The sequence below is a fragment of the Myxine glutinosa genome, chromosome 1 (genome assembly GCF_964187855.1).
Source record: "Myxine glutinosa chromosome 1, kmMyxGlut1.1, whole genome shotgun sequence".
NCBI lineage: Eukaryota > Metazoa > Chordata > Myxini > Myxiniformes > Myxinidae > Myxine > Myxine glutinosa.
The window spans coordinates 412,830,756-412,902,844 of NC_136261.1; the positions used below are offsets into that span (position 1 = coordinate 412,830,756).

The 72,089-nt window shown below is 44.8% G+C and overlaps 1 protein-coding gene across 5 annotated transcripts; it reads left to right on the plus strand.

Moving 5' to 3' along the window:
• Positions 1-17,221: 17,221 nt before the first annotated feature.
• LOC144888202 (uncharacterized) lies at positions 17,222-41,955 on the plus strand. Of its 5 annotated transcripts, none has more exons than XM_078770504.1 (6): positions 17,222-17,860; positions 19,254-19,394; positions 19,608-19,789; positions 29,442-29,874; positions 38,702-38,839; positions 39,016-41,953. In XM_078770504.1, exons 4-6 carry the CDS (start codon positions 29,454-29,456, stop codon positions 40,659-40,661), a joined length of 2,205 nt encoding a protein of 734 aa, XP_078626630.1. In that variant the 5' UTR covers positions 17,222-17,860; positions 19,254-19,394; positions 19,608-19,789; positions 29,442-29,453; the 3' UTR covers positions 40,662-41,953. The 5 variants fall into 5 exon arrangements, with proteins under 5 accessions (XP_078626630.1, XP_078626633.1, XP_078626634.1 ...); XM_078770506.1 differs by having other exon boundaries at positions 17,274-17,860; positions 19,254-19,382; positions 19,608-19,783; positions 39,016-41,721; XM_078770507.1 differs by lacking the exon at positions 19,608-19,789 and having other exon boundaries at positions 17,225-17,860; positions 39,016-41,955.
• Positions 41,956-72,089: the final 30,134 nt, after the last annotated feature.

Sequence of the window (72,089 nt, forward strand, 5' to 3'; positions counted from 1 at the left end):
ATTCGTACAAGAGAGCGACCTTACAAATGCTCATTATGTGATGAAGGTTTCCATTGAAAAAGCAGTCTGAAAGTACATTTGATGATCCATACTGGAGACGACCTTACAAATGCTCGATATGTGATAAAGGTTCCTCTCACAACAGCAGTTTGAAATCACACATGAAGATCCATACAGGAGAGCTGAAATCTGAAATATCAGGAAATGAAAAATGAGGTTAAGATTATTTCAAAATTGAAGAAACCTCAAATTGTACCAGTGATAGTCGGAGCAACAGGGAAGCCGGATGATCAAGAAAACCCTAACTTAATAATTAAGAAGCATTCAGGGGAATATCACCACAAACAATCTGCAGGTGGAGGCTGTCAGAGTTTCAGTGAGGATTCCAAAACGAGCCCTCAGGAGAAAGCTATGGGAATGAAGTTTCACAAACTGGTTCATAAATAATAATCTTTGGAGGTGGAAATTTTGAGTTCTGGGAGAACTTACTACCACCTCCTAAAACCCACATAGGGAGATAACAACCAAAGAGAGCATCCTTACAAATGTTGTATTTGTTTCAAGGATTTCATTTCCAAATGGAGCTTGAACTTCCTTAGTGTAATCCACGCTGAAGTGCTCGCACAAAAAGTGCTCTGACTGTGGGAAAAGTTTTGCTGATAAAGGTTTGTTAATTTCACATAGCATTACCCATACCGGGTGTACGTGCCCCACTTGTAAGCGATCCTCAGCAATCGGCAAGGTATTCAGTTAACCAGAAGGAGAAAGCTATTGTGAAAGCATACAGCCTTTTGGGCATCTACCTTGTCAGCACAACGTCTCAGAGTACCATCTGTATCCCGTGGCAACCAACCAGCACCCCGAACCCCTTGATGAAAGCCACACAGCTGGCTGTCACCAGAATGTCCACAACAATGACTGCAAACTGGTGTCAGAAGGCAACAAGAATCTCAAAATGCTAACCCCTTCTGCATCCTCAAACTAGGTTTAAAGAAAGTGACATCTTAAAAAAAAAAGTAAAATTTAATAATTTGTTTCTCCATATTCTCATAATAGAGGATAGTTTAAAAAATGATGCCAAAATCTCAAATGGTAACAGAACTTAATCTCTCAATCTGATCTTGGATCTCATTGTGCTTCTTTCAGGGTCTTCCTTAGGTTGCCAGTTTGTAATTATTGTCTCTGTCCTTGCCATGTATTCAGCCAAGTTCCATTTGAGTTTTTTTTATTATGACCAGTGTTTAGGAATTTTGTTTTCTATCTGATTTAGTTGTTTTTCTTGTCCTTTTTTGGTTTTGCTCAGATGGCATCTTTCCATGGCAGTTTGAACATCAATTTTTACTCGATCTTTCCTGTCGTCCTTGTTTCATTGCCATGTGTGACATGGGGAGAGCACCCTTGTTGTAAATGGTTTAACACAAGAAGACCTCTGCTTATGTTTTTCATGAAACTTGAATTTGTAAAGGGTTTCCCAATAAAGAGAGATCCTCGAAGTACACATGCACTGTCTGTGGATCAAATTCAAATTTGATCAAAGAAAAAAATGTTCAAAAACAGTAGAGTTGGCTTGCAACAAGTTGACTGCGCAAGGTAAGTAATCTATGAATACCATCTAGTTGTGAATAGGTAATGGCACATTATGATCAATTATTATCAGTGAGTGGAGAGTTTGGAGTTGTCCATATCCCTATAAGTAATCCTGATCAAACTGAGAGTTGTTCACCAAACCTGTTGAAAGCCTTGCATCGCATTTACCATCATGACTGCACTTCATGTCATCACTGATTGCTGCCAAGCAGCTCAGTTACACAGTTCCCAATGTGGAAGGCCACATAGCTGGTTGCTTCTACATTTTTCTCAACATCAATGTTAATGCATTGTTGATGGAGGGAATACCTTTAAACACAGACTTTCAAAGAAGTGAAGAGTGGAACGAACCCCTCCTCCTTCCCCTCCCTCTGCCCCCCTCCTCCCCTCCCCCAAAAAGGTTGAGATTTTGGCCAGGATATAATGGCGGGTCAAAAGAAAACAAAAATTCCAAAAACAGATTCTTGCATCTGCAGACCAATCAGCCTGCTCCCAATCATCACCTATGTCATGGAATTCATAATCGCTTATGACATTAAATCCTTCCTCTTCTCCAATGGCTTCATCTTCGATCATCAATTTGGATTCAGACCAGGCCACTCTACTGAGGAAATGCTGCTTTGCCTGTCTCAACAATGGACGGATGTGCTCAACACCAAACAGGAAATCAGAGCTGTCTGGCAGACAGGAAATCGCTTGACATATCTTGTGCCTTTGATTCGGTCTGGCATGCCACACTGCTCACCAAACTCTCCTTATGGTATCCCTGGAAATGTCCATGCATGGCTCATGGATTTGCTCCTGTCATATTCAACGTTTAGCTCTAAATGGAATTCTCTCATCTCCTCTCCCTGACCAGGCTGGAATTACTCAAGGCAGTGTTCTGGGCCCCATGCTTTTTCTCCTCTTCATCAGTGATTTTTCTGACACTGGAAAATCTTTTTGCTGATGACTCCACCCTCTGCCGTTCCGTCTCTCATCCCTCAGATCGACAGTTCTGTGCAAAAAGCAGCCTCTTAACTCTCTGCAGACTTGGATAAAATTATAAGCTGGTCAAACACATGGAAGATGTATTTCAATCCTGAAAAATCTCCCACTCTCACCTTGTCTCTCTGAAAAGACCATCTGGAAAACCCTCACATCTACTTTCCCAACAATCCTCTTTGAAAAAGTTCTGTCTCTCAAGCGTTTGGGTCTCATTATCTGCCGTGGTCTTTCGTGGGAAAACCACATGTCCAAGATGGCCTTCAAAACCAATCGCCAACTGGGCATCCTCCATCTTGCGAAGACCTTCCTTAGCACTGCTGAGCTGCTCACCACCTACAAAGCTTTCATCCTCAATTTGATGGAGTATTGCTCTCCCCTCTGGGCTGGTGCTCCTGCCCCATACCTTGTGCGGCTTCATGCTGTAGAAACCAAGGCTTTTAGAATCATTGGTATCTCCCACGAAGAAGCTGATTATGAGGGCGTTTCACTCTCATCACAGGCAGGTTGGCAGTCATTGTTTCTTCGATCAAGTCCTCTCCGGCCTTGCACCCCATGCTCTGTCTGTGCTCTGTCTCCCAAATATTCCTGCAGTATGCCCATGTTCTGCCAGTAAACCTCTACTGGTGAAACAACCACAATCAAGACTCTCTACTCACCTTCACTCTTTCATTCCTCTTTTTCCGCTTCTGGAACGAACTCCTGCACTCTCTTTAATCCCACTCATCCCGCCAGGTCTTTAAAACAGGTGGTCGCCACCATCTCATATCTTTCTCCATCCAAAACCTTGAACTTTTCTTCCCCTGTTAATCCACCTTAAATCCACCTCCTTCAAATTCCGATTTCTTTCCTGAATAAAACGTCCGTCATGTCCATCTTGTTTATGCCGTATACACCCCCCCCAGCCCTCTCTCTTCCACAGATCTCCCAATGTCCCTGTTCCTTACTGTCGTTGTACTTCCCTCACTCCCCCCCCCCCCCCTTGTTGTCTCCCGCTCCCCTTGTGATTTTGTTACGGTTTTTAGAACCTTCACTTTGTAAATTTTGGTAAATGTTCCCTTATAAATAATCCCCTGTAAATATCCCCATTATTTGGCTAATATTAAAGATCGCACCCTAGTTAGTCCATGTACAACACATAGAACACCATAGGACCTCTCTGTAGTTATCTCATTATTATGTGTTTTAGTTAAGGATCTGTTCCCAATAGTTGAATCTGCGTTGTAATAATCAAATAAGATAGGCCCCTTCAATTATCCCCAATCATCTCTTCAAAGTGCCAGTAGCTGTATAGCAGCGTTCGCTGCCCTTTTTGTTGTTTGCTGGCCCCAAGCCGCCATTACGCACGCGGTAATCTGGAGGAAAAAGGGGAGGAGTGGGTTCGAGTGCCAGGAACGAGGCGTGGCCTGTCAATGTCTCCTCAAGAGGTGGAGCCAGGGAGCCCTCGCCAGCCAACCAGGGCCGAGGTGAGCCGACCAGTAGGCGTGTCCCAGGAGCCGGCGGCTGGATACAAGAATGCCCAATAAAAGCGTCTGGGAGGGACTGCTTCAAGAGATGAGTGCGAAGGTCCGAGATACGAGGTACCAGATGAATATACACCTGAACCATAAGGCAGGAGAGTGGGTCCATTGACGACGACAATACCGCAATATATACACATTGTCCGACCACGTGAAACCGATAAGTGCAGCTGCCGCCGGCTTTCGCCTCAAGCCCGGAGCGTGGACCGGAGCACGACCTGGAGCGGACCTCAACGCTGTGCCATCTGCCCGGACCTTCCTGCCCTGCCATCTGCTTGGACCTTCTCCCGCTTCCAGCCATTCCTTCCTGCCATTCCCTATTCGTGTAAGTCTGTTTGCTCTGTCTGGGCGTATGGTAATATAAGACTGTTTTAAGGCTGCCCTGTGTATCTGCTTCTTCCTCTCCTTGTATATTCCCTTCTTTCGTTTCCTCTTGTAGATAATGAATAAACCTGTGTTCTCTCTTACGCTTTTGGTTTCTTCTTCCCCCGATTGCTTTAGTCCTTTCCCAATTGAGTACCTGTGGCACGATTTGGCCAACACTTGGAATCGGGTTTAGTCTTTTGTTATCGGCCAGAGTCGCAGCTCGCTTCGCTCGGCGCATCCATTCACGCTGTGGCCCGGGTGGGAGTATCTCCTCGCTTACGGCCGGTGGTGGTAGTAAGACGGATTGGGCTTACAACCCTACTCACCACCGACCGGAAGTGACGTCATACTTCCAGGACCGGCGGACGGCCAGCTTAACAGGACAAGGGGACTAACCCCCCCTTGCTAACAGGAGTGCCGTCCCCTGGATCCATAACAATTGGTGTCAGGAGTGGGATTTGGACCCGAACCAAAATTTTAAAACATCTGAGAAATTTAGTCAAAATTTTGAGCGGCCGAAATTTTATTAACACCACTAAATTTAAATCGTGCCATGGATGATCAAGGCGATCGGGTGCCGGTAGGGGAGAATGAGGAGGTAGAGTCGACCCAGGACTGCAGAGAGGAGATGGGAGAGATAGAGGAGGAGGTTGAAGAAGGTGCGGTAGAGGGGGTTGCAGGCGCACAAGCTGGCGGCGCCCTGCACGTGGTTGCGGCAGCACAAGATGGCGGCACCTCGCACATGGCCGTGGTAGCCGCGCCCACTGCACAAATCGGGGGAATGGATGTGCAGGACCTCATGGCGCAGATTCATGCATCCATACTAATGGGGAATATGGGATTGAGAAATGAATTGAGGAATGATATGGGAAGCCAAATTGGGGGATTGAGGAAGGATATGGGAGAAATGAGGGCCGATAGTGAGGGAATGGAAACTAGAATGGGTGAGCAATTGGGAAATGAAATTAGGGGGCTAGACAGCAAAATTTTGGGGCTAGACAGTAAATTCGAGGGGTTGGACAGTAAATTTGAAGGGTTAGATAGTAAATTTGAGGGATTAGACAGCAAATTGGAAGGATTAGACGGCAAATTAGGGGGCCAATTGGAGGACATGGGTAGCCAAATTAGGGAAATGAAGGATGGGTTAACGGGATTGGAAAATAGGATGGCCACCCAGGAGAACCAAATGGAAGGGGTGAAGAATGGGTTAGTGGGGTTAGAAAACAAATGGAAGGCAAATTGAGGGAAATGGGGGAGCAATCCGCTCGGGAAATCAAACAAATGGGGGAGCAGATAGAGGAGGTAAAAATCGGGCTAGAAACCAAATTGGACACCAACAAGGGGGAGCTGGAGCAGATGAGGGTGGCATCCACCATGGAAATAGGAGAGACCGAGGGAGATGAACGAGATCGGCAGAGGCAAGAGAACAGCGCAGAGGCAGCGAATTTAAGAACATTGCACAGAGGATCGTTTGGGACGTTCATTGTCAATACAAACTGCCGTGGTTTTGAGAGCATTCGGCACGCTGAACGTATGCGCATTCCAGCCCCTCGCGTTTGTAAGGTCCGGTCGCGTGTTAAGCTGCCAGCCGTCCTTCACCCGCAGACACGGAGCCTGGATCATCCCCTCGCCTGGAACCATCTGCCTGGACCTTCCTCCCCTACCAGCTACCTTTCGTGTGAGTCTGTTTGTATTGTCAGGGCCATGTTATATAAGAGTGTCTACTGTCTAAGGTTGCCCTATGTCCTTTTGTTTCCTCTCCTTGTATATTCCCTTCTTTCCTTTCCTCTTTTAGATAGTAATAAATCATATTTGTTCTTCCTTTACCCTTCTTATTCTTTGGCTTCCTCTCGTCCGATCGTCTTAGTCTTTTCCCCATTGAGTACCTGTGGCATGATTTGGCCAACCGCTATAATCAGGTTTAGTCCTTTTGTTAACAGCCTGAGTCATGGCTCGCTTTGCTTGGCGTGTCCATTACAGCCGCGGCTCGGGCGAGGCTCATTTCCTCGCTTACCGGAAGGCGCTGGTAATTAGGTAATAGGAACAATTGGCCTACCACCCTATTCAGTGCTGACCAGAAGTGACGTCATAGCTCCAGGACCGGAGACGGCCAGCTTAATAGATGAGGGGATTAACCCCCCCTCGGTAAGGGGAGTGCCGTACTCCGAGATCCGCAACAATTGGTGTCAGGAGTGGGATCGGCGGCAGCTGCACGTATCGGTTTCACGCGGTCGGGCAATGCGAATATATTGTGGTATTGTCGCCGTCAACAGACCCACTCTCCTGCCTTACGACTCGTCGTGTTCATCTGCTGCCTATCTCCCTCTCTTCACTGATCCCAGTGGGATTGGAGTTGGATTTCAAAACATATTTTTGTCTCCCAAAAGACAGGTCCTGGGTTTGCAGTGTACATAAATAGTGTCTTGTAAATATTGCTCCCCACCGGCTTTATGTGTAGTTTGGAAATAATTCCGTGATTCGGTTATCCTGTAGGCGTGAATCTGTTAGGTAGGATGCAACGCAGCAGGGGGACATACTTAATTGCTTTAAAACTGTCGCAATCAGGGTAAGGTTAATAGTACAGGGTTACTACACCTGAGTTTCACATTAAGTTAAAGTTCTTTCGGGCCGGGGCGGCCCGGGAGGAGAGACGGGTGCTGTGTTACGGTTTTTAGAACCTTCACTTTGTAAATTTTGGTAAATGTTCCCTTATAAATAATCCCCTGTAAATATCCCCATTATTTGGTTAATAATAAAGATCGCACCCTAGTTAGTCCATGTACAACACGTAGAACACCATAGGACCTCTCTGTAGTTATCTCATTATTATGTGTTTTAGGTAAGGATCTGTTCCCAATAGTTGAATCTGCGTTGTATTAATCAAATAAGATAGGCCCCTTCAATTATCCCCAATCATCTCTTCAAAGTGCCAGTAGCTGTATTGCAGCGTTCGCTGCCCTTTTGGTTGTTTGCTGGCCCCAAGCCGCCATTACGCACGCGATAATCTGGAGGAAAAAGGGGAGGAGTGGGTTCGAGCACCAGGAACGAGGCGTGGCCTGTCAATGTCTCCTCAAGAGGTGGAGCCAGCGAGCCCTCGCCGGCCAACCAGGGCCGAGGTGAGCCGACCGGTAGGCGTGTCCTAGGAGCCGGCGGCTGGATACAAGAACGCCCAATAAAAGCAGCTGGAAGGGACTGCTTCAAGAGATGAGTGTGAAGGTCTGAGATACGAGGTAACAGATGAATATACAGCTGAATCAAAAGGCAGGAGAGTCGGTCCATTAACAACGACAATACAGCAATACATACGCATTGTCCGACCTCGTGAAACCGATACGTGCAGCTGCCGCCGGGTTTCGCCTCAAGCCCGGAGCATGGACCGGAGCGTGACCTGGAGCGGGCCTCGACGCTGTGCCATCTGCCCGGAACTTCCTGCCCTGCCATCTGCTTGGACCTTCTCCCCCTTCCAGCCATTCCTTCCTGCCATTCCCTATTCGTGTAAGTCTGTTTGTTCTGTCTGTGCGTATGGTAATATAAGACTGTTTTAAGGCTGCCCTGTGTATCTGCTTCTTCCTCTCCTTGTATATTCCCTTCTTTCATTTCCTCTTGTAGATAGTGAATAAACCTGTGTTCTTTCTTACCCTTTTGGTTTCTTCTTCCCCCGATTGCTTTAGTCTTTTCCCTATTGAGTACCTGTGGCACGATTCGGCCAATGCTCGGAATCGGGTTTAGTCTTTTGTTAACGGCCCGAGTCACAGCTCGCTTCGCTCTGCGCATCCATTCACGCTGCGGCCCGGGTGGGAATATCTCCTCGCTTACGGCCGGTGGTGGTAATTAGGTAGTAAGACGGATTGGGCTTACAACCCTACTCACCACCGACCGGAAGTGACGTCATACTTCCAGGACCGGTGGACGGCCAGCTTAACAGGACAAGGGGATTAACACCACCCCCCCCCCCCCTTTGCTAACGGGAGTGTTGTCCCCCGGATCCGTAACAATATGTTCCATGTGTTAGCTCTCATCGCAGCAGAGACTAAGTATACAAAAATGTGTCACTGTCTCCCCTTCTGCCCACCACTGTTCATTGTCAGTTTCTCACATTGTGGGTGTTTTGACTGCGAGTGGAAAAGAACGAACATAAGGGATATTTGTTGTTTTCCCAGGAAGAGTTTGAGTATAGTGACGGCCTGTATACATGGAAACTGGTCCCTCCTCCCGATTTTGCACGGTCTGGGTGACTGTATGTATTTGTGATCGGCTCAGTTCCGGAAACAAAGAAATGAATGACTCAGTGGCACTACTGTATCGTCAGACTTGTCCTTGTTCTGAACCATCAACTCGGAAATGACGTTGAAGACAATTCTTGTGTCTTTCACCGGTCCCTTTCTCACCAAAACAGGGACTAAAACAGACTCTTCTCTGCCACCGTTTTTAAGCTTAAACTCTGCTTCAAAACATCCTTCAAATGGAATGGGGCTTCCATTTTCATCCTTTAATCACAATCCATCCTGTAGGATTTCTTCTACTCGTCATACAACGGTGTCTCGCAGGTTATCTTATAGCCGATCCCTGCTTGCTTTGCTTACCTGGGAACCAGCATCCCAAAGGGCCTGAACCTCAATTCCATTCAGTTTTCAGAGCGTTATGGGTTAACCGTGGTCGTACACTGACGAACATCGACATCATTTAATCCAAACAATGGATGAGTTGGTTAAATCATGCATCAGTTCAACATTAAAGTGAATAATCGTGGAAATAAAAATGGGACTGCGGGTCCTGAAGCTTCCTGGATCAGGAGCAACAGTAACGGAAACCCCACAGATCTCCTCAGACATTGCTTTTTTTTTAACGTCGTGAACAAACTTTGGTTCATCACGGTTGATGAAGGTTGTAGTCAAGTTTCATCGAAATAGTTTGTGTAGTTTCGGAGAAAAAAGTAAATACCTATTTTGGGTCGAGGCAAACCTCCCATCCACCTCCCCCTCCCCCTCCAGGAGGCGCCCCCAATGAGCGCAGATTTTGATGCGGTCAATCAATCCACCTTTATTAGGGATCAGGTATGCATCTTGTGGTCAGGTTGGTCAAAATCGTGTGTTTGGTTCAAGTAGTAATGATTGAAGTGTTTGTGGACTCACTCACTCACTCACTGACGCGCACACACACACACACACACACACACACACACACACACACACGCACACACACACACACACACAGACACACACAGTCTCTCTCAGTCACTTATTTACCCTGGACACTGCTTGATCGATAAATTTACCGGACTAAGGTCCAGGTGAGCTAAAATCGAGTTTGTTACTTGGTAAAAAGTGAAACAACTTTTAGGAATCCTTTTTAACATCACACGAATGTAAATCCACGTGGGCATCGTGGGGAGTGACACATTTATTTTATATCAATAGATAATAAAAAATGGGGAATATCAATTAAATATTTTAATTATAAAAGGGGGAAATATCAATTAATTATTTTAATTATAAAAAGGGGAAATATCAATTAATTATTTTAAGTATAAAAAGGGGAAATATCAATTAATGATCTCAAAATTTTTACCTCAAATTTAGTGTTACGTCACACAATGTCAGATATGATTTTACATTGATAATTTCACAGGGATTCATTAGATATTATTGGTATCGATGAAACCTGTGTTATAATGCAAATGTACAATGCATTATGCAAATATGCAATGTATTATGCAAATGCACATTGTATTATGCAAGGGGCTATGTATTATGCAAATGTAAAAATGTATTATGCAAATGTACAATGTATTATGCAAATGTACATTATGCAAGTATACTTGATGCATGTGTATGTTATGCGCCATCATTGGACTTGCGCTATCGATCGACCGATCGTGCTGCGCTATCAATGGATCCATCGTTCGCGCAGGCATCGATCGATCGCGCATATCAGTACCACTCTTGGCATTGCTCACCTTCGATCAATAAATTTGACGTCATCTGAGCAGCAGCGTGTGTAATTTCTCCCCATTACCTTTTCATTTAAACTTGCTTTTTGTCATCATATAAAAATGGTTTTAAGTAAGGAACGAATCAGAAGACATTTTATATAGAAACGATTATAAAATAATAGAACGTTGAAAGGAATATTAAATGAAGAAACAGAGTTTCGCTTTGGTTTTTACCAACGCGCCTTCCAACTTCCAAGCCGATTTAAACATCCGTGTGCCGAATCCCCAATGTGATCGCCAAGGTATTTCTCCAGGTACACTGTGGTATTTTCATGTTTTCCCATGTATTACTTCAGCTCATGATTGTGGCTGACGTGGATTTGTGTTCCATATAAAACGAATTGTTCCTTCCCTTCCTCACGTGAGTAAAGTTGCACATTTATTAATACTGGCAGAATACCCGCCCTACGAGCGAACCTATGGGCGATCTTGTTCCAAGCATACAACACATTTTTTGCTGATGCAACTTAGTCCATGGGCTGAGTCGGGTTTACATGCACCCCCCCCCCCCCCCCACAACTTAACTTCCTGGGTATGTCCATGTACCCCCCACCCTAGGGGTTAGGAAAAACCATGTTAACAGAAACAAGTACAAAAAGTTTTAATTAAAACAAAAGCCGCGTCGATGTTACACAATGCCTAGATGCAGCTGTGCCTATAACGTCGATGTTATAGGCACAGGACATTCCTATTGATTCGATTACTTGATGTTATTTTTGTGCAAAGCGAAAATATATCTCGGCAATTTCCCGTGTGTGGCGACGAATTTTTAATATATCTCGGAATTTTCCCGTCTGTTATTTCAGGCGGTGTATGACTGACCATGCCGCGATTTAAAAAAAATATATCTCGGCAATTTCCCGTGTGTGGCGACACGTGAACGAAGCTATGCTCCTCTCTCCACATTATTGTGACGACGTATAAATTAAATATTTCATCGTGACGATTGTCATCAAATGGACGAATTTTTAATATATCTCGGCATTTTCCCGTCTGTTATTTCGGGCGGTGTATGACTGACCATGCCGCGATTTAAACAAAATATATATATCTCGGCATTATCCCGTCTCTTATTTCGGGCGGTGTATGACTGACCATGCCGCGATTTAAAAAAAAAATATCTCAATGGACTTGAAGTTACAGGCCTTTGAGAATTCATTTCGTTCTATAAAGGGCAACTTTCATCGGATTTTCTTCCCGTTTTTTTTCAACCGAGTCTAAAACTATGTTAGCGACTGTGAAAAATGAAATGATATATCGAATTTGATTTGAAATAAAACTGTGTGAGAGAGGAAGACACCACGGGCCTACAAAACAGGCCTCAAAGCTATGCGAGTTAATAAAATGGTGGATATTTGTTTATATGAAGGCTCTCCCAGAATGGGTGGAGCTATGGTTCCCAGAATGGGTGGAGCTTTGAGGTTTTGTCTTCTCTGCAAGAACAAGAAGAACAAGAAGAAGAAGAACAACAACAACAACAGCAGAGGGCACTCTATGAGCAGCATCTGCAACGCGGCTAAAAAAACTCATTCCCAAGGTACCTCCCACGCATATTTTGATGTTACCCCCCCTGTGTCAGTGATTTCCGAAAATTAGGGGTAGGCGAAATTCAAATGGCCATAACTTTTTACCGAGTCATCCTATGGTTGCATATGACCCCTCAAAATGTTTGTCCTGGGACACTCTTTACAATGATATGTGTTATATGCAAATGAGGTCACTAATGAGGTCACCAGAGGTCAGACTATGAGGGAATGAGTTTTTTTCTGTTAACATGGTTTTTCCTAACCCCTAGGGTGGGGGGTACATGGACATACCCGGGAAGTTAAGTTGTGGGGGGGGGGGGGGGGGGGGGGTGCATGTAAACCCTACTGAGCCCACGGACTAACTGCTTTGAATTGGGTTTCTTGATTATTTCCTTTGGTAATATTGCTGGATTTCTGTTCAAATCAGGTGGCCTAGGTTTTTGAGGCATCTCAATTTTCCAGAAAAAAACAAACATCAGCCATCCCCATAGCTAACCACACCCACGACCAAACCACACTCACCTGTTCACCCCTCCTCACTTCCACCATCTCCTCAAAATCCCCCTTCAACCGTCACCCAAGCCAACAATACGCACAAACAACCCACACCATCCCCCAGCAAACATCACCCTAGCTAACAATACCAATGACCAACCCACACACCCTCACCCCCTCCAACATTCCCAATCATTATCAGAATCCGAGTAGCTCGGAATGCACTGTCTCTATGTACTGTCGCTAGCAGGATCACAGTGAGATCACAATGTGATGTCACTGGCATATTCGAAAATCGACACTCTATGGCTTTTTTTCGGCACTTTATGATTCACAAATGAAATAAAAGAAAACCCCCTTCAAATTAGACTGATTAATGATTGTCAATGGTTTTCAGAAAGAAAAAAAATTGCATTTGGGTTTCCCTTCAAGTGTATTTTGGGTCTTTGGTGTCTTTTCAGTATTTTGGTTATTTTTGATATTTTGAATGTTTTTTGTCTTCAGTGTCCTTAAGGATAATTTGGGTCTTCAGGGTATTTGGGTCTTTGGTGTCCATTGGGTCTCTGGGGTATTTTGGGTATTCAGGGTCTTTTGCGTATTCGGGGTATTTTTGTTGTTCGGGGTTTTTTGGGATCTTTGGGTTTTTTGGGGGTCTTTGGAATATTTTGGGTCTTCGGGGTCCTTTCAATATTTGAGGTCGACGGGGTATTCTGGGTCATCAGGGTCTTTTCGGTGTTCGGTGTATTTTTGCTCCGGGGTATTTTCGCTGTTCGGGGTATTTTTGGTGTTCAGGGTATTTTTGGTGTTCGGGGTCTTTTCGGTGTTCGGGGTCTTTTCGGTGTTTGGTGTCTTTTCGGTGTTTGGGGTCTTTTCGGTGTTCGGTGTCTTTTCGGTGTTCGGTGTCTTTTCGGTGTTCGGGGTCTTTTCGGTGTTCGGGATCTTCAGGGTCTTTTCAGTCTTTTGGGTCTTTGGGGTATTTTGGGTCTTCAGAGTCATTGGGGTCTTCTGGGTCCTTCTGGGTCCTCTTTGTCATTTGGGTCCTTAGGGTTGTTTGGGTCTTTTGGTTCCTCTGGGTCTTTTGATCCTCGGGGTCTTTTGGGTCTTTTGGGTCCATTGTGTCTACATGGTCTTTTCAGTCTTTTGGATGTTTAACAGTCTATAGGGTATTTTGGGTCTTTGGGGTCCATTGGGTCTTTAGGGTCTTTTCAGTTTTTTGGGTCTTTGGGGTATTTTGGATCTTCAGAGTCCTTGGGGGTCTGCTGAGTCCCTTGGGGTATTTTGGGTCCTCTTTGTCATTTCAGTCCTTGGGGACCTTGGACCTTGGGGACATTCGGTCCTTGGGGACCTGTTTATACAACGACAGGCCTACTCTTGGACCATGATCCTTTGTGTCTTTAACAGACTACTGAGTATTTTGGGTCCTCTGGGTCCTTGGGGTCTTTTGGGTTCTCAGGCTTTTAGTTATTTTAACCGGTTGACACAGTCGTGTTCAAAGATTTCCCATTTAACCCCCCCCCCCGGCCCCCTTCAAATCCCTCCAAAAGCACTATTCAAAGCCTTTAAAGCCGACCCTTATGAAGGGACACACACACACACACACACACACACACACACACACACACACACACATTGTGTTATACATTGTAGATTATCTTATTGAAGAGCAACGAGTTTCCAAAGTTCCAGACAACCGCGGGCGGCTGGGTTCGTATCCCGACCCGGGTATAAACTGCCGTCCAGGTGCTTCGCAAGCAGGTGATTCATCAATGTGTTCACCGTCGTCCCTCGGATGGACGTGAAGCTGGACGTCCTGTGTGCTCGCATTACTTGGTGAATGTTAAAGATCCCACGGTCTCCTTCGCGAAGAGTAGGCAAGCTATCGCCGGCATCCTGAACGAATTACACATTCCTGCTGAAACCCACGAGGCACTCCTGTAAACAAGGTAAAGGTACGACGAGCATTTGTTAGATTATCGGGAACACGTGACACCAGGATAGTTCCACCGACGTATTACGTCATCGTACACGCACCAACGTAATAAAACGTCATCACGACATAGAGTATTAAGGTGTGATTGAAAACCCGATCCACACCAGGTAACCCGGTTTGTAACGCGTGTCCCATCGTTTCTGAGTCGATTCCTCGAGCGAAGTGAATCACGTTCAAAGACCATTGTTGGATACCTGGTTTAAACGTGTACACCGGACAATGGCTGAAGTGTAACCTGGAGTCCCGATTCCCTGTCCTTGTACAACTCAATGTTCGATCGAACGAACTTTATAACAATCGGTACACGTGATCTTGTCTCCCAGGAGGAATGTCTTGGGGGTTGTCGGTGGATTGTGTCATCATAATGCGCTGTGACGTCACAGACGGGTGTTTCAACAGTTCGTTTCACGACTCGATAACAATCAGTAAACGTGATCTTGTCTCCCAGGAGGAATGTCTTGGTGGTTGTCGGTGGAATCTTTAGCTCATTACAATTTACCTGGAGCTTGATACAGTATTCGTTCGTTTATAAAGAACAACCTTCGATTTGAACACCTGGAAGCACCTGTACAGGTAAGAAATGGGGATTGGTGTGAGGGAGAGCAATGGGAATGTCATGTACTTCACCTGGACATTTACCATCATGGCTAAAATGATCCTTCTTTACCGACGATATTGAACATGTCCGGGTTCGAATCCAGACCCAGGTATAAACTGCAGTCCAGGTGTTTCACGGTCTGGGAATAATTTGTGTTCTCCTAAAATTAATTGCGAGTAATTGCGAAACAGGTAAACAAAACCGAATACCTGTATCGATTATTATGAATGTTTAATTGTCCTGGAGAGATGATTTTACCTTCAAGTGAAATTACCTTCAGTACAAGAACTCCATGTTTTTAATAACCAAAAATACCTGTTCAGGGATTGTACCAAGGAAGGTATTTTATCTCTCCTGAGGGAATGTGCTCATTCTGGGTTATGATTACCTGGACTCGGCTAAGACCATTAATCGAATTCCTTATCCTAAAAATCGGAAATTGCATGCACATGATCTATGACCCATTTGTATTGAAATATTAAATTTATGACATCATAGGTCACATGGTTTGGCAGCCATATTGGATAGAAAAACTAACCTTATCCGATCAACACAAAACTTCACAAACGTGATCCCCGACCCATACATATACAGATTGTACATTTTCCAGGTCATATGTCATGTGGTGCAGCAGCCATATTAGCTTGAAAGCCGATATTTAAAAAAGAAAAAAATTATGAATTTAATTAAAATTAAATTTATTGAAAATTAAATTGTAAATTTAATCATAAAAAAACTTAGGGTGGGGGGGGGGGGGGGAAATGCTAGACATCGCCTTACCCTCCTCTTGGGGTGGGGGAGATGCTAGATATCGCCTTACCCTCCTCTTAGGGTGGGGGTGGGGGGATGCTCGAGGTCGCCTTCCCCTACTCTTGGGGTGGGGGAGAGGGGGGAGGTGGTGGGGTTGGGGGAGGATGCTAGAGATCGCCTTACACTCCTCTTGGGGTGTGGGTGGGGGGATGCTCGAGATCGCCTTCCCCTACTCTTGGGGTGGGGAGTGGGGGGGGGGGGGGGATGCTGGAGACCACCTTGCCTTCCTGTTAGTGGAGTGGGGGGTGAGGGGTAATTCTAAAGATATATTTGTCCTGTTGGGGAGAGGGGGAGGGACATGTTAGACATCGCGTTACCCTCCTCTTGGGGTGGGGGTGGGGGGGGGGGTATGCTAGAGACCACCTTCCCCAATATTTGGGTGGGGAGGGGGAGGGGTGGGGGTGGGGAGGGGGATGCTAGAGATCGCCTTCCCCTACTCTTGGGGTGGGGGAGGGGGGGAGGGTGAGGGGTGGGGGGGAGTGTATGCTAGAGACCGCCTTCCCCAATATTTGGGTGGGGAGGGGGAGGGGTGGGGGTGGGGAGGGGGATGCTAGAGATCGCCTTTCCCTACTCCTGGGGTGGGGTGGGGGGGGGGGGGGGAGATGCTGGAGACCACCTTGTGCTCCTGTTAGTGGAGTGGGGGTTAGGGGTAATTCTAAAGATGTCTTTGTCCTGTTGGGCAGAGGGGGAGGGGGAGGGACATGCTAATGTTACAATGCTCTCTTTTCAACATGCGATGTTTAAACAAATTTCTGTCCTCACCTCTAATCCTTCCCAGGGAAACTCTCATTTCCTGCACTGCATTAATGTATTATTTATTGCAAATAATCCATCGGACATAATCCATAACTGTATTTATTGTAATCCTCTGTGTTGTTTATTTTTGTGCACCCGTCTTTTTGACAGACTTTCCCCCGAGCTGGTATCGTAAAGGAGAAAACAAAAATAAAAATGTGCTGTTTGTGTAGGGTCATAGATCTACCAGGATTTCGGTTTCGGTGTTTCCAAGAACAGTCGGATCGAGGATTACAATCCAGGAGGAGAGGGACGGGACGGGACGGGACGAGCCGGGGCGGGACGGGACGGGGCGGGCGTGAGAGGCGAGTGGCACTCCGAAGGGCGCGGCATGCTGGAGAAGGTTCTGATTTTTCTCTCGTTCACTACTAGGTCAATATAAGGGGTTCTGTGCAACTACAAACTTCGTGCCAAGTCCACGATTGAAAAACAACGGAACTAAATGTAATTATTCTCATGCACCATGAACGGGAGTGGTAAAATGGCCGATCTGTGGCTTCAGTTCTTTATCTGACGCCAATTGGCCAATGAGCCATCAACGACCACGTGATGGATATCGGTGATTCTGAGGAGGAGGAAGAAGAAGAATGACTTGCGTTCACAGGAAGGATTCAACAACGACGAGAACCTCCGGGTGATCTTGTAAACGTTGAACTGTAACTGTGACGAAGAGTCGAAGATCCCCGCGATCGGATCGGATTGAGCCGTGTCCTTTTGTCCTCCATGCTCGGCTCCGCGTCCTTTTGTCCTCCGTGCTCGGCTCCGTGTCCTTTTGTCCTCCGTGCTCCAATCCTTGTCCTTTTGTCCTCCGTGCTCGGCTTCTTGGCCTTTTGTCCTCCGTGCTCGGCTCCTTTTCTCCTCCGTGCTCGGCTCCTTTTCCTTTTGTCCTCCGCGCTCGGCTCTTTTTCCTTTTGTCCTCCGTGCTCGGCTCCGTGTCCTTTTGTCCTCCGTGCTCGCCTCCTTGTCATTTTGTCCTCCGTGCTTGGCTCCGTGTCCTTTTGTCCTCCGTGCTCCGCTCCGTGTCCTTTTGTCCTCCGTGTCCTTTTGTCCTCCGTGCTCCGCTCCATGTCCTTTTGTCCTCCGTGCTCGGCGCCGTGTCCTTTTGTCCTCCGTGCTCGGCTCCGTGTCCTTTTGTCCTCCGTGTCTTTTTCCACAAGCGGCTGAAACAGTGATCGGTTCGGATCTTCTGAGGAAAAGGTTTGTTCGGAGATTCTCATTTTATTATTAATACTGAGAAAGATATTCTGTAATACGATCATTTGAAGTGATTATTTATAATATTAATAGAGAGATAGGGCGAACATTATGATTATACATAGCACGATATGACAAAGAGTTGTGGATGGATTATCATTATGACGAAACTCGTGGGATGAGATGGGTTTTTTGAGAAGAAGAAGAAGCTGATTCGATTTAGGTTCAGGTCTGAATCCAGATCCGGTCTGTCAGTGGATACAAAACGTTACCTGTTTATCCTGGTGGAGGTTTGTGCGATACAGAGTGACGTTCGATCACGTGACATAAATTATCAATTTTTTTTAGATATTGTTGCGGTTTTTAGAACCTTCACATGTAAATTTAGTATTAAATTCCCTCAGGCCACATAAAAAGAAAAAGTTGTTGAGCGTCCTTTTTTCTCAAAAGTTCGGGTAGGGAGGGAGGTTTTTTTTTTTTTTTTTTTTTTTTTTTTTTTTTTCCTACTTTCCATTGAGTTTTGTTGACATGGAAAAATATGAAATAGACTCCTTTCTCCTCAAAATGATTTCATTTCTTCATTCATCGGGTTCCATCCTGTGATCCGTGGCCGTGTCTGCAGCCAACACAAATTTGAGAAATGAGCCAAGAGTCATTGTCACATCAGAAAGTTTGCAAGCTGGTGAAACTTTCGTCATGTCAGTTTTACTGGGGCCGGCGAATACTTTGACAAAAGTACCGCGTGTATGGTCAGGCAATGGCTCCCTATCCCCATCATACTTGCCGTCTGAGAACTCTGCATAGACGTCCGAGATTGTAACATCCAACTCGATATTGCACGCAAACCAGTCCTTCACCGTCTTGGAAGAGCCCTCATGGGCTATTGATGCGATCACAATAGGCATTTCAAGCCGAATCTAGCACGAATCAATACAGATTTCAGCGGGAAAAATCTCACACAATAGCCGCCATGAATGGCCAACGTAAAATGGGTGAAGTTGCCCGAGGCACATGCGACGCTCTGCGCAGCACGCACTGCGCATGCGGTGCAGAACGGCGCCAAATTTGAATGTGAAAAGATCGTTTTTTATGATTTTTTTCAAAATAAAAAATAAAAAAAGTTTCGGGTCGGGTGTGTTTCGTAGGGTCGGGCGGGGACGATCAACAACTCTTTTTTTATCTGGCCTTATAAATAAACCACTGTGTACATTTCCCCTTAATTGGCTGTTAATTGAAATAATTGCACCTTAGTTAGTCCACATTGCAACACGTAGCAAATCATAGGACCTCTCTATAGTTTTATCGTTATTCTGTTTCAGGTAAGGTCATGTTTCCCATAGTTGAATCTGCGTTGCATCAATCAAATAAGATAGATCCCTTTCGTTCCCTTCAACAGGGTGCGAGTGGTTTTCCATTCCTGCAAGCCGCCATTGCCATGTGCTCATCTCGGGGAAGAAGGGGGGCGTGGCACCTCATCGTCATCAGAGGTGGTGTCAGCCAGCCCTAACAGCCAATCAGCACCGCGGTGAGCGACCAGGTAGGCGTGCCCTCGTAGCCCGCGGCTGGATTTCGGGGAGGGCAATAAAAAGAGGAGTGAGGGACTGCTTATGCAGTTGAGTGAGGGAGCACGAACCAAGCAGTTATGTGGAGGGAGGCGCTTGAGTGATGACCAAGTTCGGAGTTCTGTGGAGTGAGGTACGAGAGAGTGACGCTGCTTCAAACACTCCCCCCACCCCCCCGCCGCGTGAAGCTTTAACACCCTGCCGCAAGCAACCCCGCCGTGTGAACCAGAGTGCGGGGAGTCGGCAGCCGCTCACCTCCAGCCCTGCCGTTCTGCACGGACCTGAACCTCATCCTTCCAGCCCGGTTGTCCCACCTGAACCTCACTCTTCCCTCCATTAAATTCCTGCCTGCAATTCCCCATTGGTATACGTGAGTTTGTCTTGTTTTGTCTTGTCCTGGGGTTCCATAAGTAAGCTTGTTTAAGGAATTGCTCTGTGTCCTTCTGCTCCTTCCATTTCCTGTATATTACTTTTATTTCTGCTCTTCTTCTTTGGTTTTGTAAATAATTAATAAATGTCTGTTATTTCTTACCCGTTTGGTTTCCTTCTCATCCGATCGCTTTCGTGATTTCCCCATTGAGTTCCTGTGGCGCAATTTCGGCCAATGCTTTATAATCGGGTTAGTCATTGATAACGGCCTGCGTCGCAGCTCGCTTCGCTCGGCGCAATCAATCAATTACGCTGCGGCACGGGCGGGAGTATTTCCTCGCATACCGGAAGGCGCTGGTACTTAGGTCATAGGAAGGATAGGCCCAATACCCTATTCAGCGCTGACCGGGCGTGACGTCATACTTCCAGGACCGGCGGAGATGGCCAGCTTAACAGGACAAGGGGATTAACCCCCCTTGCTAACGGGAGTGCCGTCCCCCAGTTCCATAACAATATATATTGGGGGAAATGCCAGGGGCAAAGAAAAGGCCCCTTTATATGGTATGTGCGTATGAGATGGGGGGGGGGGGGGGGGATGTCAATAACTTCCAAGTTCCAAGAATAAGAACCAAGTTCCAGAGGGGGAACCAAGTAATGCTCTTCAAAAGTTTATATAAAGGGGTGCCCAACATCTGGCAAATAAAATACATTTACTTCTTCATGCAGCTGTGTGAATGAAATTGGCATTTTCCCCAAGAATGTCCCTTCTTTTCTATAGTTTGCCACATGGCACATACCATATAAAGGGGCCTTTTCCATGCCCCTGGCATTTTCCACAATAATTAATGCTAACAGACTGGACAGCCAGCTTATCGTGCATCCGAGGGCCCAGACTAGACAGCTTAAAGGTGAGTGCACATACCTGTAGACAATACTACAAGCCCTTCCCACATTGGACTAAATAAATAAATACATAAACTTCTCTCTTTCTTAAAATACACAGTTTTGTTGAAAAAACCGAAAAAGGGTGACTTTTTAAGAAAAAGGGGATTTTGTTGTGTGTGTGTGTGTGTGTGTGTGTGTGTGTGTGTGTGTGTGTGTGTGTGTGTGTGTGTGTGTGTGTGTGTGTGTGTGTGTGTGTGTGTGTGTTGTGTGTGCACCTTCATCATCTATGCTTTTCCATTCCACATTGTCCGAATGCCTTTCTTAGACAGCAACATTCCTAAAAAGCTATTTTATGGTACGGTTGCAGGTGAAATAATTAGGACTGTGAGAGCAACCACACAGCTCGGAGCTTGTCAATAAATTACAACAACTAGTCAGACGTATGTTAGCGCAGGGAGCTACAGTTGGTAGATTAAAAACAAGTTTTCTTTAATATCACAAAAAGGCACTAAATCGAATTAGTAAAATACAATACGAATTGTAAAAATATTATTCACGAGATATTTATGTAAATACAGTACAATATAAGAATTAAATATACTACAAATCAATGTTGCTAGGAATCGGTTGTTGCTAGGATACAGCAGCATGCCAAAAACCGTTATAGGTGACAGTTTCAATATTCGAAATACAGTTTGATCCAGATGTAGGTGGTGTGGCCGTGCTGGTTGGTAGATATGGTGTATTTAAGGTAAGATGTGCATGATTTAATGATATCATATAATTTAGTGTGTAAGGAAAGTTATACATATACCAGTGGGGTCACCCGTGGGAATCCCATGGGCATGGACTTGTGTGACATTTGGATATCTTGATTTAGATGCTGCACATTAAATTTTACAAAATGGTTACTGGCAATTCATCAGATCTGGAAATGGTGTAATGAATACAATTTATTTATTTCACATAATATGTGACCCCTCACTCCTCTCCACCTGACACTCTCCTCTCTCCACCCCCATGCCTCTCCAATCCCACTCCTCCTCACACTCCCCTCCAATACCTCCTCACACTCCTCTCCAATACTTCCTCACACTCCTCTCCAATCCCTCACACTCCTCTCCAATCCCTCACACTCCTCTCCAATCCCTCACACTCCTCTCCAATCCCTCACACTCCTCTCCAATCCAATCCCTCACACTCCTGTCCAAATCCTCACACTCCCCTCCAATCGCTCCTCACTCTCCTCTCCAATCGCTCCTCACTCCCCTCTCCAATCGCTCCTCACTCCCCTCTCCAATCGCTCCTCACTCTCCTCTCCAACACCTAGCTCCTCACTCTCCAACCCATAGCTCCTCGCTCTCCAACACCTCGCTCCTCGCTCTCCAACCCCTAGCTCCTCATTCTCCACCCTCTAGCTCCTCACTCTCCAACTCCTTGCTCCTCACTCTCCAACTCCTCGCTCCTCACTCTCCAACTCCTCGCTCCTCACTCTCCAACTCCTCGCTCCTCACTCTCCAACCCCTTTCACCTCACTCTCCAACTCCTCGCTCCCCACTCTCCAACTCGTTGCTCCTCACTCTCCAACCCCTCACTCCTCTCCAATTTCTCTCTCCTCTCCAATCCTCCTCATCGTTGTTTCAGCAGCATCCTGTGTGAGTCTGTGATCACGTCGAGGGTCTCGTTCTCCCGTCTCGTTCTTTTTCTTGCTGCAGTCTAGTGGAGTCACCCATGGGAATCCCACGGGCATGGACGTGTGTGACATTTTGACATCTTGATTGAGATGCTGCATATTAAATTTTACAAAATGGTTACTGGCAATTCATCAGATCCAGAAATGGTGTAATGAACACAATTTATTTATTTCACATAATATGTGACCCCTCACTCCTCTCCACCTGACACTCTCCTCTCTCCACCCGCACGCCACTCCAATCCCACTCCTCCTCATACTCCCCTCCAATACCTCCTCATACTCCCCTCCAATACCTCCTCACACTCCTCTCCAATACTTCCTCACACTCCTCTCCAATCCCTCTCCAATCCCTCACACTCCTCTCCAATTCCTCACACTCCCCTCCAATCGCCCCTCACTCTCCTCTCCAATCGCTCCTCACTCTCCTCTCCAATCGCTCCTCACTCTCCTCTCCAATCGCTCCTCACTCTCTGCTCCAATCAGCCCTCACTCTCCAACTCCTTGCTCCTCACTCTCCAGCCCCTCGCTCCCCACTCTCCAACACCTAGCTCCTCGCTCTCCAACCCCTCGCTCCTCGCTCTCCAACCCCTAGCTCCTCGCTCTCCAACCCCTAGCTCTTCGCTCTCCAATGCCTCGCTCCTTGCTCACCAACCCCAAGCTCCTCGCTCTCCAACCCCTCGCTCCTCAACCGCCTTGCTCTCCAACCCCTAGCTCCTTGCTCTCCAACCCCTCGCTCCTCGCTCTCCAACTCCTCGCTCTCCAACCCCTTGCTCCTCGCTCTCCAACCCCTTGCTCCTCGCTCTCCATCCCTTCGCTCCACCCTCTCCAACCCCTCGCTCCTCGCTCTCCAACCCCTCGCTCCTCGCTCTCCAACCCCTCGCTCCTCGCTCTCCAACCCCTCACTCCTCGCTCTCCAATCCCTCGCTCCTCGCTCTCCAACCCCTCGCTCCTCGCTCTCCAACCCCTCGCGCCTTGCTCTCCAATGCCTCGCACCTCGCTCTCCAACCCCTCACGCCTCGCTCTCCAACCCCTCTCTCCTTGCTCTCCAACCCCTCCCTCCTCGCTCTCCGTCTCCTCGCTCCTCACTCACAAACCCCTCGCTCCTCACTCACAAACCCATCGCTCCTCACTCGCAAACCCCTCGCTCCTCACTCTCCAACTCCTCGCTCCTCACTCTACAACCCCTTGCTCCTCTCCAACCCCTAGCTCCTCACTCTCCAACCCCTAGCTCCTCACTCTCCAACCCCTAGCTCCTCACTCTCCAACCCCAAGCTCCTCACTCTCCAACCCCTAGTTCCTCACTCTCCAACCCCGAGCTCCACACTCTCCAACCCCTAGCTCCTCACTCTCCAACCCCTTACTCCTCGCTCTCCAACCCCTCGCTCCTCTCCAACCCCTAGCTCCTCACTCTCCAACCCCTAGCTCGTCACTCTCCAAACCCTAGCTCCTCACTCTCCAACCCCTAGCTCCTCTCTCCAACCCCTAGCTCCTCACTCTCCAACCCCTATCTCCTCTCCAACCCCTATCTCCTCTCCAACTCCTTGCTCCTCTCCAACCCTCCTCATCGTTGTTGCAGCAGCATCCTGTGCAGTTCTCCCATCTCATTTGTTTTCTTGCTGCATCCTGTTCAAGTCTGCGTTCTTCATCGACCGTCTCATTCATTTTGGAAATGGAAGTTTCCATGCAACGCATGAATTGCACAACGCAATACCTCTTCACACTCCTCTCCAATACCTCCTTACACTCCTCTCCAATACCTCCTCACACTCCTCTCCAATACCTCCTCACACTCCTCTCCAATACCTCCTCACACTCCTCTCCAATACCTCCTCACACTCCTCTCCAATACCTCCTCACACTCCTCTCCAATACCTCCTCACACTCCTCTCCAATACCTCATCACACGCCTCTCCAATACCTCCTCTCATACCTCTCCAATACCTCCTCACACACCTCTCCAATACCTCCTCTCACACCTCTCCAATACCTCCTCACACTCCTCTCCAATACCTCCTCACACTCCTCTCCAACATCTCACACTCCTCTCCAACATCTCACACTCCTCTCCAACACCTCCTCACACTCCTCTCCAATCCCTCCTCACACTCCTCTCCAATCCCTCCTCACACTCCTCTCCAATCCCTCACACACCTCTCCAATCCCTCACACACACCTCCTCTCCAATCCCTCACACACACCTCCTCTCCAATCCCTCACACACATCTTCTCTCCAATCCCTCACACTCCTCTCCTCTCCAATCCCTCACACTCATCTCCTCTCCAATCCCTCACACTCCTCTCCTCTCCAATCCCTCACACTCCTCTCCTCTCCAATCCCTCACACTCCTCTCCTCTCCAATCCGTCACACTCCTCTCCTCTCCAATCCCCCACACCCCTCTCCAATCACGCCTCACTCTCCTCTCCAATACCGCCTCACACTCCTCTCCAATACCTCCTCACACTCCTCTCCAATAACTCCTCACACTCCTCTCCAATAGCACCTCACACTCCTCCCCAACACCGCCTCACACTCCTCTCCAATACCTCCTCACACTCCTCTCCAATACCTCCTCACACTCCTCTCCAATAGCTCCTCACACTCCTCTCCAATAGCTCCTCACACTCCTCTCCAATAGCTCCTCACACTCCTCTCCAATCGTGCCTCACACTCCTCTCCAATCGCGCCTCAAACTCCTCTCCAATCGCGCCTCACACTCCTCTCCAATCACGCCTCACACTCCTCTCCAATCGCGCCTCACATGCCTCTCCAATCGCGCCTCACACCCCTCTCCAATCGCGCCTCACACGCCTCTCCAATCGCGCCACACTCCTCTCCAATCGCCCCTCACACTCCTCTCCAATCGCGCCTCACACTCCTCTCCAATCGCGCCTCACACTCCCCTCCAATTGCGCCTCACACTTTCCTCCAATCGCGCCTCACACTCCCCTCCAATCGCACCTCACACCCCCTCCAATCGCGCCTCACACCCCCTCCAATCGCACCTCACACTCCCCTCCAATCGCGCCTCACTCTCCTCTCCAATCGCGCCTCACTCTCCTCTCCAATTGCTCCTCACTCGCCTCTCCAATCGGCTTTCCCACGTCTTGTTTCTCTCGTTTTTCTCCCGTCTCGTTCTTTTTCTTGCTCCATCATGTTCAAGTTTGCATTGACGTTCGTCGATGGACTCGTTCGCCCGTCTCATTCGTTTTCTTGCTGCATCCTGTTCAAGTCTGCGTTCTTCATCGAGCATCTCATTCATTTTGGAAATAGAAGTTTCCATGCAACGCATGAATTGTCACGATCCTCACGAGAAATCTCGTAATCATCAAATGACAAATGGCAAGTAAATTATATTGTGGAAAATTGAAGATTTCAAATAAATCTCTTTAAAGTGTATGCGCACATAACTAATAAAAAAAAACGAAGAAATATCTCTCGGTAATTTCCTGAAACATATTTTACTTCCGGATAATAATGTTGAATGAAATAAAAACGAAGAAATATATGTCGGCATCATTGTTGACGTTTTTGTGACTACTGTCATCAAACGAAAAAGTAATATATCTTAACAGAAAAGAAAAAGCGAATTTTTAATATATGTCGACACGTTGCCGTCGGTGTCATGTTGGGCAACGACAACGTATGATACATCATGACGTGATTTTTAAAAATATATCTGCATTTTCCCGCATGTGTGTGAATGTTCTCAATTATTGCTGACACCGAGTCTAAAACCATCGATAAAAATGAAATCAGATGGTGAGTTAGATTGGAGATAAAGGCATGAGAGAGACTCAATGGCCTTGAAGTTACAGGCCTTTGAGAATTCATTTCGTTCTATAAACGGAAACTTTCATCGGATTTTCTTCCCGTTTTTTTTCAATCGAGTCTAAAACTATGTTAGCGACTGTGAAAAATGAAATGATATATCGAATTTGATTTGAAATAAAACTGGGAGAGAGAGCAAGACACCACAGGCCTACAAAACAGGCCTCAGAGCTATGCGAGTTAATAAAATGGTGGATATTTGTTTATTTGAAGCCTCTCCTAGAATGGGTGGAGCTACTCTCTCAACGGAGTAAGCCACACCCCCGGACAGACGGACAGAATCACCGTAGCCTATTATAATATAGATGATAATACATTAAATCCTATTGCGAGTGAAGTTGGAATAAATGATGTTTCATTAATGAGTTGACTGACTGCCTGGATGCAACTGAGGTTGTGGATCTACTGATGTAGCATCTATTGATGTGGATCCATGATTGAGGTTGTGGATCTACTGATGTACCATCTATTGATGTGGATCCATGATCGAGGTTGTGGATCCGCCGTTTGGAGACGTTCTGGACTGAAAGGATCGAAACCTCGAGGAAGAACGGTGCCCATCTGATGATCCATGCAGTCGGGAAACTAGTCAATTTCACACAGGTTAAGGTTCTTGGTTTAAGTAAGGGAACTATGTTTTGAGGTTTAGAATTTAAATAAAGTTGATATGGGATGTTGTGAAATTAGCATCATTTTCAGCAATTCTTTCAATTATTTATATGTAAGTTTAGGAACAACCAATACTGTACAATTAATTAAATGCATTTTTAAATAAGAACTGAATAAAATAAATAAGAATTGAAAATCATAAGAGATAGAATTGTGAGAAACAAATTTTTTTTTAAAACAAGGTGTGTGTGTGTGTGTGTGTGTGTGTGTGTGTGTGTGTGTGTGTGTGTGTGTGTGTTAAAATTGGCATATCATTTATTTATCATGGTAAAAGGTACATATTTCATTTTCTCGCTCATTTTGGGAGCTCAAATAGTTTGTCATGTTCAAATTTGATGTGATGGTAGATAAGATCTGGTGATGATGTCACGGCCAACACATTTTTGAATGGCTCCGGTACCTCAAAATTTGGCACAATACCACTGTGGACATTTCTCATAATGATGCTGAAAATCAGGTTTAAGAATGAATACGTTTTAAAGACGAACAAATTGCATTTTGTTCATCGCACAAAACTTTATTCAAGACTATATAAAAGATTTGAAAAGAAAGAAGGAAAAAAATATTCAACCCAGATGGGGCTTGAACCCACAATCCCCAGCTTGGAAGTCTGATGCCTCACTCATTAGGCCAATAAAGGGGCGCCATTAAATTATCCACAACATATTTCCATAGAAGATGTCACCAAAAACATTCTGCCATGGCCTGCTTCCATGTGAAATCCCCATTCACATTAAGATTTCCAAACACATCACAATAATAACTCAATCACAGTTCATTTCCAACCTCACGACCACAAAAAACACAATACCTTTACACTTTACATAAGAAGAAGTAGATGTATTTTATATGCCAGACGTAGGGCACCCCTTTATATGAACTTTTCTAGAGCATTGCTTGGTTCTTCCTAAGAACACGAGGGCAGTCCAGCATGCACACACAATTTTTTGAATGTCCCTTATTTTCTGTTTGGCATTTTCTACAAGCTATGGAATGTCCCTTCTTTTCTATACTTTGCCACATGGCACATACCCTATAAAGGGGCCTTTTCTATGCCGATGGCATTTCCCCCAAGAATGCCCCTTCCTGTAACATGCATTAGAAAGGAGGCGGTTATGATTGGATATGATAGATGTTTAAGATATGAAGGGCATAGACAAATTAAGTGCAGAATAATTATTCAGCAGAGATAGAGACAGGACCAGGGGCCGTAGCCTCATAAAGAAAAGAAGAGTTAATACAGTCGTAAGGTAATAGTCAGGCAGCTCAGCAAATGGATGTCTATGTTCTGGACAAAAGCACTAAATTTTCCCCACATGCTGCCCATAGCTTTAGCTTTCCATTTTTGGTAGGAACCACTTCCTCCGAATACATTATTTTTTTGCAGTATTTTCAGTGACTATAGCACATTAACAGTATTCCGTTTTAATTTTTTTTTCAAGTTTGATGTTCAGTTTCTTTTTTGTGTTACTAAAAATCGTCTGGTACTTTTCTAAATGGTATAGTTGTAAACCTTGGCTCAGAAAATTGATGTTTAGACATCAAGATTGTGATCCTAAGTGGCCTAGAAGCTGAGATATTGGTAGACATAGGTTTTTTACGTGTCAGCGATCTTGGAAATCCAAGATGGCCTCCATATTGTATTCGGAGGAAGTGGTACCTATCAAAAATGGAAAGCTAAGTTAATTGGTAACAAGTGGGAAAAGTTAACGCTTTTGTCCGGAACGTCCATATCCATCTCAAATCCGGTCCTAATCTGCCTGACTATAAGGCTCTTTCACTCATTGAGTAGTTAATGCATGGTATGGTCTCCGAGAAAGGCAGTGACAACAGAACCAATAAATAAGTTTAAATTCGGATTAGATAGATACCTGGAAGCTTTAGAGATAGAAGAGTATCGGGATATTGGCAAGACGTTTGTGTCTTGAGTATGGATTGGGTGATTGTGTGCATCTGAGTGAAGTGAATTGGAGTGGAGTGGAGTGTCGTGTCTGTGGGGGATCTCGTCAAAGGGTAGTGTGTGGTTGATGCTGTGTGTTTTTTTTTCATCCAAGAACTGCCATCGCCCAAACGTATCCCCTCCCCCCACCCCACCCACCTCTGAAAAAATAACACAAAAGATTGCTTTTTCTCATTTTTATTTTATTTCAACAATTAAAATAATTGTACTTCCCCATTTGTAGTTGATGCGCTTGGCATATCCCTGGTTGTGCCACATCATTTCATCTACATTCCTCCCCTCATTCACCAAATGAAATTGCATCGTTTTGGCGGATAAACTTTGTCTGGTGTTGATGTGGCGCAGCATAATGGGCCGAATGGTCTCCTCTAGTTTGCTCTGGGTTTATTTTTGTCTCTGTATATAATAACTCACATTCATTAGATGCTGATTGATAAGCAAACGTACAAAATGGGACACAGCAGGTGAACAAACTCGATGCAAAAGCCTGCATTTATTGGATAAAAATGTATTGGATTGTCAATGGAAATAACTCACAAAAATTGCAAACAGAGTAAAGAAAATAGCATGTATAACTTTTCTGTGATTAACATAAGCATTGTATCCTTCGCAGGTCATCGTTGAAATGGAGAGTTTCTTGGAATGGCTGAAGTTCCAAGGCCTCAGAGCAGAAACAGCCCAAGCAGTGATCGATAAGCTTGGAATTGAGAATCAGAAGGTTATTCGAGCTTGTACTGAGTCGGATGCATTGCGGACCGAGCTCCTCTCCCTCTCCAAAGAGAAATTACAATTTGCAATGTATGCTGATTTCTGTAAATTTATGAATTCTTTTTCAAAGCCGCAAGATGTCCAGATTGCAGGTTCTTCTCTTTTGGGAAGTATTTTCGTCAACTTGGAGAATGTTATTCGGGAACTTTCCAGTTTCTGTGAAAAGATTTTTGGATCCCCAAATGTGCACCGGGACAACGTTTCTGGTTTCTCTGGAGTCGGGTTCAGTGATGTCTGCAGTCTCCGCTCTCAGCATGAAGCGTCAAGACCCACGTCTGGTATGAGACTTTTTTTTATACCACATCGCATGTAAACAAATATCTTGGTCTTCCGCCATTGTTTTGTTTTGCATACTTTGAACTTGTGTAATCTCTTTTGGTGCAGTTTTGTATTGTCTAGTATGAATGTTTTTTTGATGTAGGGTACAAGCTAAATTTTTACCTCACCTGAAACATATTTCTGGGAAGCTTATGGGATGGCGCATGGTCAGTCCGTCCTTAGACACTTGCAAGTTCTTCTCTGAAACTGCTGATGCGATTGTGACCAAACTCTGCGAAGATTATATTTTGTGTGTTGGAACTCAAGTTTGTTCAGGGCATTAAAAAAATAATCGAGGTCTCAGGGGGTCTTCCGGGGGTCAAAGTGGGTCCAGGTTTGACCCACCCAGGTCCCGAAATTAGAACTACACAAACGATTTCGATGAAACATGACTACAACCTTCATCACCCGTCATGTGCAAAAGTTTGTTCGGGAATTTGAATAATCGGGGCTATTTCCCCCTTTTTTTTCTTTTTTGGAAATTGCATTGAATTCCAAGGTGTTCCGTGTTTAACGGTGCATTTAAGTTATCTGCAAGCAGAAAGTAGTTTGTTCCCTCTCTTTAGCCGTGGAAGGCTTATCCTTCTTATCCCACGCTTTTTGAAAAATATAAAGACGCTTCATCGTAGTCATTGTAATCGGCTCCATCCGTATGTCTGTCTGTCTGTCTGTCATTCTGTCTCCTCCTGAACAGTTGTGTAAAAATTCACATACTTGGTTGTTATGATCACCACCTGGCAATAAGGTGCAAGAGCAGTATCATTTTGACCCTGCCACCTGGGTACATTACCAAAAATAGGGGCAATAACCTTGGCGCTCACCTGGTGGAATAAACAGTATATTACACTGACAAAAGGTATTTTTAACCAGTTTCAATGATCGCTAGAAGACAGGGAAACATGTAGAATCATACAACCATAATCATAAGACTTTAAACAAACAAACAAAAAAAATACCTATTTCGAGGGGAAAACCCCCCTCCCCCCTCTCCCCCCATCCCGCATACTTCCTCAGACCCCAATTCTTGAAATGACTTCCAATGAAACTTATTTTCCGAAACAACTGATGGGATTGCAACCAAATTTGGCACAAATGATATTTGTTGTGTTGTGACTAAAGTTTGTTCACGGCATTAAAACAATTGGGGTCTATGGGGGTCTACCGGGGGTCAAAGTGGATCCAGGTTTAACCTCCCAAAATAGGAATTTGCTTTTTCCTCTGAAACTACACAAACTATTTCGATGAAACTTTCAAGTTCTTCGGTACATCATGGGTGTGATGAAGGTTGTGGTCAAGTTTCATTGAAATAGTGTGTGCAGCTTCAGAGGAAAAAGCGAATTACTGTTTGAGGGGAGGGGGGAGGGTGGTCAAACCTGGAGCCACTTTGACCCCTGGAAGACCTTAGACCTTGATTTTTTTTAATGCCATGAACAAACTTTAGGCACAACACAACAAATATCATTTGCACCAAATTTGCTCGCAATCCCATTAGTGGTTTTGGAGAAGTTTCATGTGTTTACGGACGGACGGACGGACGGACGGACGACGCGCCATTGCATAAGCTCCCCTGAACTTTGTTCAGGACATTCAGAACTTCAATGTATAAGCTTCCCAGACCACGAACACACACACACACACACACACACACACACACACACACACACACACACACACACACACACACACACACACACACACACACACACACACACACACACACACACCTCGACTCTGATTCTCGTATCTGAATCCATATTCAGATCTTCATAAACATCGAATCTATTTGTAATTGTCACACATACAACCTGTCCACCAAGTTTCGTCCAAATCCGTTCTTAACTTTTTGAGATATCATGTTATATATCGTTTTTGGTCCCAGCTCCCAATAGTAAAGAATCACTTTAAAAATTCTACTAGCCGGATCCGAATCCGGATCTTCACCCAAATCGAATCATTTCGTCCTTGTCACATAAACTACCTCTGCCAAATATCGTCCAAATCGTCAATAACTTTTTATGATATCTTGTTCACAGACGGACAGACAAACGTACAGGGGTGAAAACATAACCTCCATCCGCCTTTGGTGGCGGAGGTAAATATATTTGCACGTGCACACATAATCCGCCCGTCCAGATCGCAATTTGTGATGGGAGATAAACAGCCAATTAGTTGTACATGTTGAAACATCTGATTAGCCTGTGACACACCGCACATATCTTGAACATCCAATTTAAATGATGCAATTGCATAGAATCGCGGCCTCACAGACAATTATTGTTGAAGGGGATTCAGCACATTGCTCCTCATCGTAGGTTGATCCAGGTGAACTTACACAAGATTCAGCAGTGACCAAATTGATTCCTTTGAGGGTCTAAGTTTTGACAAATTTAATATTGCCATATTTCTTCAGAGGATTGCATCTATCCTCAAATATTCTCAATGCATGTCAGTGAACTGCTCTATTACTGTCCTCTTCTTCTTCCTCCTCCTGAGCTAATTCAAGCACTCCTAACACATCTATACGATATTCACCATCCCATGTTAACTCCCAATCACAAGTCCTGCACTGCTTGCTTCAAGTCCTACAATACACTCTTAAACATGCGGTTGCCAACATTTTAAGTTTTGTTGTTATTTAAACGCTTATGATTAGGTTTTGACAGCGCATCAGATAATCACTCTTCGGCGATTGGCGACTAACTTTGAACTGTTGACCATCGCACATTAGTGTTTCTACACACGTGTAATTCTTAAACACCTTTCGTAAATTCAGCCCTTTATCTTTTGAATTCAGAATACCGTATATTCCAGCGTACATGTCGAGGTCTTCTTCTTTTATGGTATGGACCTCAAACATCTGCAGCATTCGCTTATACCTGACAGATCTGTCCATAGAGGTTGCTTCTAACAAACCAGACTTGATCTGCTTAACAGAAACTTTCCTCCTTCAAGATGTCTCTGACTCCTTAGTATCTCTCCTGATTACTCCCTCCTCTGGTATAACAGACCTGAGCCTTGTCCTGGTGGCAGAGTTGCTCTCTATATCAGAACTCTATTCCTCAATCTCCCTGCATTGCCCTCACTCCACTACACCTCAGGAGTGTCTCCCTCCTCCAAATCCTGTTGGCGTCGTCAAATCTGTTTCTGGTGTTTGTTCCCCTTCCATCCCCTCCCTTACCTCAAACGACTACACAGCTGATGCCACACATGAAAACTCTGAATGCCTCAACTCTGCGTTTGCCTCTAAATCTTGTGTCCCAAACCCTCGCTCGCTGGACCCACCTTACCCAGTCGTACCCCGCTGATCCTGGATTCTGTATCCTTCTCTCCTGACAAGGTGAAGTTTCTGTCAAACCTCGACTCTGATTCTGCAACTACACCAGACGGCATCAGCCCAAGGGTCCGAAAATCCTGCCCTGCCGCTAAATCACATCCTCTCTCTGTTCTCTTCACCCTCTCTTTTGCTCAAGGTCATCTGCCATCAGCCATCTCTTTGGAAATCAGCCAACCTTACCGCTTCACTCATAAAGGTGCAAAAACAGATCCCTGCAACTACAGACCAATCAGCCTACTCCCAAACATCAGCAATGTCATGGAATCCATCGCATCCTCTAGTAAATCCTTGCGCTTCTTCAATGGCTTGATCTCTGATTATCAATTTGGATTCAGACAAGGACACTCGACTCGCGCCATGGTGCTTTTGCGGTCTCAACAATGGACGGATGTCCTCAATGTCAAACAGGAAATCAGAGCCATCTCCCTTGACATATATTGTGCCATCGATATGGTCTGGCACCCCGACCAGCTCTCCAAACTCTCCTTCGATAGTATCCATGGAAATCTCCACGCATGGCTTGCTGAATTCCTCTTCTGTCGCAGTCAACATATGGCCCTGAATGGAATTCTCTCATCTCCCCTTCCTGTTCAGGCTGGAGTTCCTCGAGGCAGTGTTCTGGGCCCTGTGCTTTTTCTGGTCTTCATCAATGATCTCTCCGACTCTCCAGACAATACTCTATCTCGTTGCTGAGGACTCCACTCTCTGCCGCTCCATATCTCAACCCTGAGATCGGCAGGCCTCTTCACTCTCTGCAAACCTGGACAAAATCAGACTGGTCAAACAAGTGGAACATGTCTTTCAATCCTGACAAATCTCACACTCTCACTTTGTCTCTCTGAAAAGACTGTTGGGAAAAACCTCCCAACGACTTCCTCAACAATCCTCTCGAAGAAGTTCTGTCACTCAAGTTTATGGGGTCTCACCATCAGCCATGATCTTTCCTGGGAAAACCACATTTCCAAAGCTGGCCTCCAAAGCCTGTTGAGGACTGGGCATCCTCGTCGTTTGAAGTCCTTCCTTGGCACCTTTGAGCTCCTCACCACATGCAAAGCTTTCAACCACAGTCTGATGGAGTACTGCTCTACCTTCTGGGTTGGTGTTCCTTCCTCAAAACTATCTCGGTTTCACGCTGTAGAAATTAAAGCTTTCAGAATCATTGGTATCTCCCACGATGAAGCCGATTCTGATGGCCTTTCACTTGCTCACCGCAGGCAGATTGGTGGTCTTTCTGTCTTCTACCGTCTCCTCTCCGGCCTAGCTCTCCCAGCAATGTCTGTGCTCTTTCCCCCAAATATTCATTCAGGATGCACAAGGTCTGCCAGTAAACCTCTTCATGTGAAACTGCCAAAATCAAGTCTCTCTGGCCTCTGCTCACCTTCACGCTTTCATTCCTCTTTTCTCCCATGTCTGGAACAAACTCCCACACTCTCTTCAATCCCACTCCTCCCTCCATGTCTTTAAAACATCTGTTCACCAATTATCTTATCTTCCCCCATCCAAAACCTTGATCTTTTCTACCCCCGCTAATTTCACCCGATCCACAATTTTGAAATACCAACTTCTTTCCTGGAAGTCCTTGTAGTATCCTTGTGTTTTATACTTCTACCACCACTACCACCCCCCCCCCCATTCCCACGCCTCCTCCCCCCCAAGCCCTCTCCCTCCCACAGATCTCCCGATGTCCCTGCTGTTGTGTTTGTGTGCTTCCCCATTCTCTCCCCATCTTGTCTACCGCTCCCCTTATTATATACTTTGTGTGTCTGTTTTGATTTTTTGTGTGATAAATGATAGCTCTTTCACGAGCCTCGATCCTGTATACAAAAAAAATAATCTTTCAGCTTCCCCCATCCTAAACCTTGATCTTTTCTACCCCCGTTGATACACCTCAAATCCACCTCTTTCAATCTCAGACTTCATTCCTGAAATTCCTTGCAGTGTCAATTTGTTTTATACAGTGTACCATCCCCTCCCTCCCCACCCCCAGCCCTCTCCCTTACACAGATCTCCTGATGTCCCTGTTCTCGACTGTTGTTTTGCTTGTGTGCTTCCCTCTCTCTCCCCATCTTGTCTCCTGCTCTCTTTATAATATTGTTGTGAATTTTGGGGTAGGGCATATATAGATTTAGGTAGATCTGTATAGGTATCATGCTTTGTCTGTCAAGTTGGAACAATCTCGACGTGAAGTCATGTTAGCCCGGTTTGTCGGATCAAGTGTGTACCTGTGATCATACGATGATGATCCAGTAATAGGTAGAATAGGGACTAAGATAATTCCCCTTTGTATCAAACCTGGTGATCAATCCATCGTCCTGTATGGCAACGCACTCCTATAGACACTTAGCCAGACCCTTAGCTGCACACATTAATTAATTTCCCTCTCCCACAATAAGACGTTCAGAACCACGGGTAGGAAACCAGTTCTGGGCACCGCCGATGGTGCCGCAGTCAGCCACATCACCAGCTGGCATAGCAGGCAAACATCTTGCAAGGCAGGCTGGGGCCACGCCCACTTCACACGTGATTGGTCAAAAGGGTTTTGATGGGAGGATCACACCATGGGGTAAGAAGCTGGCCACTGATTGGTGGAAGGAAGGTGGAAGGAATCGGCAGACTGATTGGCCACCGACCGATGACACCTCGGCCAATCAGTGAGGAAGGCGCAAAAAAGAGCCACAACAAGCGACACTCTGGTTGGAGGGAAAGCGAGTTGACGTCAGATGATCGCCAGTAAAACCTCTTGCTGGCTGGCATTTTGAGCTCTTCCCTTTGCCCTCTTGCATTGGACTGTCTCTCTGTGCTGGACCTTCTTGCTTCGGACTTTGGTGGAGGAACGAGGAGTTCGAAAGTTGGTGGAGAGACCAGCACTGACGATTCACTTCCCCTGTGTTCACATACGAATGACGTGCGAGGCTTGTGGTTGGAGCGCTGACGAGCGATTGCGCGGGCGCGCCGAGGGCCGCCCCGCGCCAACGACCAGGCAGTTCCCGCCAACACCAGCGCTGTGTTAGATGAACGTGCTCGGTTCCAGACTATCCTTGACGAGGACACAGATAAGACACACCACGCAGAAACATACAACGTTTATTTTTCATATATCCTCACCATCTGTACGTGTGTGTGTTTGTAATACGATTGCTCGAGTTAGAGGGATTATACCGGTGCATTTTATTTTGGATTTATCGGTATCCGTACAATAAATAGTTTATTTTTGTACATTGAATTTGGTTCTCGCTTGAGTTAATTTCCACAGGAAGAAGACATCATCGGGGCCGTGAAGGTAAGCCGCAGCATTTTCCCCCAAAGCCCCCTCTTGTGTATGATCCACCATTGAATTGATTGTCGCCTCATTAAGCTCGATTCCATCCATGCACGCTCTGTCTTCACAGAGCGTCCACACGGCAATATGTTTTATGTTCGCTCTTACACGATCCTCGAACTTGTATACCAAAAAAAATGTCACGCTGAGGTGAGCAGGTCCTGGTGGGCTTACTTGAGAAGGATATGGAGAGCTCATGGCCCAGGAAGCTGCATATGAGTGTAAAATTGTGGGAGAAGGACCAGAGGGGCAGTAGTAGAGGTGCCGAAAGCGATCGAGGACCCAACCCTCCCCTTCCGCCCCCCCCCCCACCCCACCACCAGCCCCTAATGGCTCGGAATAGTGAGTGGGTCGCCGTTGCGTTTGAGTAGGTGCTGTTGTTGATTAGTCCACTAATGGCACAGATGATGATGAAAATGCAGGAGGGACAGGCTGACTGGCATTCGTAGTGACATGCATGCGGAGCAGGCAGAGGTAAAGGCTGATATGAAGGTTATGGGCAATGAGATAGCCACAATGCTCAAGGCTGTACGGGGATAGGTGAGCATGTGGATGGTGTACGGAACGAGATGGGAGCAGGTGAGGCTAGAATGATGGAGATAATTTCGATAAAAGAAGAGGTAAATGGACTTAAACAGGGAGTACAAGGACATGTGGAGGAGCAAAAAGAACTGAAGAAGCAAATCAGAAGAAACACAGGATCTAAGGGCAGCTCAGAAGGATGTAAAAAGGGAAATGCTGGCAAGTAAGAAAAGAATGTAAAATGGGACATAATGGCCGAACACAGAAGATAAAAGAAATGGGATGAATGATTAGAGACAAAAGAACGGAAAATGAAAGAAAGAATGGAAGACACAAAAGTAATCTCAAGCACAAGAAGACAAGTGAGAGAGAAAAGAATGTTAAGGAGCAGATCATGGAATGTGTTGAAACAATGTGTAAAGATCAGGATAACGCATGGCAGGTGCAGGTGGAGAGGATAGGAGCGATCAAAGCGGACCATGACGAGGTGAGGATGTGTAAGCTGGAGCAAATTCATGTTGTGAAAGGGTGTGTGCTGAGCTTGGGTGCAATAACGAACCTGGGGTTCCTTTGAATGCCGAGCCTGAGTATAACAGAGTGTGTGCCGCGAGCATACAGAGTGTGTGCCGCGAGCATGCAGAGTGGAGTGCATGAACGAGCGAGAGTTGCACTTGCAAGAGCAAGAGCGAGAGCGAGAGCGAGAGACTTGCAAGAGCGAGAGCGAGTCTTGCACTGACTCAGACGGGCGTAACCATTAGCTCGACTGAGGGGAGGGCTGAGCCTCCCGAACGGGAAATATTTTAGATGCTGGGATGTTCTGGTCCTGTGTGCGGGAGATTAAAAAGAACAGGTTTGTAATCCGTACAGGTCCAAGGGAGGTCACATTTCAACACACTGCATGTCTTGTGTGTTAACAGTCCATGCCGGGCAAAACTAAAGTTTGTTCACGGCATTAAAAAAGTCGGTGTCTAATGGGGTCTACCAGGGGTCAAAGTGGATCCACGTTTGACCTCCCCCCCCCCCCTTCCCCCAAAATAGGAATTAGCTTTTTCCTCTGAAATTACACAAACTATTTCGATGAAACTTGACCACAACCTTCATCACCTGTGATGTACCAATGTTTGTTCACGGCACAAAGAAAATCGAAGTCTAAGGGGCTCAACGGGGGTGGCGGAGAGGAGGGGAGGGGGGTGGATACACCACCCATGCTGTACCAAATTTGTTCATGGCATTAAAAAAAATATTTTCCCCTTTGGGGTTGTACGGGTGGTAGGGGCTGCCCTCTAAAATAGGTATTTCCTTTCTTCTCAGAAACTACACGTACAATTCCAATGAAACTTGACCACAACATTCCGTTCATCCACCAGATTTTCCTGGCATTTACAAAAACGGGGTCTTAGGTAGTCTATGGTGGAAGGGGGTGGGGGGGGGGGTGGGGGGGGGTTGGGTTGTTAATTCTGCTTTATTCTACCAGGTGAGCACACATGGGTATTGCCCTTATGTTTATATTTCAATTGAAGTATACATTCCATGACGTAACATGTTCGATGAACTCTCAAGATGGTTCTCGATCTCATTACCCTGCAAAAGACTGATGCTGATTTGAATACAGGTGATGTCCATCCTGTAAATGTGGAAGGCAGACAACACAACGATACATCTGTCACAGAAGATTCAAAATGTCCTCCTGCAAAGGAAGGTTCAGATGATAGTCACATGACAAACGGAAGTGAATCCCGTTTTGCAATTGGTGAGTGGAAATGTAAACAATTTACACATGTACGAACTTTTGTGTTGATAAATTATAAAAGTTTTGGGAAAATGTTTGTGTGTGTGTGTGAGGTGTGTATTTTGTGTATTTTGTGTGTGTATTTTGCATTTTGATTTTGACCCAAAAAAAAAATGGTGTGTTCTTTGTTTCTGTAGAACAATCCAGAAGTAATCTGGGACAAATAAGGTCCAGACACAGCTTGACAGTGAAGAAGAAGCCTTTTTTGAAGAAACAATTACAAAATCAAGACTCGCTTCCCGTAAAATACAAGTGCAAGTCTGGGCCTTGCAACAACAAGATTAATATTAAATTAACCAAATGCAAAACGGTTCGAGAAAGGGGAATACGTTATAAGTGTAATGTGTGCAAAATGGATTTTGCTTCAATTACTAACATCAAAATACACATGAGGATCCACAATGGAAAACACCCCCACAAGTGCTCTGTCTGTGATAAAGGTTTCTTGACAAAAAACAATTTGAATAAACATATGAAGATGCATACAGGAGGGCGTCTACACAAATGCTCTATATGTGACAAATGTTTCTCTCAAAAAGGCAGTCTGAAATTACATATGAGGATCCATACAGGAGAGCGACCACACAAATGCTCGATATGTGATAAAGGTTTCTCTCGAAAAGGCAATTTGAAATCACATATGAGGATCCATACAGGAGAGCGTCCTCATAAATGCTCGATATGTGAAAAAGGTTTCTTTCAAAAAGGCAATTTGAAAATCCATACGAGGATCCATACAGGAGAGCGACCACACAAATGCTCGATATGTGATAAAGGTTTCTCTCTCAAAGGCCATTTGCAATCGCATATGAGGATCCATACAGGAGAGCGACCTTACAAATGCTCGATATGTGAAAAAGGTTTCTTTCAAAAAGGCCATTTGAAATCACATTTGAGGATCCATACAGGAGAGCGACCTCAAAAATGCTCGATATGTGACAAAGGTTTCTCTCACAAAGACCATTTGAAATCACATATGAGGATCCATACAGGAGAGCGACCTTACAAATGCTCGATATGTGATCAAGGTTTCTCTCAAAGCAACAGTTTGAAATTGCATTTGAGGATCCATACAGGAGAGCGTCCTCACAAATGCTCGATATGTGATAAAGATTACTCTCACAAAGGCAGTTTGAAAATACATTTGAGGAGCCATACAGGAAAGCGTCCTTACAAATGCTCGATATGTGATAAAGGTTTCTCTGACAAACGCAGTTTGCAACTACATATGAGGACCCATACAGGAGAGCGACCCCACAAATGCTCGATATGTGACAAAGGTTTCTCTCGAAAAGGCAGTTTGAAAATGCATATGAGGAGCCATACAGGAGAACAACCTCACAAATGCTCGATATGTGTTAAAGGTTTCTCTCGAAAAGGCAGTTTGATGTTACATATGAGGGTTCATACAGGAGAGCGACCCCACAAATGCTTGATATGTGATAAAGGTTTCTCTCAGAACAACGGTTTGAAAGTACATATGAGGATCCATACAGGAGAACGACCTCACAAATGCTCGATATGTGATAAAGGTTTCTCTCACAAAGGCCATTTGGAATCGCATATGAGGATCCATACAGGAGTGCGTCCTTACAAATGCTCAATATGTGATAAAGGTTTCTCTCAAAACACCACATTGAAAATACATATGAGGATCCATACAGGAGAGCGACCGCACAAATGCTTGATATGTGATAAAGGGTTCTCTCAAAATAGCAAATTGAAATTACACATGAGGACCCATAGAAGAAAGCAAGCAACCTCACAAATGCTCGATATGTGACAAAGGTTTCTCTCAAAAAGGCAATTTGAAATTACATATGAGGATCCATACAGGAGAGCGACCTTACAAATGCTTGATATGTGATAAAGGTTTCTCTCAAAAAGTCAAAAAAAATAAACCTGAAATTGTCCCAGTGATCATCGGAGCAACAGGGAATATGGATGATCAAGAAAACCCAAAGTGATTACTTAACCCTACGATGCATTTGGGTACGATACCCCTACTCCTCCATTCGGTGGTCTTTTATGCCCTCAGGCTGTTGTTTTTTTGTTTTGCAATAACTGTTGTAAAAACGTTTTTACCCAAGATCTTTCATATTTGCTTCGAAGAAAGGGTGGTGCATGTCCCTGTGTGTGTGGATTTTTTTTCCTTGAGGATTGGGGGAAAATTTTTGTTCTGTTTTTTTTTATCCCATCACATTGCCTGGGGGCAAGATTTTGTTTTTGCGATAACTTCTGACAATCTTCTTCTGATAAAATCTGACAATCTGACAATCTGCGTCTTCTGACAATCCAGACTTAATCTGCTTAACAGAGACTTTCCTCCTTCAAGATGTCTCTGATTCCTCAACATCTCTTCCTGGTTACTCCCTCTTCCGGTATGATAGACCTGAGCCTCGTCCTGGTGGTGGGGTGGCTATCTTTATCAAAAACTCTCTTCCTCATTCTCCTTGCACTGCCCTCTCTCCTTCTCACCCCCCAGGAGTACCTCTGGCTATGGCTTCCTCTCCGCTCCCACCTTTTGTTCATATGTGTTCTGTACCGTCCCCCAAACAGTGATGACTCAATTTACATTTCACTCTCTGACAACATGGACCAACTTCTATCCACTCATCCCAACTCTCTCTTCCTCATATGTGGTGACTTCAACTGTCATCATGCCACCTGGTTGGGTGTGGGTTCCTCTCTCACCAGTCATGGCACCTCAGCAAAGGACTTCTGTGACTCACTGGGATTGACACAATCTGTCAATTTCCCGACCCGGATCTCAGCCAATGGAGTTTCTTCTCTTCTAGATTTGGTTATGACAAACTTCCCTGCTAATGTCTGCTGCTCTTCTTCTGCTCCAATCAGTTCTTCTGATCATGTGCTTGTCAAAGTGGACATCTCTCCGGCCATTCTCAGAGAGCCTCCTCAGCGTCGAAGAGTCTGGCATTTCACTCAGGCCGACTGGGACGGGCTTCAAGCAGCCATCAATCGTCTGGATTGGTCTCCCATCTCCACTGCCTCTGACATCAATTCTTCCTGGGAATTCTTCCAAAGCAAACTGATCTCTCTCATGCACAGATTTATCCCATCTCGTCTTCAGTTGTCTTACCCTTCCTCCCGTCCATGGTACACCGAATCTTGTGGTGAGGCAATTCCCTGAAACAACTTGCCTTTGCCTCTTGGAAGGCTAATCCAACTGAAGGCAATCTCAGTTCCTTCCACCAAGCTCGGAACAAGTGTGTGTCTACCCGCAGGAGTGCCAGGAAGCACTATCTCTCCTCACTCAAGAACGAACTCTCAAACCTGTCTCCTTCCTCCAAATCCTGGTGGCGTCTGGTCAAATCCGTTTCTGGTGTTTGTTCCCCCCCCCATCCCCTCCCTTACCTCAAATGGCCACACAGTTGACATCGCACGTGACAAAGCCGAATGCCTCAACTCTGTGTTTGCCTCAAAATCTTTAGTCCCAAACCCATCCCTCTCTGTTCCCACCTTTCCCAGTCGAACCCAACTGCTCCTGGACACTGTGTCCTTCTCTCCTGACAAGGTGGAGGAGTTTTTGTCTAACCTCGACTCTGATTCTGCAACTGGACCATACGGCATCAGCCCACAGGTCCTAAAATCCTGCTCTGCCGCTCTATCTCACCCTCTCTCTGTTCTTTTCACCCTATCTTTTGCTCAAGGTCATCTGCCAGCATCCTGGAAATCAGCAAACATTACCGCTTTACACAAAAAAGGTGCAAAAACAGATCCTTTTAACTACAGACCAATCAGCCTGCTCCCAATTATCAGCAAAGTCATGGAATCCATCATTGCTTCGGATATGAAATCTTTCCTCTTCTCCAATGGCTTGATCTCTGATCATCAATTTGGATTCAGACCAGGTCACTCTACTCTGGACATGCTGCTTCTCCTGTCTCAACAATGGATGGAGGTCCTCAATGCCAAACAGGAAATCAGAGCTGTCTCCCTCGACATATCACGTGCCTTCGATACGGTCTGGCATCCAGCTCTGCTCACCAAACTCTACTCCTATGGTATCCATGGAAATCTCCATGCATGGCTTGCGGACTTCCTCTCTGGTCGAAGTCAACTTGTGGCCCTGAATGGATTTCTCTCATCTCCCCTTCCTGTTCAGGCTGGAGTTCCCCAAGGCAGTGTGCTGGGCCCTGTGCTTTTTCTGGTCTTTATCAATGATCTCTCCGACTCTCTGGAAAATCCTCTCTATCACTTTGCTGATGACTCCACTCTCTGCCGCTCCATTCCTCTTCCCTCAGATCGGCAGTCTGCAGCCTCCTCACTCTCTGAAGACCTGGACAAAATCACAGACTGGTCAAACAAGTGGAACATGTCTTTCAATCCTGACAAATCTCACACTCTTACTATGTCTCTCCGAAAAGATCGACTGGACAACCCTCCCATCTACTTTCTCAACAATCCTCTCCAAGAAGTTCTGTCGCTCAAGCTTTTGGGTCTCACTATCTGCCATGATCTTTCTTGGGAAAACCACATTTCCAAGCTGGCCTGCAAAGCCAGTCGCCGACTGGGCATCCTCCGTCATGCGAAGTCCTTCCTAGGCACACCTGAGCTCCTCACCACATACAAGGCTTTCATCCGCAGCTCAATGGAATACTGTTCTCCCCTATGGGCTGGTGCTCCTGCCTCACACCTAGCTCGGCTTCACGCTGTTGAAACCAAAGCTTTCAGAATCTTTGGAATCTCCCGCGATGAAGCTATCTCTGAGGTCCTTTCACTCACTCACCGCAGGCAGGTAGGTGGTCTTTCTGTCTCTACCGTCTCCTCTCTGGCCTTGCTCCCCCAGCTCTCTCTGTGCTCTGTCCCCCAAATATTCCTACAGCTCGCACAAGATCTACCAGCAAGCCTCTGATGGTTAAACTGCCAAAATCTCGGCTCTCTGCTCACCTTCACTCCTTCATTCCTCTTTTCTCCCGCCTCTGGAACAAACTCCCACACTCCCTTCAATCCCACTCCTCCCTCCAGGTCTTTAAAACAGCTGTTCACCACCATCTCTTATCTTCCCCCATCCAAAACCTTGATCTTTTCTACCCCCACTAATTCACCCCAGCTCCACCTTGTTTGTAATTCCAACTTCTTTCCTGGTAGTCCTGGCAGTGTCCATATGTTTTATGCCTCTCCCACCCCCTTTCCCATGCCTCCCCCCCAAAGCCCTCTCCCTCCCACAGTTCTCTCGATGTCTCCATGTCTCTCGGTTCCTGCTCTCAAATGTTGTGTTTGTGTCCTTCCCCCTCTCTCCCCATCTTGTCTACCGCTCCCGATGCTTTTTGTTTTATGTGTCGGTTTGTCGGTTATGTGTCGGTTTGTCGGTTTGTCTTTCTGTGTGATAAATGTTCGCTCCTTCACGAGCCTCGATCTTGTATACAAAAAAAAAAAAAAAAAACTGTTTTAAAAACGTGTTTACCCATGATCTTTCATATGTGCTTTGAATAAACCATAATTCATATTCCTGTGTGAGTGTTTTGGTTTTTTTTTTTCAGGGTCCAAGAGAATGTATTTTTAAAATTTTACCCCATTAATTAATTTGGGGGTCTATTTGGACCGGTTTAGTATTTAGGTTATTGATGGTAAAAACAAACCAATGCGATGTAATTTTCTTTATTGCTGTTATATTTTGGATGTATTCTTTTAATTTTTATCATTATTAATTAATACCCACTCCTCCTCCCTCCTTTACATAGTATCACTAAATGTGTGTGTGTGATGTGTTCTGATGCATCTTCCACACCCTCTGACCCACAGGGCTCAAACTTGGCATGAAGAATGTTTGCTTCCCCAGAATAGTTTTGCAATTTAACTCCCCCCCCCCCCCATCTTGAATGTATGGGTGGTGGGATAGATAAAGAAACCCCTGAAAACACAGATGTATATCCAGGACATGCATTTTCAAGAAATCGATACAAAACATTTTCAATAGTAAATTTATTCTCATTTCTTATTTCTTATTGATGGCATCTTAGTGATGGCATGGCATTCTTATTGATGGCATTTGTTGCACAAAAGCAGGCTGTGCCTCTTGCACACATGCTGTGAGCATTTTTGGCATGTTGTGGAGATTTTTCTGTCCTCCTGTTTTGGACAGTATGTGCACCTTTCCTTTTTTTGGCACCACCTGTGGACATCTCGGCTTTTGGGCATCAAATGCCAAAAATCCTTCATGGAATATTTTCCGCTGCTTGGAAGTGAAGTGTTGTTATTCAGCCTGTCTTCCATATGAGGCATTACCATTTCCACGACAAGTTCTTTCGGGAACAAGTGGCGTTTGTTGGATACCTTTAGATGGAATTCTGGATGTTGTAATGAAAACAGCAGAAATGCATCCAGGCAGGCAACATCCAGGACGTTATACCACAGTGCCATGGGCCACCTCATGGTTTGTCATTTGCAAGAATATGTGCAAACCATTTGATCCATGGTATCCACGATGCCTTTGGTGGTGTGATAGTAGCCGCTTATTTTGGGCTTTTTTTCCCTGCTCGCTCCTTCCATGATCGCCTTGTCATGGTGTAGTGTGCTGAGCAAAATTACGGCTTTGTTGGGTCTTGGCACATAGCTCACCATAATTAGATTTTCAGTGAATCCAAATTCGCTGCTGTGCCGCGCTCTGTCCTTTCTGGCTGCCATTTTAACCTTATCAATGATCTCTCCGACTCTGGAAAATCCTCTCTATCTCTTTGCTGATGACTCCACTCTCTGCCGCTCCATTCCTCTTCCCTCAGATCGGCAGTCTGCAGCCTCCTCACTCTCTGAAGACCTGGACAAAATCGCAGACTGGTCAAACAAGTGGAACATGTCTTTCAATCCTGCCAAATCTCACACTCTTACTATGTCTCTCCGAAAAGATCGACTGGACAACCCTCCCATATACTTTCTCAACAATCTTCTCCAAGAAGTTCTGTCACTCAAGCTTTTGGGTCTCACTATCTGCCATGATCTTTCTTGGGAAAACCACATTTCCAAACTGGCCTCCAAAGCCAGTCGCCGACTGGGCATCCTCCGTCGTGCGAAGTCCTTCCTCGGCACACCTGAGCTCCTCACCACATACAAGGCTTTCATCCGCAGCTCAATGGAATACTGTTCTCCCCTATGGGCCGGTGCTCCTGCCTCACACCTAGCTCGGCTTCACGCTGTTGAAACCAAAGCTTTCAGAATCATTGGAATCTCCCGTAATGAAGCTATCTCCGAGGGCCTTTCACTCACTCACCCCAGACAGGTAGGTGGTCTTTCTGTCTTCTACCGACTCCTCTCCGGCCTTGCTCCCCCAGCTCTCTCTGTGCTGTGTCCCCCAAATATTCCTACAGGTCGCACAAGATCTGCCAGCAACCCTCTGATGGTTAAACTGCCGAAATCTCGGCTCTCTGCTCACCTTCACTCTTTCATTCCTCTTTTCTCCCGCCTCTGGAACAAACTCCCACACTCCCTTCAATCCCACTCCTCCCTCCAGGTCTTTAAAACAGCTTTAAAACAGCACCACCATCTCTTATCTTTCCCCATCCAAAACCTTGATCTTTTCTACCCCCACTAATTCACCCCAGATCCACCCTGTTTGAAATTCCAACTTCTTTCCTGGAAGTCCTGACAGTGTCCATATGTTTTATACCTCTCCCACCCCCCCTTCCCCTGCCTCCCCCCCCCAAAGCCCTCTCCCTCCCACAGATCTCTCGATGTCCCTGCTCTCAGATGTTGTGTTTGTGTTCCTCCCCCTCTCGCCCCATCTTGTCTACCGCTCCCCATGTTATATGTTTTATGTGTCAGTTTGTCTTTCTGTGTGATTAATGTTAGCTCTTTCACGAGCCTCGATCTTGTATTAAAAAAAATAAAAAATCAGTGCAGGGATATCGGCTTTATTTTTCGTAAGTGTTCCCACAAGCATCAGACCTTTCTCCAGCAGTGTCCGAGCAAGTGGAACACTCGTAAAGAAGTTGTCCATGGTGATATTTCGTCCTGAAACCCTCAATGGACCACACAATGTCTGTATGACATTTGATCCGAGTTTTTTTTTTTTTTGCACGGATTACCCAGGCTGTCTACCTGTGTTTGCCATGCCATCCACAGCATACGAGGTCTTTGCATCACAAGCCCAAAATATCTTGATGCTATATTTTGCCGGTTTGCTCAGCATATATTGGATACATTTACAACGGCCTCTGAATGTTACCAGTTGCGCATCCACAGTGATGCTACGTAACAAAAGTGTGTCAACTAGTGCCCTGTGACATGCAATATCAGACTAGGCTGACTGAGCTGGTAATATAAATTCAGCACACGAGCAATGTTTCAATTGTGCAAACCATCTGTGCAAAATTCTGATGGATATAACAAGATGAACGGTTGGAATATATTTGTATACTTCCAGGCAATGTTTTTGAAGGCTCACAAACAAGGATTGCAAGAGATTGACAAGGACTGCAAAATGGCAGGCTAACTTGTCACCACTTCCTGTGAGGTTGTGACTTGTGATATCACAACCTGTTATACACAATGTCAAACTAGTCCAAAAATACCCACGAATGCATTCAACAGGGTAAAATTTCAAAAATAAATTCCCCTGATCCTGAAAGAAAAAACCCCCAAAAGCACACATACAGGAACATGTATTTATTACCCTTCATTTGAAGCAAACATGAAAGACCATGGGTAAAACATTTTCATAACAAAGTTATAGCGAAACAAAAATCATGTTTGGCCCGGGTCCAAAAAGACCCATGATGCATTCATGGTGGTAAAATTAAAAAAATACATTCTCCCCAACCCTGAAAATAAAAAAACCAAAACATTCACAAAGGAATATGTATTACCCTTTATTCAAAGCACGTATGAAAGATGATGGGTAAAAACGTTTTTATAACAAAGTTATCGCAAAAACAAAATCATGCCCCAAGGCAATGTGATGGGATAAAAATGTAATAAATAAATTTTCCCCCAATCCTGAATGGAAAAAACACACACACAGGGGGCATGCACTACCCTTTCTTGAAAGCATATATGAAAGGTCATGCAAATATAAGTTAATATAACAAAGTTGTAGCGAAACAAAAATCATGTTTGGCCTGGGTCAAAAAAGACCCACAAATGCATTAATGGGGGTAACATTTTTAAAATACATTTTCCCTGACCCTGAAAAAAAAAAAAAAAAACACACACACATAAAAATATGTATAACCCTTTATTTGAAGCATATATGAAAGATCAAGGGTGTAAACATTTTTATAACCAAGTTATCGCAAAACAAAATTATGCCGGCCCAAAAAGACCCCCAAATGCATCCAATGGTTAAAATGTAGGTGTGAATTGCCAACCCAATATATTAAATAAACCCTTACATATTTTATTGTGAAATCGTTTTCTTTCGACCGTTTTAAGAATCGTAAAATCTTCATTACATTTATGATTATGCTTACATAATAAATGAAATAATAATTCTTGTATATTCATTTAAAAAATTCCTATCTAATTCTTCATCTTTATTTTTACCATGTTTTTCATCGTAAAATTTTAATAATTGTTTAAAATCTTTAACCAAATCATACTCTAAATGAGAAATATTATCTAATTTCTTTTTCGTTAACGTTATTTATATTAAATTAACACCATCATAATATTTTGTATATTTTTATTATTTTAAAAACATGATATGTGAGTCGATAGAAAAGGAGAGATCCAGACCAGGCCAGGAGCAGAATCCCCATATCCCCCTTGCCCCCCAAACAGGAAGTTGTGGGTTACAAACCGGAAGTGGTCGAAATAATTATTTATTTATTTTTCAATTTTCACATTTTCATGATTTTCATGATTTTCCCAAAATTTCCAAAATGTCTAAAATTTCCGAATTTCTCGATTTTCCTGATTTTTCACTGAAATAATTATAAAAATAAAAAATTGAATTTTTTATTGAACGGGATGAGAATTATAATACAAATGAATAACTTAAATGAAAAAATACGTATTATTAACATTAATGATGAAATAATTAATAAATTCAACATGGAATTTGATGTACTTCATGGAAAATGAAATAAGATAAAAGATTTAATTTTAACTTATAATGAAACATCAGTTGATATTAAAACAAATATTGCAAATATTGAACAAACATTACAGAATATTAATCAGGATAAAATGTGTTGCATGTATTATTGCATGTATTATTATTGCATGTACATTGCATGTATTATTGATACATGAATATAAATCAATTTTATCTAAACCATTATCACCGATGAATACACATAATCCAATCTTTAAAAAGAAAGTATCTATTATAAATGCGTTTTTAGATATTGCTAGGGAAATAATAAGGTTAAAATTATGGAATATACCCATTTTATATGACATTAAACCTATCACTAATATTACCTTATACATTTTGTAAAAATCAAAACTTCTCTGATTTTGAAATAACTAACACAAATATTAAAACGTGTTTGCGGTGTAATAACCAACAATTAAGTTTTGACACTAATATGACTTGTAATGATTATAAGAGAGTAAATATAATAGGGAAATATATTTACAATAGAGTTTCTCATTTTCAAAAATGTATTACTCAATATCAAGGTAAACAATATTGTAAAATACCAGAAAAGGTTTATATCGATCTCAATGAAAAGTTTAAAACATATAGACTTTTGTTAGATGATGAACAGGAAAGTGTGAAGAAATATTCAACCATTACAAAATTTCATATAACTATATTTCTAAAAGAATGAAAATATACGAAACATTTTGATAATATTAATCTAATATATGTAACATTAACCAAGAAGAAATTGGATGATATTTCTCATTTAAAACAAGGAAATTAGAGCTGTCTCACATGACATATCACGTGCCTTCAATACGGTCTGGCACCCAGCTTTGCTCACCAAAATCTCCTATGTTATCCATGGAAATCTCCACTCATGGCTTGTCGACTTCATCTCTGGTCGTCGGCATCGTGTGGCCCTGAATGGATTTCTCACCTCCCCTTCCCGTTCTGGCTGGAGTTCCCCAAGGTAGTGTTCTGGGCCCTGTGCTATTTCTGGTCTTCATCAATGATCTCGCCGACTCTGGAAAATCCTCTCTATCTCTTTGCTGATGACTCCACTATCTGCCGCTCCATTTCTCATCCCTCAGATCGGCAGTCTGCAGCCTCCTGACTCTCTGCAGACCTGGACAAAATCACAGACTGGTCAAACAAGTGGAACATGTCTTTCAATCCTGACAAATCTCACACTCATACTATGTCTCTCCGAAAAGACCGACTGGAAAACCCTCCCATCTACTTTCTCAACAATCCTCTCCAAGAAGTTCTGTCACTCAAGCTTTTGGGTCTCACTATCTGCCATGATCTTTCTTGGGAAAACCACATTTCCAAGCTGGTCCTCAAAGCCAGTCACCGACTGGGCGTCCTCCACCAGGAGAAGTCCTTCCTTGGCACACCTGAGCTCCTCACCACATGCAAGGCTTTCATCTGCAGCTCAATGGAATACTGTTCCCTTCTCTGGGCCGGTGCTCCTGCCTCACACCTAGCTCAGCTTAAAGCTGTTGAAACCAAAGCTTTCAGAATCATTGGAATCTCCCGCAATGAAGCTAACTCCGAGGGCCTTTCACTCACTCACCGCAGGCAGGTTGGTGGTCTTTCTGTCTTCTACCGACTCCTCTCCGGCCTTGCTCCCCCAGCTCTCTCTGTGGTCTGTCCCCCTAATATTCCTACAGGTCGCACAAGATCTGCCAGCAACCCTCTAATGGTTAAACTGCCAAAATATAGGCTCTCTGCTCACCTTCACTCTTTCATTCCCCTTTTCTCCCACCTCTGGAACAAACTCCCCCACTCCCTTCAATCCCACTCCTCCCTCCAGGTCTTTAAAACAGCTGTTCACCACCATCTCTTATCTTCCCCCATCCAAAACCTTGATCTTTTCTACCCCCGCTAATTCACCCCAGATACACTTTTTTTGAAATTCCAACTTCTTTCCTGGAAGTCCTTGCAGTGTCCATATGTTTTATACCTCTCCCATCCCCCCCCCCCCCTAGCCCTCCCCCACCCAAATTTCTCTCGATGTCCCTGCTCTCAAATGTTGTGTTTGTGTCCTTCCCCCTCTCTCCCCATCTTGTCTAACGCTCCACTTATTTGGTGTTTTATGTGTCGGTTCGACTTTTGATTAATGTTAGCTCTTTCACGAGCCTCGATCTTGTATAAAAAAATGACATCTTAAATCCCACAAACACACATGCAAATCTTTACACATGATTGCCCCACCTGAACCAGAAAGAATATATTGTAAGGTATGTGGTAGTAAGCCCATCTTGAAGACGTGCTTTCCCTCTCATCCTAAATCAAAAAAACACATAAAGTTGTTGGGGTACACTATTAAGGACTGTGATGGAGCATTTAAGGGCCATATTAGAATAAAAACCCGCAGTCAAACCCGCCGTTGAAAGCTATGTAAAGAATACGTTGGCTGAGATTATGCCCCTTAAATTTTATATGGGAGTCAAAATGTAATTGAAAAAATCGATTACTGAAAAAGAGGATCTTGTTGTAGAACACTGTATGAGAACAAAACATTACTTTATCGCATCACTCCAGGGGTTCTTATTAACGGACGTTTATGATAAACTTGTAGAACAAGAAGAACAGGTGGATCATTCGCTTGTGGGTAGTGGATTTACTATTACTGGAATACTTTTCATCGATATACATGTCTAAAATCAAACCCCCTAATTATAAAAAATAAAAATGCAGTTATTAATATTCAAAACAAAGATAAGAAATATTTTCCATGGGTTGTTCTTGCACACCGACATCCCGCTAAACATCATGTCCAAAGGGTATCGCATTATGAGAAATATTAAAATGAGTTAAATGTTACCGGTTTACCATTTCCAATGCCCTTGAAAGATATTCCTAAATTTGAGAAGATGAATAATCTATTTGTTAATGTTTATGGTCTAATGGATAAAAGCAATGTTCAGAAATTGTACATTTCTGATAACTATAAAAATGATGAAACTCATTTTAACCTTTTATGTTATAATTCAGGAGAAAATTCACATTACGCTTACATCAAAAAAAATTCAAGATTAATTTCTTCACAAGCAAGTAAACATCATGGCAAAATATACTACCGGAGAAAATTCACATTACGCTTACATCAAAAAAAATTCAAGATTAATTTCTTCACAAGCAAGTAAACATCATGGCAAAATATACCACCGGTTTAAATGTTACCGGTTTACCAGTGCGATGTCACTCCCTCACCCACAGGAGCCAAGAAGCGTTAGACCAACACTCAGAATTCTGTGGTAAACATAAAGCCATCAGAATTACTATGCCTTAAGAAGGTTCAAACATAACGTACAAAGATTTCGATAAAACTATAAAACATCCATTCGTGATATATGCTGACTTTGAGTGTATTCTTGAAAAGATAAATGACGCTTCTTCAAAACCAAACGAAACATCCACTAATAAATATCAAAAACATACTCCTTGTGGTTTCTGTTAATATATCAAATCATCCGTTGGTGACAAATACAACCAACAAGGACTTTATAGAGGAGAAGATGTGGCTTCTGAGTTTATAAAACTATTAGAAAAGGACTGTCTTCGCTTAAGAAAGATAATGAGATTAACCAATAAACCGATGAACCCCCTAACAAAAGAAAAAGAAACAGAATTTAAGCAACCAAATAGCATCTGTCATATTTGTGGAAAAGAAATTGATGCGAAGATAGTTACTGGGGGGCCAAAGGTTAGAAACCATGGTCATCTCACCGGTAAATATAGAGGTCCGGCCCATCGAGACTGTAATCTTAATTATAAATCCTCCACCTTTATTCCGGTCTTTCTTCATAACAATGCTCATTATGACACACATCTATTTTTTGAGGGGCTTTCAAAGACGTTCGAATACATTTCAGCAATTCCTACCATGGATCAGGACTACATTTCATTCACAAAAACAATCCACACAAAAATAGGATTTGACAAAGAAAAAGGTAAAGATATATATGATATGACTCACATCAGGTTTCTTGACTCATTTAAATTTATGGCAAGTCCATTATTATCTACATGGGCATCAAATATTAAAAACTTTCCATGTCTTTCAGAGTATATATCAGCCAAAAAAGAAATTTAACTCTTATCACAAAAGGGAATATACCCATATGATTACATGGATTCATTTGAGAGATTTAAAGAAACACAACTTCCCCCAAAATAATGTTTCTATAACAAGTTAAATAAATGTCATATAACTGATAAAGAATATACTCAAGCACAAAATATTTGGAAAACGTTTAACATAAAGAACCTTGGAGAGTATCATGATTTATATCTTAAAACCGACTTCTTACTACTAGCTGACGTCTTTGAAACCTTTAGAACAGTTTGCCATAATAAACAGTCATACGGGTTAGATCCTATCCACTACTACACCGTCCATGGATTTGCTTGGAGTGCCATATTAAAAATGACAAAACAGAAGTTGGATTTAATCAGTGATGAAGATATGCTTTTGATGATGGAAGAGGCTAAAAGAGGAGGAATATCACAAGTATGTTCTAAGAGATATGCTAAAGCAAACAATAGGTATCTTCCCACTTATGATGATACGAAAGATAGTTCTTACCTGATGTATTATACAACAACAACAACAACATGCATTTTAAAGGCCATTTTCCCTGCTAGAGCGGGGGTTAGCCTTGCGGTCCCCATGACAATCTTCTCCATTTTGCCCTATTTTCTGCATCTCTCCTTGTTAACCCCCTTGCCCGCATTTCTTCTTCCACCATCTTTAGCCAAGTCTTTTTCGGTCTTCCCCGTCCTCTGCTTCCTTCTACATTCATTTCCATCACTCTTCTCAACCAGTCACTTTCATCCTTCCTCAACACATGACCAAACCATCTCAACCTGTTCCTCTTCACAGCATCAATCACAGGCTCTATTCCCATCATCTTTCGCAATTCATCATTTGTCTTCCTCTCTCTCAACGATACTCCACACATCCACCGAACCATTCGCATTTCCACCCTTTCCAACCTTCGTTGCTGCTCTACGTTTATTACCCATGTCTCGCTCCCATAAATCATAACACTTCTCACACATGCAGCATACACCTTTCCCTTCAGCTTCAACGACACTCCCCTCATCATCAGCACGCCACCCAGTTCCCGAAACGTCTTCCATGCACATCTCACTCGAGCAACCGAGTCGATGTATTATGATGAACCTGATGTATTATGATGCTAATAATTTGTATGGATGGGCTATTACTCAAGCTCTACCTTATGGAGGGCTTAAATGGGTTGAAGAGGAAGATTATGAAAAGGTGTTACAAAACATTGTTACATCCTCACAAAAAGAATTGGACGATTCGGAAGTTGGATATTATTTTGAGGTTGATTTGAAATATCCTGAAGACCTGCATAATAAACACGACGACCTACCATATTCCCCAACCAAAGAATGCCCGTAAGAAGAATGGCTAAGTGATTATCAACAAACATTTAATATAAAAGGTAAACCACCAGAAAAATTACTTACTACATTATATGATAAAGAAAATTATGTTTTACACCAAAGGAACTTGAAGCAATATGTATCGGCAGGATTGATAGTAAAGAAAGTCTATAGAGTTATACAGTTTAACCAAAGTCATTGGATGAAGGAGTATATTGATTTTAACACTCAAAGGAGACCCGAAGCAAAAACTGATTTTGAGAAAGACTTTTATAAATTGATGAATAATTCTGTATTTGGAAAGACGATGGAAAGTCTTAGAAATAGACAAAACATGAGACTTACTACATCTTTGGAGCAAGCAGCAAAATTAATTAATAAACCTAGTTTTCAAAGAGAAGTGGTGTTTTCAGAGAACTTTGTTGCTATTCATTTGCAAAAAGAGTATTAAAATGGATAAACCTATTTATATAGGAATGACGGTTCTTGATTTATCAAAATTACTAATGTATGATTACCTTTACAATAACTTGAAGAAGAAACATCAAGATAATGTTTCTCTACTTTATATGGATACAGATAGATTCATTTTAGAAATTAAGATGGAAGATGTTTATTCAGATATGCTTGAGGATAGTGACTCGTATGATACAAGCAATTATAAGTCAACTGATAAGTTGTTTTCCCTCAAAGAATAAAAAGGTTATTGGAAAGTTTAAGGATGAATTAAGGGGAAAGGTAATGACAGAATATTGTTGCGGATATGAGAATGTTTTTTTTTGTTGTTGTTGTGTAAATTGTTGTAAAAGTATCGCCCTCCTTGCTCCAGTTATGTATAAAGGTCAAAGTGCGTCCCGTAATTAGTTCATAAACACCACACGTTAGCCAATCATAGATTTCCCCCTTGTTGACAGTTATATCCTTATTATGTGTATTAGGCTAAGGATTTGTCTTCCATTAATTTGACACTCCATTGCACTGCATTAAATAAAGTAGATCCCTCTGACATGGCATCTTCCAAGTGCCAGGTTTAGCCACTTTGCTGCATTTCATCTGCCGTCCACTTTGCTGCAATTGCCAACTGCATTTTGGGCGGTTTTCTTCATTCGCCATTGCTGCCCTTTGGCTGGGGCTAGCTCGAATCGCCCCAAAACCACCATTGGCCATGAGGCAAGGTCGGGGAAGAAGGGCGTGTCTCCACCTCGTCATAGAGGGGAGGAGTGAACCAGCCCTTGCCGACCAACCGAGAACGAGGGGTTGGCTTTAGAGGGCGGAGAAAGAACGTTTGGGGGAGGTTCGCAGAAGGGTCAAGGGTGGGGCTGATATAACCCGAGGCAGAGGCCCCCAGAGAGAGTCGAGGAGGGAGGAGATCAGAACAAAGAAAGGCCTGGAAGTAGTTGGACTAAGCAAAAGAGGAAGTTGTTGGACTGGGTTGGACTAAGAAAGCGAGAGGAGAGAATCAGTCACGCCAGACCCCCCACCAGCACATTGGCTCCACCAAGCAGCTCCGACCCGTTACCCGCGCACACGACAGGATCGCTGGCATCAGCGGCCGTCGAGCTCCAGCCCGACGTCCCGCGCGGGATCAAGCTCCAGCCAGCTCCGTGCCTTCCTCCCCATCCAGCCACCCACCTCCTTCCAGCCAATCCACTCTGCAATTCCCCGTGTGAGTCCGTTTTTGTTTGTTCTGTCCTGGGTTAATTAAGACTGTAGGTAAGCTAGCATTGCACTGTGTCTCTGATTTCTTCTGTAAATTATTTTATTATCCTTCCTTCTCCTTGGTTACTTTTGGTTGTAAATAGCAAATAAATTATATTCGTATTCCCTACTTCTGTCTTCCTCTTCTTCACATCCGTGTCGCCTTTGTCTTTTCCCCATTGAATATCTGTGGTGCGATTTTGGCCAACGTTCAGGAATCGGGTTAGTCGGGGTAACTGTTAGGGCCGCGGCGCCATCCGCTCGGCAAATCAACATCCTATCCGCGGTCCGTAACAATTGGTGTCAGGAGTGGGATTCGAACCTGGGACTAAATTTATTTAGCCCAAATTTTGGGACACCAATTGTACAATTGGCCGTAACAATTGGTGTCTGGGAGTGGAATTCGAGGCCCGAACCAAATTTTTAAACATTAAAAAAAAAAATTTGGTCAAAATTTGGAGTGGCCAAAATTTGTTTTTTTAAATCCCAAATTGAGTCGTGCCATGGATAGTCAAGGCGATCGGATGCTGGTGGGGGTAGAGTTAGAGGGGGTAGAATTGACCCAGGACCCCAGGGACGAAGTGGGAAAAATGGAGGAGGAGAGCAATGAGGTGGTTGAGGAGGTGTCAGGTGCACAAAATGGCGCCCTCGCGCACGTGGGTGTAGCGGCACCAAATTTAGCCGTGCCCGTGGTTGCAGAGGCACAAAATAGCGGCGCTGCGGCAGCCATGTCCGCGGCATTGGGGAAATTGGACCTCTTTATGGCGCAAATCAGGGCAAGCTTCGTGGTGCAAAGTAAGGAAATAGATGAAAAGTTGGATAAATCAAGGGCGGAAAGCAGAGAAATGGGACAAATGATGGAAAGGAATAGTGAGCGATTGGAGGGCCAAATGGGAGCAATGAGGGACGAAGTGAGGGGTACCAGTGCCCAAATTGGGAAGATGGACAATAAATTTGATGGGTTAGACAACGGGATAAAAGAGGTGAAAAATGGGTTAACGGGGGTGGAAAATAGAATGGCTGCCCAGGAGAATCAGATAGAGGGGGTGAAAAACGGGTTAGTCGGGGTATCTGTTAGGGCCATGGCGCCATCCGCTCGGCAAATCAACATCCTATCCGCGGTCCATAACAATTGGTGTCAGGAGTGGGATTGGGGCAAAGACCAAAAGGGGAAGAGGTCACCCCCCTCGGGGTGCAGACAAAGGCGTATTGGGCTCAGTGGCAGACCCTGGAGTTGAAAGATAACATCTTGTATCGCAAGTGGGTGGAGGTTCCCTCTGATAGGACTTCCTGGCTGGTGATAGTCCCCGACAAATTCAAGAACGTCATATTACAACAGGTGCATGGTACCCGCTCCGGCGGCCATTTGGGCAGGTCAAAGACAATATCTCGGGTCCGTCGGAGGTTCTATTAGGTGAATATGGGGCGCGACATACAGGACTGGTGTCGGAGATGCGACGCCTGTTCTGCCAAAAAGGGACCAGCATGGAGGATAAGGGCCCCCCTTCAATTGCATCAGGTGGGGGCCCCCCTTGAGTGGGTGGCTATGGATATTCTAGGACCGCTGCCCTGCACCCGCCAAGGTAATAAGTATATCCTTGTTATACTGGACTATTTCACCAAGTGGCCGGAGGCCTACGCCCTCCCCAACCAAAAAGCCGGGGTTGTAGCGCAGGCCTTCGTGGAAGGATTTGTATGTCGGCACGGGATTCCACAGGAGCTGCACACCGATCAGGGTCGAAATTTTGAAAGCCAATTACTAAAAGATGTGTGCAGACTCCTGTCAATTCGAAAAACCAGAACCACGCCCTTGCGGCCACAATCTGACGGGATGGTGGAGAGGTTCAATCGAACATTGATCCAACAACTGGCATTGTTCACCACAACCCGTCAGGATGACTGGGACGAACATCTCCCATACTTATTAATGGCCTATCGAACCAGCCAGCACGGGGCCACCGCATGCAGTCCAGCGTTGCTTATGTATGGGCGGGAGTTACGGGCTCCCGCCGACTTGCTATGCGGTCCCGTGCCAGACACCACGGATACACCGCCGAGGGAGGGTTACGCACGTCACCTGGAGGAAGGCATGGAGCGGGTCCATGCCTTCGCCCGCCGCCAGCTCCATCTGGCGGGGGCCAAGATGAAGCGCAGGTACGACGACCGGAGCCAGGGGAGTCAGTACGCTCCGGGGATGAAGATTTGGTTCTTTAATCCTCGGAGGCGGAAGGGTAGGTGCCCAAAACTCACCTCCCCCTGGCAAGGCCCAGGAGTCGTCCTATCACAAATGTGTGACGTGGTCATTAAGATCAAAATGGGGCCACGGGCCCTCCCTCGGATCGTCCATGCTGACCGGATAAGACCTTATGCCAGCGAGCAGGCGCCCTCTTGGATCGCCTCGGCTCTAGATGCCGAGGCAGGACCCAGTACCTCTTATGACGGGGGCTCGTAGCGTCAGAGGACTGGGGGGGTTGGTAGTTTGAGATACCCGATGTGATGGGATGGCAACTCTGCCATCTCTCACAGACGGGGGCAAAGGAGCACTAGTCTTATGGGGTTTGGCAGTGAAAACTAGCCTGGGAGGGTTAGGATAATGATAGGGATCTAGAGAAGATGACCTTAGGTAACGGTAAGATTAGGTAGTGACAATGATACCTGTAGTGGGGACGCAGGTAGATTAGTTTGGATGATAATGATGTGGTATGTGCTTAGTTTAAAGGGAAGACGGGGAGCACTAAGTTAGCAGGGCAACAGGTAGTTCAGATGATGCCGTGTGTGAGGAACAGGTGTGATTGCACAGGTGTGCAACTGAACAGGTGTGTGGAGCAGTGTTTGAGTGAGTGATAGTGATGTGTATTGTGTTGACCAAATGGTCCAGGAAGGAAGGAGGGTGCAGGTGGCACCAGGTGTGATTGCACAGGTGTGCAACAACAGGTGAATGGAGAATGGTTGTATGGATTACATGGAGTGTGGAATACATGGAGTATTGGAATGGATGGTCGTGGAGTGAGTATGGTGGAGACTGTGGAGTGGAGTGGAGTGGATGGTGCGAAGGTGTGAATGGGGGAAGAATGGACCCCCATCACGAATACCCGGGGAGGGTAGTTTAAGTGTTAGTTAGAGGGTACAGGTAAATTGTGGTTGGATATTGGCATCTGTGGTGCGTGGTGGAAGAATGGTATTTGATTGGGTGCATTAGTGACGTGGAAATGGCTGGGCGTGTAGCCTGTTAGTGTGTGTAGTTGGTTTGGGCACTCCACCACTGTGAGGATGTCGGCCAGGTGAGGCCGCAGGTGGGCTCTGGGAGCCGGTAGTTGTTGTGGATGGGGCCCGAGGATCCGGAGGACGGACCCGGGTAGCCCAGTGCCAGAGGGCACCAAGGGGTGACAGAGCCAGGAGGGGCCTTCCCCAATTAGATAGGTTAGGGTGAGGAGCTAGGTAAGCTCGGGTGGCAACTACAGTGGTGGATGTGTGCAGGTGGGTAGACCTGCTGGGAGAGCTACACGACTCAGCCCGGAAATTGTGCAAGGGCACAGGGAGATGAATCGGGGGAGTGAGACCCCAAATTGAGAAGCACCACAGTTTGGTCAATGGGAATTGGTTTTTAGAACCCATAGTGTAAGTTGGCCAATGGATTGGCAGGGAAAGACCCCGGGTAGTGTAAAGTGTGTTAAAGTCATTTAGAAAGTAGTTAGGATGAAGGTCTCCTCGCACCATCTGCATCCACTCACCTGAGGTAACGATGGTACTCCACACCATGCCATGGTTTGTTGGTTTTTTAAATTATTTTTGATGCAAATGTTTGGAATGTGAGACGCATCATGACGTGGGTGTGACATTGTGCTTTGTTGTTCCATCTCTTCCTCCTTATGAGGATTGATGATGAATTGGGTGATGGCAAATTTTGGATAGAGGGATTGTGGAGACGAATTTGGTATAGGGGAAATATGGGGAAGATGTGACATTAGCGACGAATTTGTAAATGTGTAGATTTTGTACATATGGGGTAAGGGCAAGGGTAGAGTAGGTGACGGTGTGGTGACGTATGGTAGGGACGAGGTTTTCTCACTTCGCTCTCCATACGCACTTCGCCTTGCATTGCCTGTATTGATGTGTACCCTTGTGACCTTACCCCTCGCTCATCTGTCTTTTCCCCCTTTGTCTCCCACATGAGGACCTGTGCGCCACTGGGCGCCGAGGGGAGCGTGCGTGAGTCCGCCATTGTGCGCCCGAACCTCTCGCAACCACAGCTGTCTGCATCGATGCACCACCTTATGGACCACATGTCTGTGGCCGAGCACCACTTATGGACCCCATGGGTTGGGGCATGGCCCCTCTGCTGGAACCGGCCATGAAGGCCCGAGATCTTGCTGGCGGACCCGGGTCACAGGGCACCTATGCCCCACAGGTGAACCACACTAGTCGGCCCTGTGGGCCATAAATAAATAAAAATGGACACGTTGGGTGCATTTTATTATTGCAAATAGGCCGCCAGCAAAGAAGATGGCAACATCAGGAAGATAGCAATAGCCAGCAGAGGGAGCCGAAGAGCAAGAGACCACCAGCAGGGTTTGTTTAGTTATTTTTATTATTGAGAATTGTGATGACTGTGCACCGATTGGTGCTTGAGGGTGCTTTGGTGCATTTTTGGGTGCTTTCATGGTGCATCAATGCAGGGCAGACTGTCTCCCCCCCAAAAAGAACAATCACAGGTCCTGGGTTAGTATTGTAAATAAAAGCAGAGCCATTGTAAATAATGCGCCCCCACCGTAAATGTATAGTTTGAAGACCAACCCGCAATTCGGTTAGCTGTGGGCGTGAGTCTGTTAGGTAGGGTGCAACGGAGCAGCGGGACATATTTATTTATGTTTTAAAACTGTCGCACTCAGGGTCAGGTTAAATGTAGAGGGAACTACACCTACGTGCCACACTAAGGTAAAAGTTCATAGGCCCGGGACGTGCCTAAGAGGAGGAGGGTGCAGTGTTGCGGATATGAGAATGTTTTTTTTTGTTGTTGTTGTGTAAATTGTTGTAAAAGTATCGCCCTCCTTGCTCAAGTTATGTATAAAGGTCAAAGTGCGTCCCGTAATTAGTTCATAAACACCACACGTTAGCCAATCATAGATTTCCCCCTTGTTGACAGTTATATCTTATTATGTGTATTAGGCTAAGGGTTTGTCTTCCATTAATTTGACACTCCATTGCACTGCATTAAATAAAGTAGATCCCTCCGACATGGCATCTTCCAAGTGCCAGGTTTAGCCACTTTGCTGCATTTCATCTGCCGTCCACTTTGCTGCAATTGCCAACTGCATTTTGGGCGGTCTTCTTCATTCGCCATTGCTGCCCTTTGGCTGGGGCTAGCTCGAATCACCCCAAAACCACCATTGGCCACGAGGCAAGGTCGGGGAAGAAGGGCGTGTCTCCACCTCGTCATAGAGGGGAGGAGTGAACCAGCCCTTGCCGACCAACCGAGAACGAGGGTTTGGCTTTAGAGGGCGGAGAAAGAACGTTTGGGGGAGGTTCGCAGAAGGGTCAAGGGTGGGGCTGATATAACCCGAGGCAGAGGCCCCCAGAGAGAGTCGAGGAGGGAGGAGATCAGAACAAAGAAAGGCCTGGAAGTAGTTGGACTAAGCAAAAGAGGAAGTTGTTGGACTGGGTTGGACTAAGAAAGCGAGAGGAGAGAACCCGTCATGCCAGACCCCCCACCAGCGTGTTGGCTCCACCAAGCAGCTCCGACCCGTTACCCGCGCACACGACAGGATTGGTGGCATCAGCGGCCGTCGAGGTCCAGCCCGACGTCCCGTGCGGGATCAAGCTCCAGCCAGCTCCGTGCCTTCCTCCCCCTCCAGCCACCCACCTCCTTCCAGCCAATCCACTCTGCAATTCCCCGTGTGAGTCCGTTTTTGTTTGTTCTGTCCTGGGTTAATTAAGACTGTAGGTAAGCTAGCATTGCACTGTGTCTCTGATTTCTTCTGTAAATTATTTTATTATCCTTCTTTCTCCTTGGTTACTTTTGGTTGTAAATAGCAAATAAATTATATTCGTATTCCCTACTTCTGTCTTCCTCTTCTTCACATCCGTGTCGCCTTTGTCTTTTCCCCATTGAATATCTGTGGCGCGATTTTGGCCAACGTTCAGGAATCGGGTTAGTCGGGGTAACTGTTAGGGCCGCGGCGCCATCCGCTCGGCAAATCAACATCCTATCCGCGGTCCGTAACAATATATTGGGTTGAGAGCTTAAGGCTTATGCTTATAAATATATTGATGATAATAATATTGAAAGATGTGAAAAGAAGTTAAAAGGAATAAAAGAAGGGTGTTATCGAAGAAGAAATAGAGTTTGAACATCATTATAATTGTTTGACTTTAAAGAAAGAGGAGTTTAGAAAAATGAATACGATAAGTTATAAACACCAATTATATACAGAGGAGATGAACAAGAAGGCCCTGGTAGCTTATGATGATAAAATGTTTATTTTAAACAATGGAATTGATTGTCGATCTAATGGAAACATGTACATAATTAAAATAATAATAATTAATGTAATAATAAAATGAGTTATTGTGTCAAGTGTAAAAAGCAAACTAAATCTAAAAATATATCACGATATAAATAAAAAGAATAGAGTTTGTGAAAAGGGAGAATGTGTAATATGCTGCGCTAAAAAGTGTCGATACATCACATCTAAAAGCGGGGGTGATATACAAAAGTATTTGTCAGGGACTAAATTTACAACAACGGGGATTCCAGGAGAACTACATCTACCGAGGTATTCCTTCTGTGGTTGAGGAACAAACTTGGATAAAAGATTAGATGAAGAAAACAATTTTAAACCTTGGTCTAAACTTAAAAACAGGGTTGATGAAATGTGTCGAGAGCATGATATTGCTTGTGGTAATGCCACTACATTGGATGAAAAACATGAAGCCGATAGAGAAATGCTGTATAATTTGTGTCTAATTCGAAATCCAACGTTGAGAGAGAAAGTTGATAGGTTTATCGTGAAGAAGATGATAGGCGCTAAATTGAGATTCGGGCTTGGGTATCCAGGTGTTTCACAAGGGGCAAAGCCTTTAAAAAACTACTAACCTCTAAGGATGATATTAAACCTGAGGAACGAGTCATTTTAGCTAATGAGTTACATAAACCTATAATCACAAAGTTTAAATGAAGAAAGGTTTATTCCAAAGGCGTTGATTACATCTGGTCTACCGATTTAATTGAACTAAATAATGATAAGGGGTATAAGTATGCTTTAACCGTTATTGATTTGAGGAGTGCATTTGCCTGGGTTGTTCCCCTGAAAAACAAGAAGGGTAATACCCTGATGTTAGCCTTCCAACTGATATTTAATAAAAGTAAAAGGAAACCAAAGAAGTTATGGACCGATGAGGGAACTGAGTTCTACAACAGCATATCTTTGAAATTTATTAAAGAGAATGGTCTTACATTATACAGTACCTTTAATAAAGGAAAGGCGGTTGTTATTGAGCGTTTTAATCATACTTTGAAAGAGAGGTTGTATTAAAAATTCACACAACTTGGTTCTCAACAATGGGTATCGGAAATTCAGGATATTCTTGATAATTACAATAATACAGTACATTCATCGACAAAAAAAAACCCGACATGAACAGTTACAAAATTAGAATATGAAAAGAAGGTTAATTTGAGAAAACCGAAGTTCAAAGTTGGCGATATTGTAAGAATATACAGATGGAAAAGTCATTTTGAGAAGGGATATACAAAAATGAACTAATGAACTTTTTTAAATCGTTGGTTGATAATTCTAGTTTGTGGCTCGGGATTAATATAGAATCTGTTCAAAATATAATTCCCGCAAATATTCAAACGTATCCAACGGTTCCAACCCCTATTTCACCGTCAAGTTTTAATTCACTTTGTCGATCGTTTAAAGCACCAACCATCAAAATAAAATGTAGTAATAATACTCTTTCTTTTATTTTTGAGATGACACATATGCTAAAAAAGATTGTTTCTTACACTAATTCAGAAAGAAAGAGAGGAGGATGAGGAGTGGATAACTAATAAATTTGATTATCACGGTTATTTTAAATCAGAACAATTTATGCGTATTGGGAAACTTGGTTCTATTTCGAGTAATCCTATTGCAATATATGCAGAAATGAATGAGAATATTACCCCCAAACCGTTATTTTTACGTTGTAATAGCGTTTTTGGCACGCTCAAAAATTTTATTGACCCAATTGAAGATGATTAATAATTTTTATATTTTATATTAAATGGCAAGAAAACGACTTCAGAAGAATTATAATTTTTGTATTCAAGGATACTTGCAAGAAAAGGGGGTAAAATTTTTTATTTCTTATGAATTGGGGGCATAGACAGGGAAATTTTGTAATTAGTAACTGGCCATATACAGATATTGTAAAGCCCACAAATAGAGACTTGTTTAAAATATTAAATAAAAATGAACTTCTCAGGGTTATGAAATATAAAGCTCTTTTTCGGAAATATCAATAAATCTTATTGGTATCCTATTGTGAGAAAAATAATTATAAATACAAGAATAGCTCAAAATCCAGATGAATATGTGTATAATGTTCTCTGGGGAGATGCTTTAAGGGTAACAAGGGATGAGGAAGAGAGGGAGAAGGGGGAAAGGGAGAAAAAGGAGAAGGAGGAGAGGGAGAAGGAGGAGAGGGAGAGGGAGGAATGGAAGAAGATGAAGGAGGAATTGGCAAAGATGAAGGAGGAATGGGAGAAGATGAAGGAGGAAAGAAAGAAGATGAAGGAGGAAGAAGCGAGGGTAAAAGGGGTATAAGGGCATCAGAAGCGAGGGAAGAGGAGAAGAGGGAATTAGAAGCGAGGGAAGAGGAGAAGAGGGAAGAGGAGAGGTAGGAAGAAGTGGAAGCAAGGCATGAGAAGTAAATGGAAGCAAGGATAGCAGGGGTAGTAGAGGAGGGGGTAGGGGAAGGGATAGCAAGGGTAGCAGGGGTAGCAAAGGAAGAGGAGGAAGTCAGGGCAACAATCGAAGAGGTGGTAAAGGCAGCAAGGGAAGAGGTAGTAGGGGTAACAAGGGATGAGGAGTGAATACATACAATTGATAAAAAATAATTTGAAATTATTTAATTTCAAATTAAATAATAAATTATGTTTTTGAAATATAAGTAAGATTAACAAGCATTCTGAGTATTGCGCTGCAATACATGTCCCCTACCGGCAGTCTGTCGTCCGGAAAACTGTTGGGGAAATTACCAAAGTTCAAAGTGAAATAACTTTGTCAAAAATGATCGAAACGTCATGAGGTTCGAATTTGATCTGTAACTTATCATGAGAAAACCATGTACCAAGTTTGAAATAATTACCATTCGGAGATCAGCAAAAAAAAAGTCCGGAAGACTGTCTTTGCATGACGGACTGACAGACTGACAGACGGACAGATGGAGTGCAAACCTATACTCCCCTCCGGTGTACACCGGTAGGAGACTAATAATATGACAGGTAATACCGTTCCATCTTCCCACTACCAAATCGGTTTGTATTCCCTGACTTTGTATAGTTACCCAGTTGTCTTCCTTCTTTGTCATGCAAACCATTGCTTTGCTATCATATATTCTTTTAATTTCCTAACTCATGTATTTGGTGTTTACTAATTGAGTTTCCACATACCTCATTATACTCACCAAGCGGATAATAGTCTTCTTTACGGGACCAAGTAAAACGTTTTGGGTCTTCCAAGTTTATTGAAAAGAGCCAATTATACCCCAAATCAGGTATATCATACCCCCATTTATCAATTATCATATTAACTGGCGGACTTCCTCTCTAGTCGTCGTCAACATGTGGCCCTGAATGGGTTTCTCTCATCTCCTCTTCCTGTTCAGGCTGGAGTTCCCCAAGGCAGTGTTCTGGGCCCCGTGCTTTTTCTGGTCTTCATCAATGATCTCTCTGACTCTCTTGAAAATCCTCTCTATCTCTTTGCTGATGACTCCACTCTTTGCCGCTCCATTCCTCTTCCCTCAGATCGGCAGTCTGCAGCCTCCTCACTCTCTGAAGACTTGGACAAAATCACAGACTGGTCAAACAAGTGGAACATGTCTTTCAATCCTGACAAATCTCACACTCTTACTATGTCTCTCCGAAAAGATCGACTGGACAACCCTCCCATCTACTTTCTCAACAATCCTCTCCAAGAAGTTCTGTCGCTCAAGCTTTTGGGTCTCACTATCTGCCATGATCTTTCTTGGGAAAACCACATTTCCAAGCTGGCCTCCAAAGCCAGTCGCCGACTGGGCATCCTCCGTCGTGCGAAGTCCTTCCTCGGCACACCTGAGCTCCTCACCACATACAAGGCTTTCATCCGCAGCTCAATGGAATACTGTTCTCCCATATGGGCCGGTGCTCCTGCCTCACACCTAGCTCGGCTTCACGTTGTTGAAACCAAAGCTTTCAGAATTATTGGAATCTCCCGTGATGAAGCTATCTCTGAGGGCCTTTCACTCACTCACCGCAGGCAGGTAGGTGGTCTTTCTGTCTTCTACCGACTCCTCTCCGGCCTTGCACCCCCAGCTCTCTCTGTGCTCTGTCCCCCAAATATTCCTACAGGTCGCACAAGATCTGCCAGCAACCCTCTGATGGTTAAACTGCCGAAATCTCGGCTCTCTGCTCACCTTCACTCTTTCATTCCTCTTTTCTCCCGCCTCTGGAACAAACTCCCTCACTCCCTTCAATCCCACTCCTCCCTCCAGGTCTTTAAAACAGCTGTTCACCACCATCTCTTATCTTCCCCCATCCAAAACCTTGATCTTTTCTACCCCCGCTAATTCACCCCAGATCCACCTTGTTTGAAATTCCAACTTCTTTCCTGGAAGTCCTGGCAGTGTCCATATGTTTTATACCTCTCCCACCGCCCCATTCCCTTGCCCCCCCACCCCCCAAAGCCCTCGCCCTCTCTCAGATCTCTCGATGTCTCCATGTCTCTCGGTCCCTGCTCTCAAATGTTGTGTTTGTGTCCTTCCCCCTCTCTCCCCATCTTGTCTACCGCTCCCGATGTTATATGTTTTATGTGTCGGTTTGTCTTTCTGTGTGATTAATGTTCGCTCTTTCACGAGCCTCGATCTTGTATACAAAAAAAAAACAAAAAAAAAAACTACATGTCCTTCTTTATAAAGTTTAATTGTAAGTGACGTGTTAAATTTAATATGAAAAGGTGTACGGTCTGGAGAACTGGGTGTTGTGGCTGTAAATTCTACTTGTTTATCAAAATCTGCCGTTTTCTCTGTGGATTTATATTGTAACTAGCAGAAGTACCCGGCATTGCCGGGCGGGGGAGGAGGAGGGGAGGGGGAAGAGGAGGGGAGGGGAATGGGGGGGGAGGGGGAGGGGGAAGGGTGGGAGGGGAAGGGGGGGAGGGGAAGGGGGGATGGGAGGGTGTGGGGGTGCCTGGGGGAAGAAGGGCCCCTCCCCCCTCCCCCCCTTCACCTCCCCCTCCCCCCCTCCCCCCCATTCCCCTCCCCTCCTCTTCCCCCTCCCCTCCTCCTCCCCCTTAACACCAGGGGGGTTGACTCAGCCTGTCATCCTGCCGAGGTCGGCAAATTGAGTACCAGTTCACTGGTAATTCCCTGTGTGCCGCAAGAGGCGCCTAACAGGGTTGGCGGCACGAACCCGGAAGTCGGAACTCATTGCCGTCAAATAAATGTAGCATGTATGTTTCACTCTCTGTCACATGCCGTTGGTCCCATGTCAATCGGATGAAGTTGAAAAATTAACATTACGAAGTTTCTCTGGGACGTACTGATTCCGAATAATGAAGTTGAAAAATTAACATTCCGAAATACGCTAATTACGCTAACAGAAGCACTGGCACTGCGAAGCGCTAGAGGGAGACACTGCGCTCCCTCCCTTCGATTCCCTCCCTCTTCTGCTAGCGTTTCTGCGCTAATACGCTAATTTTAAAACCCGAAGTTTTTTTTAAATTTAAGGTGTGCTGTAGTTACTCTGAGACGTACTGATTCCGAATATGCCTTTGGTTTTTCTCTGCGATGAGTAGTTCTCGAGTTATAAGAGGACAAACAAACATACTTTACTGCTTTATATATATAGAAGTTGGTACGATTCGGCCAAGGAATCCCAGAGATAATTGCAATTAAGTGAGCCGTGACGTCACGGAACGCGCCGCCGGTAATACATTATAATTTATGGTAATCTATGCAGCACGACATGGTCATCACGGAAAACAAGGCGCCTTTGCCGGCGCAAAACGGCTCTCTCAGGGTCAAACTCGGTATCGTTGTGAGCGCACGGTTCAGCCCTTCAAGAAAAAGTTTATTTTGTAAAAAATCGAACCACGCGTTAAAAAGATATGACTGGTTTTGTTCGCCAGCACGTCGGCGCTCGAATCGGCTCGCGATAAAATCCAACACGTCCTTTGTCGGGGTCGTCTGAACCAACCACGGGGCCTAGAAGGCTGGGACTGGCCTCAAAAGTTAGGTCTCGATCATATCTCGTAATGCTGGAAGCTGCACGTCTCTGTGATAATCTTGTGGACCATGACAAGAGATCGTGCGAGTCGCTCGCAACGGCTTCAAGCACTTCCGCATTCGACCATTTCATGAACGCCATACGCCCCGCCCATCAAAGCGCGTACGTATTAAACGAACATACAGTGGCGCTGGAGGGAGCGCTGCGCTCCCTCCCTTCGATTCCCTCCTTCTTCTGCTAGCGCTTCTGCACTCATACGCTAATTTTAAAACCCGAAGTTTTTTAAAATTTAAGGTGTGCTGTAGTTGCTCTGAGACGTACTGATTCCGAATATGCCTTTGGTTTTTCTCTGCGATGAGTAGTTCTCGAGTTATAAGAGGACAAACAAACAAACATACTTTACTGCTTTATATATATAGATAAATCACCTAATCTCACCAAGTAATTGTCATCTGTGGGGCTCGGATAATTGGTTAATTTATAACTATTTTTCATATGAATATTTTTAGTTCTATCATATTTTTGTCATTCGGCCTGGGCCTTTGCATAATAATTTGATAAATCAACAATGATGCGCAAGATTGGAGGTCTTGTCTCTTCAAAGCTGTCCATGCACGCTCGCTTTCGAAGTTAAGTAACTTTTCACAATTGTGTTTTTGTCGAAACTGGTCTTGTATGTACCTATTGGGGTGTCTTTAATAGTATTCTTGGCGTTTGTTTTTTGTACCTGTGTACAGAATCGTCGGTCTTTCTCATCGTGTATTCTGAGGCCTAAGTGTAGTACTAGGCTACTGTGTCCAACCTTGGCTTTAGGCTTTGTTTTTGTCTCAGTGGTTCTCCGATCACGCTGAAATTTTTTTCCGGTCTCTGTTTTCACGGTCTTTTCATCCCATACTTCCTTGTTTTAAAATCTCAAAAAAAAAAAAAAAAAAAAAACCCAAAAACATTTCCTTCCGTTTTTATTCGTTTATTCGTTCTTAGTTGTTCGTTCGTTCATTCTTCGACCACGCTGTTTGTGATCACGTTGTTAAAAAATGTCTCATCTGAACTCTGAAGACCTGTATTCTGTCATATTCTATAACACCTTTTTCTTCTTCTTCTATAAAAGGATGCTTTCGACTTGCTCACCAAATCCATTCATTCCAAAAAAAAATTCCATCTCTTATAGTGCATCTTTCATTCATTCCCTAAACTCTCCAGCACTCCATCCTCCCTCCAGCGTCCTCAAACGTATTTTTGACTCGAATGTCTCAAGAAACTCATTTTGCAATAAATGTTCGTTTCCCATTAATCGTACATTTTTCAAAATCCCATCACCCCAAAATCCCATTTCCCATCACCCCTCCCCTCTAAATCTACCCCCTTGCCCATCCCCTCCAAATCATCCCCATCACCCATCTCTTTCAAATCTTCCCCCTTGCCCCTCCCCTCCAAATCTTCCCAATCACCCATTCCTTTCAAATTTCCCCCCACACCCCTCCCCTCCGAGACTCTCCCTCGCTCCTCCCCTCCTAGACTCCCCTCTCACCCCTCCCCCTCAAAGCGTCCTCCCCGCTTCTTCCCCCTTCCAACTTTCACCTTCATCTCACTCAACCTTCTGCCTCGCTCTTCCCCCTCGTCAAATAACACCTCACTGCGCCTCTCCCAATCACCATCAAACCTTTTGTCTGCCCCATCCTTCCCTTTCTCCGAGCTATTCTGTAATCTCTGACACACCTTCAACAGCTCTCCCTACCTCTTCCTCCTCTTCCACATCTTACCCTACCGCTCCCCCCCCCTGTTCTGTATCCGATGCTCCCCCTTCCTCTTCCTTAACAGTATGGACCTCAAACATCCGGGGCCTTCGCTCAAACATGTCTGATCTCTCCATACAGGTTGCTTCTGACAAACCAGACGTGATCTGCTTAACAGAAACTTTCCTCCTTCACGATGTCTCTGATTCCTTGGTATCTCTCCCAGGTTACTCCCTACTCCGGTATGATAGACCTGAGCCTCGTCCTGGAGGTGGGGTTGCTATCTTTATAAAAAACTCTCTTCCTCACTCGCCCTGCACTGCCCTCTCTCCACCTCACCCCCAGGAATACCTTTGGCTACGGCTTCCCCTTCGCTCCCACCTTTTGTTCATATGTGTGTTGTACCGTCCACCAAACAGTGATGACTCCATCTACATCTCGCTGTCTGAGAATATGGACCAACTTCTATCTACCCATCCCAACTCTCTCTTCCTCATATGTGGTGATTTCAACTGTCACCATGCCAGTTGGCTGGGTGTGGGTACCTCTCTCACCAGCCATGGCTCTTCAGCAAAGGACTTCTGTGACTCACTGGGACTGACACAAACTGTCAATTTCCCGACCCGGATTTCAGTCAATGGAGCATCTTCTCTTCTGGACTTGGTTATGACTAACTTCCCTGAAAATGTCTGCTGCTCTTCTTCTGCTCCAATCGGCTCTTCTGATCATGTGCTTGTTAAAGTGGACATCTCTCTGACCATTCTCAGAGAGCCTCCTCAGCGTCGACGAGTCTGGCATTTCACTCAGGCCAACTGGCACGGTCTTCAAGCAGCCATCAATCATCTGGACTGGTCTCCCATCTCTCCTGCCTCTGACATAAATTCTTCCTGGGAATTCTTCCAAAGCAAACTGCTCTCTCTCATGCACAGATTTATCCCATCTCGTCTTCTGTTGTCATACCCTTCCTCCCGTCCATGGTACACGGAATCTTGTGGTGAGGCTATTGCCCAGAAACAACTTGCTTTCGTCTCCTGGAAAGCAAATCCAACGGAAGGAAATCTCATTTCCTTTCACAAAGCCCGAAACAAGTGTGTGTCCACGCTCAGGAGAGCCAGGAAACAATATCTCTCCGTTCTCAGGACCGAACTCTCTTATCTGTCTCCCTCTTCCAAATCCTGGTGGCGTCTGGTCAAATCTGTTTCTGGTGTTTGTTCCCCCTCCATCCCCTCCCTCACCTCAAATGGCCACACGGCTGACTCCGCACGCGAAAAAGCTGAATGCCTCAACTCTGTGTTTGCCTCTAAATCTTGTGTCCCAAACCCATCCCTCTCTGTACCCACCATACCCAGTCGTACCCAGCTGCTCCTGGACTCTGTGTCCTTTCCTCCTGACAAGGTGGAAAAGTTTCTGTCAACCCTCGACTCGGATTCTGCAACTGGACCTGACGGCATCAGCCCACGGGTCCTAAAATCCTGTTCTTCCGCTCTTTCACTCCCTCTCTCTGTTCTCTTCACCCTCTCTTTTGCTCAAGGTCATCTTCCATCTGCTTGCAAATCTGCCAACATCACCGCTTTGCACAAAAAAGGTGCAAAAACAGATCCCAGCAACGACAGACCAATCAGCCTTCTCCCAATTATCAGCAAAGTCATGGAATCCATCATTGCTTCAGATATGAAATCTTTCCTCTTCTCCAATGGCTTGATCTCTGATCATCAATTTGGTTTCAGACCTGGACACTCTACTCTGGACATGCTGCTTCTGCTTTCTCAACAATGGATGGAGGTCCTCAGTGCCAAACAGGAAATTAGAGCAGTCTCCCTTGACATATCACGTGCCTTC

What these genes read in the sequence shown, in the direction of transcription:
- LOC144888202 (XM_078770504.1), top strand. Translation starts at nt 29,454, where the DNA reads ATGGAGAGTTTCTTGGAATGGCTGAAGTTCCAAGGCCTCAGAGCAGAA. An exon ending in AGCGTCAAGACCCACGTCTG is followed by an intron (nt 29,875 to 38,701) that starts GTATGAGACTTT and finishes ATTTGAATACAG; the next exon opens with GTGATGTCCATCCTGTAAAT. An exon ending in TGAATCCCGTTTTGCAATTG is followed by an intron (nt 38,840 to 39,015) that starts GTGAGTGGAAAT and finishes TTGTTTCTGTAG; the next exon opens with AACAATCCAGAAGTAATCTG.